Here is a 72,089-nt window from a genome sequence, read left to right as displayed (position 1 = left end):
TTAGAAATCAACTGGAACATAATAGCTGACAGCTCAAAGAGCTGTAGAAACATTGCTAAGATATTTATTACATATTTATTTATCTGTCCCAATTATCACTAAACAAAGTCAAGCCTACTCTTACCTATAAGTATGTTACTCTTACCTATATGTGTGTTATCAACTTCTTACCTCCAACTGCGTTTCATTACGGAATGTTTTCATTTCAGTAGGTTTAGGGGATTTTCTTTTTTTGAGGGGGGTGAATGATTATTTGTTTGATAAATAGTTTTTTACCAACATTTTGGATGTAAAGAGTGTAAACTCATTTAGTTAATTTTCAAATCCTGACTTTTACAAAAGGGTAATGAAGCAAATCATGGCGGCAAATATCAAAGCTGACAGAACACTGGTAGCCGTTAATCCTCCACTACATATAAAAGGTAGGAGACAACAGGAACGTAAGGGCTGGTGCATAGAGAGCTCTGCTTTTCAGCTGTCTTTTTGCCCTCACTAATTTTCCCGCATTTTTGCTGATAAGACTCAAATCTCTCTATCCCTCTTTTTCTCCCTCTTGCAGCCATTTCAAAACTCATCAGGGTGAGTTGAAGCATTCTCTTTTATGGCTGCATCTTTCAGGATAAAATCTCATCTGAAATAAAACCTTTTCCCCTCAAATGATGAAAGCATGAGATCAGTTCCTATCTTTACTTTGATAGACTTTGCTTCTAATTTCTGGAGATCCTGTTCTGAGTTTATACGAGATTTAAGTGCCTCCTGTAATTTGTTATTTTACCCGATGAGTGATAAATTGGGATGTTGTCATTTTTAAGTTCCCCCTGATGTTTATCCAGAGGTTCGTTTGCGATGTATCTAGGATGTAATGCATGAAATTAGGGTTAACTGTTTACAAAGTTTGTTTGTGATTCAGGAAAGTAAGTAGTTATCATCGCAGGATTGTCGCCTCTTGTGACCTCATTAATTCATGGAAATGTGCAATGCCATGACAAAACCCTATCGTTTTGGCTTCCAAGGAGCCAGCTTGGGTTTCACTGGAGACCATTTTCAGTCTGCATTAAGCTGTTAGCAGGAAACTCTGCACGGTACACATCTCAGACTCGCCCTTTCAGCAAATGGCTGAGGTGCTGTTTATTTTCCAGCCTGTCTTTGTTTTGTTACTTTAAGCACCATGTCTGTCAGCCGTAGTGTAATTATATGGAGACAGAGGCGCAGGAGGGGAGGGTGGAGGGGGTGGAGACAGCCTTCCTTTTCAGCGGCTCTGAGCCACAACCAGAACAGCCTGAAGCCGCTTGCCTTTTGAAAAGCAGCCAAGAGACCCTTCAGCTCCCATTAAACCCTTTAGATCACCCAAAGAGATTTTCTTTTCTTCTAATTCACCTCACAGTTTTCTTAAGAACTGAGCTGAACTTTGAGGAAGATAATAAACTCTAAAAGGCAAATACAGGAAGTAGTAAATGTATCATTCCTCAAAGTATTTATGAAAGAAATCATGCATTTACTCAAGTCTGGCTTCATAATTACCTGTCATGTATTAAATTGTCCATCACTGAACTATTTAATAACTTGTGAAACATTTGCAAGCGTTTCTTGCAATTATAAGGATCTTCCCTAAGGCATGTTAGTCCAGTCCTGCTTCACTACACTGAGTTTAAAAAAATGAGAGATAATATCTACTTTAGCATCAAGCAGTTGTTGCTCATCGAGAGCTGTGAGCTGCACCTTAAAAGCTGTGTGTGGCTGAAGCTGAAGACTATTAAGGCATGATAATTACTTACTGACTAAATTAAAAATGCCTTTTTATAAGAGAGAGCATAATGTTTATTTTTTATGCATAAAGTAATATTTTGAGGCAGTTTTGCCAGAACTGATTGCTTTGTAATTTTTTTACATATAGTTGCATCGAAGCAAGGTCAAAGAGAAAAGAAAGTACACCACCAAGACATTAATAGTATTATAGGAAGTCTAGCTGCTGCTTACCAAATGCACCTGATTAAATCATCATCAACAAGTCTGACTTCCTTTATAAAAGCCAGAAGCATTAGGTAGATTGTTAATCTGGACCATGAATGTGTGTATTAAAGTGTAAAAGAGTTCGACAGAAAGCTTAACATACACTAACTTGAAATACTGTTTGTATCAGGGTTTGGGAACATATGTCTCGCGAGCAAGGTGTGGCTCTTTTGATGGTTGCATCTGGCTTGCAGATTTCAGCTTTTCTGATAAAGTATAAATTATGATCACTTTTTTAATCCATCCATCGATTTTCCACTGCCAATTTCCTGTTCAGGACTGCAGTTGGCTGCAGGAGCAACTGTCCATTAGTGTAATTGGATGACATTAGGCACGGCAAGGCAAGGCAAATTTATTTGTATAGCACAATTCAGTACAATGCAAGACAATGCAAAGTGCTTTACATGATTAAAATACAGGAAGATAAAACAGAATCAAAGCAAGTAGGAAAATAAATAAATAAATAAATAAAGTAAAAAATGCAGAAACAAAAAAGAATATTAAAAACAGTTGGACTAAAGAAAATATGTTTTAGTTGAACTGTTTAACTAGAACAGTTAAAGGCAATCCTAAACAAATGTGTTTTTAGTCTTGATTTAAAGGAACTCAGGCTTTCGGCACTTTTACAGTTTTCTGGAAGTTTGTTCCAGATAAGTGGAGCATAGGAACTAAATGCTGCTTCTCCATGTTTAGTCCTGGTTCTAGGTATGCAGAGCAGGCTGGAGCCAGAAGACCTGAGTGGTCTGGAGGGTTGATACACTGATAGCAAGTCTGTGATGGATTTAGGTGCTAAGCCATTAAGAGATTTATAAACTAACATAAGTATTTTAAAATCTACTCTCTGAGATACAGGGAGTCAGTGTAAGGACTTTAGAACTGGGGTGATGTGCTCTACTTTCTTAGTCTTAGTGAGGACACGGGCAGCAGCGTTCTGGATCAGCTGCAGCTGTCTATCCACTTTTTAGGCAGACCTGTGAAAACACCGTTGCAGTAATCAAGTCGACTAAAAATAAACGCATGGATTAGTTTTTCCAGATCATGCTGAGACATTAGTCCTTTAATCCTGGAAATGTTCTTCAGGTGATAGAAAGCCAACCTTGTAATTGTTTTTAAATGCTTTTGGAGGTTCAAGTCTGAATCCAGCACTACACCTAGATTTCAGGCCTGATCAGTGGTTACTAGCTGAAGCGACTGAAGCTGTGTGCTAACTTTAGATCTCTCCTCTATTGGTCCAAAGATTATTACTTCAGTTTTGTTTTTATTCAGTTGAAGAAAATTATGGCACATCCAGGCATTGATTTCTTCTAAGCATTTCCTCAGTGCTTGAATTGGTTCATAGTCACCTGGTGACATGGTGATGTAAAGCTGTGTGTCGTCTGCATAGTTATGGTAGCTGATGTTGTTGTTTTTTGTTAACTGAGCGAGAGGGAGCATGTAGATATTGAATAGGAGGGGACTCAGGATGGACCCTTGGGGAACCCCATATGTGATTTTTGTCATCTCTGATAAAAAGTTGCCTACTGACACAAAAAAGTCCCTGTCCTTTAAGTATGATTTAAATCAGTTGGGTGCTGTACCAGAGAGGCCGACCCAGTTTTCCAGGCATTCTAACAGGATGGAGTGATCTACAGTATCGAATGCTGCACTGAGCTCCAATAGTACCAGCACTGTGGTTCTTCCACAGTCTGTATTTATACAGATGTCATTAAACACCTTGATAAGGGCGGTCTCTGTACTGTGGTGATTACAGAAACCTGACTGGAAAACGTCAAAGCGGCTGGTCATATCTAAGAAAGTGTGTAATTGTTGAAACACTGCTTTTTCAATAATCTTACTGATAAAGGGGAGGTTTGATATGGGCCTGTAGTTCTGGAGTAGTAGTTTGTCTAAACTGTTCTTTTTCAGCAGTGGTTTGATATTTGCTGTTTTTATGTGCTGCGGGAAAACACCTGACAGAAGGGACGTGTTTATTATCTGAGTCAAATCAGATGCTATGACAGGCAAAACTTTCTTAAAGAAAGCTGTGGGTAGAACATCAAGGCAGCAGGAGGAGGAACTTAGCTGCTGAATGATTTCCTCTAAGCTTTTGTAGTTTGTTTGGCTGAATTGGGAAATTTGGTCAAGATCAATTCCAGCTGAAGACAACTTTGGTACTGAACTTGATATGGATGTATAAACTGATCCTCTGATCTTTAGGATTTCTTAGTAAAGAAATTAGCAAATTCATTGCAGGCCCTGGTGAAGTGGAGTTCAGGAGCCACGGACACTGGCGGATTTGTTAGCTTGTCGACTGTGGCAAATAACGCACGAGTGTTAATAATGTTCTTGTTAATGATTTCAGAGAAGAAAGATTCTCTTGCATTTTTCAGTTGTAAGCTATATCTGTAAAGTCTCTCTTTATAGATGTCATAGTGAACCAGGAGTTTCGTCTTTCTCCACCTGTGTTCAGCTTTTCGACACTCCCTTTTTTCACTTCTAACTGCTGGAGCACTTCTCCAAGGAGATTTTTTCTTTCCGGAAAAGACTTTCACTTTAATTGGAGCAATGCAGCTAATGATGTCTGAGACTTTAGACTGAAAGTTATCTACTAGCTCATCTACTGAGTTGCACCCCAAGGTTGAAGTAGCAGAGTAAGCTTGAATAAAAGTTTCTGTGGCATTTTCCTTAAAGGTGCATTTTCTTATGATGTCCCTTTGGCTAAATGAGTCACTGGAAATGATGCCCTAAAAGGTAACAGAAAAGTGATCGGATAGGGCAACATCAGTAACACTGACTTTAGAAATCTTCAGACCTTTTTAGACCTGTAGCGATGATCAAGTCTAAAAATAGCCTACGTTGGCAGGTGCTGCGTAAACAGGTAAACACCCCTTTTGAATTGGTCTGTTCTGTTATTAGTTCAAAGCTAACCCTTCGACGAACGAGATGGCGAAAAGAAAAAAGATCATACATTTCAGAATTTGCCTTTGTGGAGAGAGCATGTGTAGAGTATGTGGAGTGCCTAATTTGCTTTGACAAAATTGCATCGATGAAACGGTCACATGTAAAGCGGCACTTCGACACGTTCCATGCTACCTTTGCATCAAAATACCTTGCACAAGACAGTAGGAAGAAAGCATGCAAAGAGCTACTGAGCAGGGTGCAAACTATCCAGCAGCAACTCTATGTATGGACCCGTAAAGGTGACTAAAATTACGCTGGTTTTGCTGGATCTTTAGCAACACTGAGGAAGGGAAAAGCATTCACAGATGGGGAGTATGCTAAAACTTTCATACTGGATGTAACCATTGAACTTTTTGATGATCTTCCGAACAAAGACAAGGTAATCAAACGGATACACCACATGCCTCTGTTGGCAAGAACTGTTCACGATCGTACCATCATAATGGCAAAGCAAGTGGAGGAAATCCAAGTAAAGGATATTAATGCAGCGCTGTTCTTCTCCCTGGCTTTGGATAAGTCAATAGACTTAAGTAATTTGTCATAGTTCAGTTTATCAAATCCATGCAGCACCAGTAGTCGCATTAATGGTGACCTACAACATTATTTAAAAGAATAATTTCCTAGGCTTATTATACTCACATTTAGTTGTATTCAGTCTTAAAATATGTTATATGGCTCTCACTGAAATAAAGTTTGAAATATTTTGCTTTCATGGCTCTCTGAGTCAAAAAGATTCCCAACCCCTGCTCTTTTCCCATTTGGACACTTTACAACCACAAAGTGGTATATAGTTTTTCAAAGTTTTCAGTCATAAACCGGTAAAGAGTAGTAGATTATATAAGATGAAACAGACACACAATTTCGGCTCAGTTTAGTTCTTGGCTATGAGTAGCTAACTCTAACACTTGATATGATCAGGGCATATATTTTGGGTTGCTGTTATGTTGCTTTTCTCTCCAAATTTACCACAAGCCTTTTGGCTCTTTTTCTGATTATGAAATAGAAATTCACACAGCTTGGATCTATTTACTAATTAGTAGGCTTTTGTAGACAGCCGACTTCGCTGCAAATTTAAGATGAATACAAATAAGTGCCCCGATTTGTTTAGATTTGATTACTACAGAGACTTGAAAAGAAAAGATTTTTTTCTTTTTATGGACAAATTAAGGTATGGTACAAGACTTGAAATTTCAGTGTTCTTTAAAGTGAAACCTCAGTGTTTAGTCTTAGTAAGGAGAAGTGTTTACTAGGAAGCAACAGTTCTCTTGCAGCAAGGTCATGGGTCCAATTCCTGGCCTGAGTTCTTACTTCATGGAGTTTGCATGATCTACCTGTGCATGCGTGGATTTTGTCAGGGTTCTCTAGCTTTCTCCCACAGTCCAAAAACATGACTGTCAAGTTGATTGATGTAGACTGATGATTGTGACTGTGCATGCTTGCATGTCTATGTGCTGCCCTGGATGACTGGTGACCGGTCCAGGGTTTACTTCCGTCTTTTGCAGACAGATTGCAAGAGATAGGCACAAGGCCACCTGTTGCCCTGATGGTAGAAGATGGGTGGATGCACAACCTTCTCCAAGGCATTTCATTATCCAAAATATGTAAGTAACTTACAATTGATTCCAATCGCAAAATATTGTTTTGATCTGACACTAATCCTTTAAGAAGCTGCATATCATTAGCTGTCCTCACAGATGTGCCAAAGTCTAGAAACATCCAACATCTGGAACAAACTTTTCCCAGCACATTTCGGATTTCTAATTTCCCTTTGAGATTAGTGAAGCATTTTTGAACTGAACTGAAATGAATTTTATGGAAGGTCTTCAAATAAAATCTCCAAATTAAAATCTTGTTTGCCTTCCAGTTTACCAAATACGTATCATAAAACATGCATGTTTCAAAAAATGAAAGTACCCATGTATTTAAACACCTTTGAGCTGTGTGTTGTCCTGTACTTCTTGATTTTCTCATGCACTTGGCGGCCTTTCTTCTGGCTGTCAGCAAGAAATCTATGATTTCTTCAGTCTTGTGAAGCATTTTTTTTCATGTGACGCAATACTTTAAGGAACTATCATTTATGAATTTGCAGCTACGATTGAAAACGAGGAAGAATTTTTTTTTTTCCTGTAATTTTTTTCTGCCTGTTAAAGTGAAACTCACCACATTTGCCTTTTTTAAAAAGGTCCTTTGAGGTACAGGCTCTATGGTGGCCCCTTTCTACAAAATAGGCATATGCAGTCATTTGATCAAAGTATTTTATTGAAGTTTTGTTTTAAAAAAAAGTGTTTCAAGAACAGGGGACGCTTTTGATTCTTTTTAGATTATGTTATATTAATCTGCCAAATCAAAGTGTTATGAAACATATTTGTGCAGAGCCCACGGCTAATTCCTCAAGACGGTTCCTGTTAGTTTGAGATGCTACATATTTAAATTGTGCACCTGCCAAAAGCCGAAGTACCTCACAGCATTTAGCAAAGCTCTTTTGTTGGGTGAACATATTAAATTATTCCTTTTTGCAAATCCATCTGAGCCCATCCTGATTTTATATCTGAGATTTTTTTTATTGTATAGGTCTTGCATAACTCTAAAATCTTCTGATTCTTCTAATTGTTCCTCTGGATGAATATTATACAAAATATGAGGTTTATTAAATGTATTAGTATAAAAAGAAACTAAATACTAAGAAAATGTATTGGAATACAAAAACAAAAGTCGTTAAGTCACCTTTTAAAATAAGCTTATATTTGAGTTATATATATTTTTAAATAAGAGCTGCTCAGTGAGGGAGAGGGTAGCACTGCTGCCTTGCATCAAGAAAGTTCCGGGTTTGATTCCTAGCCCTGGAATCCTCTTTTTTCATGGAGTTTGCATGTTCTCCCTGTGCATGCATGGGTTCTCTCCTGGTACTCCAGCTTCCTCCCACAGTCCAAAAAAATGACTGTTAGGTTTATTGGCTTCTCTAAATTCTCCTTAGACGCAGGTGTGTGTATGTGAATGGTTGTTTGTCCTGTTTGTCTCTGTTGTGCCCTTATACGATTCAAGACACCCATGATGCTAATTAGGAACGTCTTGTTTTAACACATTCCTATGTTTAAATTATTTTCAGTCTTTTCTATGGGTACCATCTTTTTTGTCCATTTCGGTTTCATGAGTTTTTTTTTTTTTTAGTTTTTTTTATCATTTTCTTTAGGCATGGTTGAAAATCAATTGTCAACTTTCATTAACTAATTTTCATAGAATTAATTAATTATTATTACTTTTATAAATGAGGGATACCAACAATGTTGTCCCTTGTTGTTGAAGATGCAAGACAATTGTCCTCTCCACTGTTGCCTACTGTTGCATGCATATTTGGTATGAGGGATTGTTGCAAAGTCAACAACTCAATAGAACTATTGCTGTCCCTACATGCTCACTTGGAGAAGAGAATGCTGCAGGTTGATGCAGTCTGATGTCAATTTAATGTCAAATTAGAATGGTCTGCATTGTTTGCTTATTGGGATCAATTGAAATGGATGTGCTAAACTTGGAATTAGTCTGTATGATTCCATTAAACTGACATAAAATGAATGAATGTTTTGGAGGGGTTTACTTTGAAGGGATGAAAGACTCATAGAGGTGGTGCAACATGACATCAATCATGCCTCTAATCCTCACTAACCCTTAAATATGGGTGGATTAAAAACTAGTCTGTTCAAGATGATAACTTTTTTCCCTGTAATAAATCAAATATCCACTTGAAAACTATATTTTTTACCCCCAAAAAACTTTTAGATGATCGGAAATGTGATCATCATTGTTTATTATTTGCAGATCTGATCCAATTTGCAGCTTCACCTCGACAAGCCAGTTATCATTAAGGAAAATCTGAAACAGGACCTGCTCTTTTAACTGGAAAATTGAAGGCGGATTACAGGATAGACCAATGGCCATCCAGAAAAAACAAAAAAACAAAACAAAACAAAAAAAAGGGTATCAATGCTTGTCACATTCTTACAAGATCTGAAATTAGCTAACTGGACAAAGTGAATATACATGTGAGGCTAAAGAATGAAGAAGTGGGCGGAGACTCTTGAACTATCCCCCAGCAAGAGGAAACCCGAGCTGGGTCAGTACCGCACTGGAATTGACTGTACTGGCATCCAACGGAGCCAAAACCTCATTCTGGAAGCTTGGAAAGCAGAGAGGGGTGACAGCATTTCCTGCATCCATTCGGAGTCCCACAATGTGGAAAACATTTCAGTCTCTTTAAGGGAGAAAAGTCAAGTCATACATTGGTTAGGTTGTGATTGTTTGGGGTAAGAGTTCTTGGGCAAATCTGAGTTTGAGAAAAGGAAGTCTTTTATCTGTGAACATTAACAAATTGAAAACAGGAGGGGCTGTTGGTTTAGAACTTGATTGTGTGGTTTGAAGAGTAGAATTCCTCTTTGTGAAATAAATTACATTTAGATTTCTGTGAAATAACTCAAACATTCTCTGTGTTACTGGAAAAATGAGCTGCAGCCATTGTCTGGGTGATGGGGCTGTGTCAGCATAACCGGGCTTGATATTTACATAGACCACTGCCAAACCGCTATTTAACCACTATATGGTGTATACATTTCATTGGTTTTGCAAAGCTGAACATACACATATTTAGAACATATCCTGGGGAAAATACATGTTGACCCACAAGCTTTGAATCAATACTAACTCTCCATGAGAATAATAGTTAAACAGCATATTTGGTACTTTGCAAAGTTCTAAATATCTTTGGACTTTTTCACATTTTGTCATTTTATAACTGAAATAAAATTACAAGTTACAAATCAAGGATAAGCAGTTAATAGACTCATGGTTACTCTGGAGGAGCTTCAGAGATCCACATCCCAGGTGGGAAAACCTGTAACCAAGGTATCTCTTAGTAGTACAAGCCAAAAATCTGTTCCTTTATGGACGTGTGCCCAGACGAAAGCTAAGAATCTGATCTGTGACTTTCTTCTTTATGCACGTAACCTAACACATAAACAACGTAATATAAATTCTGTGAAATCAAACTGTCCACTTAAGAAGCAACAATGAATGACAATCAATTTCACGTGATGTGCAAATGGAATAGATGACAGGTGGAAATAATTGGCATTAAGCATGACATTCTCAATAAAGGAGCGGTTTTGCAGGTGGGGTTCAAAGACCACTTCTTTATGCTTTCTAGCTGTTGTTTTGGTCACTTTTTCGGTGGTACTTTCACACTTTGGTAGCATGAGATGGACTCTACAACCCACAAAAGTGGTTCAGGGAGGGCAGATCATCCAGGATGGCATGTTAATGCGAGCTGTGGTGAGAAGGTTTGTTCTTTCTCTTACCGTAGTGTCCAGAGGCTGGAAGCGTTACCATGAGACAGGCCAGTACACCAGGAGAGATGGGGGAGTTTGTAAGAGGGCTTCAACCCAGCAGCAGGACTGCTACCATTTCCTTTCTAAAAGGAGGAACAGGAGCGGCACTGCCAGAGCCTTTGAAATAAAATCTCCAGCAGGCCAGTTAGAAACCAACTTTGTGAGGGTGGTATGAGGGTCCCACGTCCACAGATAGGGGTTTTGCTCACAGCCAAACTCCTTGAAGGACTATTAGCATTTCCCAGAGAACAACAGGATTGGCAAATTCAGTGCTGCAGCCTTTCTTCACATGTGAAAGCAGGTTCACACTGAGCACAGGTGACAGACATGACAGAGTCTGGAGACACAGTGAAGAGGGATCTGCTGCCTGCAACATCCTTCAGCATAACCCGTTTGTCAGTGGGTCAGTAATGGTGTGGGTTGTCATTTCTTTGAAACAGCCCTCTATGTGCTCACCAGAGGTAGAATGACTGCCATTAAGGTACCGAGATGAGTGCCGCTGGTGGTGCACACATCTTACTTAAACATGCCAAAGAACTAAAAGGTTCTGCCTAGTGAAGTGTATGTGTGCGGTTGTCGCCCTGGATTCCTCCTAATGCAATATGATGCTACTGCTCATGTGGCTTGAATGTGTCAGCAGTTCTTGCAACATTAAGGCACTGAAGCTATTGACAGGCCCGCCTGTTCCCCAGACCTGAATCTGATTGAGCACATCTGGGATATCGAGTCCATCTGCCAATCACGTTACTCCACAGACTGTCCGGGAGTTATCAGTCGCTTTTGTAGATCTGGGAGGAGATCCCTCAGACTATCTGCCACCTCATCAGGAGCACGGCCCAGGCATTGTAGGGAGCTCACACAGGCACATGGAGACCACACACAATACTGAGCCTCATTGTGACCTGTTTTAAGGTGTTTTTTTTTTTGCCTTTATTGTCAGTACATTAAACTTCATCTAGGCTGTGTTATTTGAGTGTTCCCTTTCCTCTTTTTAGCAGTGTATGTTAAATAAAAAAAAACAAAGGGGTATTTATGTTTTTTCAAGACATTGTATTTCATGAAACTGCAAAAGCAGTTGAAATTACCTGTATGTCTCCTGTTAGCTGCATGATTAGACAATGCCAGGTTGTTTTTCATCCTCCAAGTTATTTTGTTTCTGATCCCTTTTGACAAAAACCTCAGATTAAGCCGAAGCTTTGATATTTGTCTGAAAAGACAAATTTTTGGTGCCTTTCAGCTGTTTCTGTCTAGAGGTTTATCACATGGCAATTACACTGGAAGAGACCAATTAACCATGGTGATTAATTCAGCTTTTCTCAAAAAGGTGCTCTGTTTAATGAAAAAGCCAGATCTGCAAACAGAATGGTTTGCAAAAATGGTTTCAATCTGGTTTAAGAGCTCAGCATAGCACTGAAATAGGCAGCATTTGATAAAATTGATCATACTACAGTACTGTTTTAAAAAGACTTGAATGTTTTGTAGGAATAAAGGGAACAGCACTAGACTGGTTTAAATCTGACAGATTACAGTTTGTTCACATTAATGATAAATCCTTCTCATGCTCCAGGGTTACCTGTGGAGTACCACAGGGATCAGTTCTAGGACCAATTTTCTTTACTATATATATGCTCCCAATCGGTAGAATTATTAGACAGCATGGGAGTAATTTCCACTGTTATGCTGATGATACTCATCATTTGTCTATAAATCCAGATAAAGCTAACCCATTAAATAAATTAAAGGCTTGTCTTGAAGACATTAAAAAAACTGGATGACTCTTAACTTTCGGCTCCTGAATGCAGACAAAACAGAAGTTATGTCTTTAATGTACAGATATTTATTGTATTATCTCTACACTTAAATTAATCAGGAAACAGCTCCCAGCATGATTATGGTTGGTCTCAAGCCTGATCAACAATGTAGGATTTCAGACTCATACAGGATTGTATATTGTCACACTGTGTTAGCTCAACATGACACAAATTTCTGTCAAAAATGCCCTGCGATGATAATAAAAAGCATCATTATTTTCCATGGCAGAATACTGTAGGACAGACCTGACCAACACAAAGGTTTGCCAGTAAATGGACACAAAGTTAGGAGGGAGAGGAACCGCACAGACATTGGTCACAGCAGGAAGAGCATGGCAAACTCTTCCCACAAAACATCAAACACGGCTTGATTTTTGTTTTAGGTCATATTTAAGAAGAGTCGTCTGAGTCACGTTAAACAACCAAAATGCAGATAACAAAAGATTTCCATATACAGTTATGATTTTAGCTAAGTTTCCTGATAATGTTGACTGTGAACTGGGCTTTACAGCAGTTGATAAGCTTTTCTCAAACAAGCCTCACCGATTGATGTAAATAGACTTCAAATAGGTTAGAAATGGTCATATAACTCTCCCCAGATTAACTCTGATTTGCATTAGTGTCTAATTTTAATAAATAAATGCCTTTGAAGCCTTTTGGGGGGTGGGGTGTTGTATTGTTTTTTTAGGGTTTGCATAGAAGAAAACACTCTTTATTAAAAAAAAAATCTTATTATTCAGTCTGACAATCAAAAAGATAATTGGGAAGTATTGACAGCTATCTATCTTGGTGTAAAAGACAACAAGCACAATGCATGTGGTTTCATTTGGCAACATGATTAAACAGTCCCCCAACATAAAACATACAGGCTGTCATTAAAAAAACCCAAACCATTAGAGACATTAATGGTGACTCTTTCATCTTTTCTCTTTCTTCCATTCTCTCTTTCTTTTACACACACAGACATTATTCCTCATATCAAAGCGCTTTATGGAGCTGTGGTGGCTAGCTAAAGCCACAAAGCCTTATTGTCCGAGCTCATCTTTTCCCAGTCAGAAGCACACAGCCATTTTTTATCCCTCACCTTTTGTCTCTAGTAAGGCGTTAAAAACTAAAATAAAAGGGTGGAACTGAAAGATCCTGTCTTTGTTTCACAAAAGCAAGGTTTTGCAGACAGTTTGGCGAGGCGACATGTTTGAAATAGAAGAGCTGATTTTTCCCTCAATCATTTTGTTAAGAGGAGACAAAACTCTCTTGTTTTCCTGCAGCAGCAACCAGATAGTCCTTTTGAAGAGCAGCAGCAAGAGGGAACTGCTGCGACGGAGTTCAGATCTGTGCTGTCAAAGTATATTAATGGGTATATTCATTTCCCCTGTCAATCAAGCTAAGATTGAGGTGAAAAAATGTGTCAGCCTGTCAGTGTGCTGATGTTGCAGGTACTAGCCTGAGCCCTAAGGGCAACATTATCACCTCTTCTGATGTTCTGAAGAAAGCTAAAGATGTTGTCAGTGCAGGCCCTGCAGTGCTGCTGTTGGGTTTTTCAACTTTAAAACACCACCACCGTCACCACCCCGCGCTTTGCTCTCTCATGTTTTTTTGAGGTTTTTAATTCTGGTACACTGGAAAGTCCTGAAAATGTAGACAGCCTGAATACTTTGCCAAGATTGTTAGGTAAACAACAAGCAAGCAAGCCACAGAAATGTTTGTGTAACATTTCACTAGGGTTTACATTTTGCCTAAAGAATACAGGGTGCTGTTCATGTTACACATATTACTACATTTTTTGTGCAAAATTTCAAATATAACTCATTGCTATATGTAGAAAGTGATGGAGAAAAATTATTATTTCCTTTTTACATGTTTATAAATGCCACACTTCAACATAGTCCTTTGCTTTAATATATCACCAAAACATAACATGAAAGGGTAGAAACCAACCAAAGGTTTTTGTCCTTGACACAAGGATCACAGTGTAGAGAGATGGGGTTTATATCTTGTCATTTCAATTTGCTTAATGTGTTAAAACAATATTTTATACACAGAACCAATTGTCCTTAGCTGTCAATGCCCAAATTAATCTGAAAAGAAAATGTCATCTACAAAAAAAGTCTCTTGTCCTAGCAAGTTCAAATGACTTAAAGAGGTCCAGACATGTACTATGCCCATACTAAAGCACTAAACACCAAATGTTTATGTTAAAATAAAGCAATATATGGCAAGCATTTATCCTGATAGTGTTTACTTAGTCCTAATTTAGTACAAAACCATTTTCTGCTATGGAATCGATCAGCAAACACAAACAATGTTCTACGCCATTGTAACCGCTGGCAGAATTTAGTTGTGCATCTATTATGCTCCCTCTACTGTAAATACCAATGGTTATCCTGTATTACAAAATCCACTCATGCCTCGCTAGGGGTTGTTGGCTCATTTACATATATATATGTGTATACAAACAATCAAAGAAGTCAAGTTTACTAACAAACATAGCAAAACAAAGCGTAAAACACAGAAATACACAATAATAAGTAAACAGGTTCCCATAATTTCACCGGACAGCATTTGTATGCAACTAGAGTGCTCTACTGGCATAAAAATCTGTGAAGTCAGTGTGTGACAGAAACTCTTTAAAGAAGTGACACTAAGATAAATAATTTTCAAACTTTTTCCACCTTTTATGTGATGTATATACTCTGCAATTCAGCTAGAATATTATACAGGGGAATGTAGGACAAGGTTTCAAATACATAAAGTCTCACAAAATAAGAACATTACCAAACTATCAAATATTATAATACATTTTAAAGCAAATTCAGTTACATCATTCAGTTCCATGGTGGCCGACTTATCATTATTTGCTGTGAATCTGAAATAAAATGTTACTGTTGTGTTGTGCCAAGGTATCAATCAGGAGTTGAATTAAAAACAAGCAACAGAGATTATATATATGCCATGTCATTATTTTTTGAAAACACAGGACTGAAATTAAGCAGAGAGGCTGAAAGAAATTCAGAAGAATCTGCAGGATTTCTATCAATCATAGGTTAGTTTGACATATACTATTATGCTCTGTTTTCCATATGTGGAAGAGATAGGGTTGTCAGAAAGTTTTTTAAATAAACTGAACTTATCTTATTGAGTGTTGTTACCTTGTTAAGGTATTGAGGCTTATTTCTTAATATATACCTGCTTTTCATAGTTTTTTTCTTTTAACAATGTAACCATATGTTTTATTTTTGCAGCTTATTGGCCAGGGCTCCCTTTACAAAGGGTTTATGACCTCAAGGACTATTCTGATAAATAAAGAAAACAAGGAGTATATTTATATATATGGAGCAACAACTCTACCTATAATAGAAGAATAATTTACTAAAGCCACAATGAAACTGGTGTCAGCAGCATCTGATCGGTGGTTACTTTTCTTCAGGTGACAATGCCCAGTAATTGTTAAGTCCTGGTTGTTGAGTAACACCCACTCTGAGCTGTGAGTTAGTTAGTTATATTCAAACCTTCCATTGTCTTAATTTGAATTAAAAACAAAAAAACTTATCATACACTAAGAAAGACCCAATAACAGTGCAGTCTTACATTATCTAAACACCAGTCTACTAATTAGTTAATTTATCTAAATACAGTTTTCTGATCATGAAAAAAAAAAAAAAGACTGTGGCTCATACAGAAAAGCTGTTAGGTTCAATTGTCCACAGTAATCTGAACGCTGGGAATTACATTGTGGCCGAAATAAAGCATCTAACTTTTCCTGCTGCTTTACATTATTGAATAGAGAGACATGGACGGATAGATGGACAGACCAGCAGGCAGACAGTCTGGCTCCAAAGGATGGGAGGGACATACATTCAAGCCTTCTACTGCATCTTAACCCTCTTTTCCTTCTGCAGAAGCACATTATTCAGTGAAGATCAGTAACATGACCTTACAAACCAACATGAATAGAAAAAGGGTGCATTAATAAAAAAAAAAAAAAAAATGCACAGTCACAGGAAATACATCCACAAAATCTGTTTTTTGGGGGCTTTTTTTGTAAAAATATCAGTACGTTTCCCATTTCTGTCTTTAGAGCCATTATTAATAAAGAAATGTAAATAGAGGACATGTCAAGATTTTACTGTTCAACTCTGTAGGTTCTGCTGCCCTCTTGTGGTACAAGTATAACATCATTGGGTTTCAGTCACTGAGGCCTGTTGATGGAGCTCGAGAAAGTGGTGAAATAATATTCTAGATAACAAAACTTTTAAAATTTAAAGTACAATAGCCTCTAAATACCTAGAGAGCTAAACAGATGAAACATCCTCACAAAACACTTTTAAATGACTTATGCTATTATCTTCTGGGTATCTAACTAAATAGGTTAGGTCATAAAACCTAGCCCTCATTTATCTTTAATCCCTTGCATCAACATACAGTTCAAACCCACAGCCAAAAGTATAAAAATGGCTTTAATTAAGAGACTCTTTCATTGCAGCGAGAAAATATCACAGTAAAAACATTTGTATTTATCTCTTTTCTTTTTTATTTTCTATGGTGGAGGATGTATTATGCTGTGGGTCTGTTTTATTCCTAAATGCCCTTGGAATCTTGTTGAATTTTTGTTAAGTTTTTAGATAAAATCTGTCAATGGATCATGGTGAGATCAGAGTGCTTATAATTTTCTTTGTATTCTCTCTTCTCTGTGCCACTCCCTTCCCTGTGAAGAAGCTTTCCACTGTGGGTGGGTTGATCTCGTGGGACCAGTCACACCTGAAGCATGCTCTGTAATCCCCAGGTTGGTATTTAGTGCTCTGCTCCTCCAGTGGCACGATTGTCCGTCACAGTGATCAAGGTGTCTTATTTCTATCCCTGCTAACGTATCTTCTTTTTTTTACCTCTATGGTTTCAGTGTGCATCCTAGATGTGCTTTAACTCAACCCCAGGTTCTCTCTGAGGCGCCGCATTGTTTGTTACACTGTTCATGGCGCCACCTGGACAATTGGCAGTAAGAGAAGCATCACCAGCTTCTCTGCTCTTATCTGAATGCATTAAATTGTAATCAGTCCCTTCATTAGGAAGACAAAAAATGTGGAAAGTAGTTTGGAACTTCAAAAAGAAATAAACACTACAAGATTTGGTGTGCATGGTGGGGTGAAAAACGGCCAGTGAAGCAGCATGCTGCTCCTCAGACCGACAAAAATCCCCCCTTCCTATTCTTTTTCTGGTATTTGCAGCATGATGATGATGATTATGTTTGAAGTACATCTACTCTCTCCTGAACTAGGAGCTCCTTAGGGGAGTGGAAGCCTAGTGTTTAGGGCACAGGGCTTTGAGTTCTGAATTCAAACCCCACTCCCATAGACTGCCACTTTGGCTCCCTAAGAAGGACCCTTAACCCCCAATTGCGCCCCATGATGGCAGCCCACTGCTCCCCAAGGGGGATGGGTTAAATGCAGATGTAAATTTCTCCAATGTGAGATCAGTTAAGTTCAATTATTATTAACTAAACAGAAAAAACAAAACAATATTAAGTTATTCGATGACTATTCTGTTTATAAACATGACCTACCGCACATAAGGTAGGTTATTTTGATCTTTGATTGAATTGCCACGTTTAATCATTTGCAGATTGTTTTTCTGTTATGTTTTTCAGAAGTCAACATCCCCAGAATGAAAACAAAAAACAAAAGTTCCTCCATTGTTTGAGCTTAACACTGTGTTAGCCCTGGGACATTATCTGCATTAAGTTAAAGGATGAGTGTGAACGGGGTTTGGAAGAATGAGAAATAACATCAGCTACAAAGAAAGGCAATGGTCTGTGACCAACTGCACAATTTTCAATGCCATTTAAGTGGATTTGTTGTCATAGAAATGCAAATGATTCTCTGTTGTAGAAGATGAATTGTGCAATTAACATTAAAATATACTGATTTGCAACTTTTTCTGGGTTATTGTTTTGTAAACCTTGCGGTTTGGCAGATGGGTTCATAAAAATAACTCAGATATGATCTGGGGAACATGTCACGATAGGTAAACCAGAAGATGATAGGCCTGCGTTGTGGTTTAATTTTATCACAACAGACTGAAACAAAATGAATATTTTATTATGAGCTAGACTACTTCTGCTTTAAATTTTGTTTGTATTTTCTAGACAAAGAGAAATCTTTGTCATCTTTGAAAGAGAACTTAATTAATAATTGAAAAAGCTTCCTGGATAGGAAGCAAAACGTCTTCAGACTTGGAAAACAAAGTCGAGTGGTTTGTTATTTAACTTGTTTAACTTTTTTTGAATTTGGGAAGTCGTTCAGTGTATAAAATATTCAGACCTTAAAAAATATAATGAATTAAAGAGTTAAACTTGTGTTGCATCTGCACATGACAGAGAAAATTATTTAAATGTTTTCATATTTTTTTTCTCATTTAATGCTTTTTGATATGTCACAGTATATAAAATGTAAAAAAAAAAAAAAAAAAGAGAGAAGGAAAAATCAGGATGTTGTACAAAATTGGTGATCTCTCTATCAAACACACTTTCTCACTGATCTGCTCACAATTTATGAAGACGCTTCTTAACAGCTGACAGTCACAAAGAAATTTCTAAAAACATATTTTAAGGAATACAAAAGCTGACAGTTTTTGACAAGAAAAACTTTTTAGGGCTCAAACAAGCTTCCCCTGATGAATATTATACACGTGCAGAACAATTAAAGGAAGATGCATCAGGTCCTGTAAAAGGCGTGACTTCGCTAAACTTATATGTACATAAAACTACTTGTAGATTACACATAAAAAAATTACTTTGTCTAGCTTTGTATATTAACTTAATTTACTAAACTTTTTATTTACTTATCAATTGTACTTTTAGGTTGTTTTTTGTAAATAGTATTAGATTAAATTTACAGGGACCAATGTAATATTTTATGAGTAAGATCGGCAATATAAAAAATCTGTAAATTTGATAAAAGATCTCTAAATTTAATCAATGCGCTTCCACCACAGAAATTGGACCTTACAAGTGTTTTTAGTCTGCCACAGACGGTGGAGTATGAAGCAAAGTATATATATATATAAATTTATATCCTTTGGCTGACTAGTTGGTTCAGGGTGTGGCAAATGCTCCAAAACAATCAGTGAAGTTAATGTTAAATCTAAACAATGGAATCTTGCATGAAGTTGAGTCTCACGAATTTAAATTTTCTCCTGTGTCAATACTTTGGAGGATATCATCAATTTTATTCTTAAATATTGGGTAGTATTCTGAGATTTAATAAGAAAATGTTAATGTGTAAATTATACAATTTATATAAAGTTTTATATTACGGGAATCCTAATGATCAATAAGGTATTGAAGCTTTTTAGGGCTTTTTACATAGTTTTTCTTCAGATACATAATAACCATGGATCAATTTCTACAAGATTCATTGACATAAATAGCAACAAACTGTATCATCATTGTTGGAAATAACAGAACTCTTCAAGAAATAACATATAGTACGTTCAATACTACATAAAGTTGTAATATAGTTATTTGTACTCTAGGGGGTGCAGTTGATTTGTTGTTGTTTTTTTTACCTGTGTTTTGAACAAATTTGCACATATTACTACAATTACTATTTTTTAAAGCCATTGTTTTTAATCATCTAATGTGTTTCCTGAAGTATTCCAAGTAACTCCTTTTTGTGTTTTTTATTATTCTTTGTCAGGCCACTCTGGAATCAAGAAAACACCAGAAGTGTCTCAGCTGCACTATGAAAGGACTGACCATCAAGTTAAAATACATTTTCATTTTAAAATTCTGGCATCTGCCAGTCCTCCCTGTTTATTGATGTCAGTATTGCTTGCTGTTGTCTTTGCTGCTTCGCAGCACTAGTGTGTTGATGGCATGCAGCAAGAATTAGAGCACGCATAATCCTCCCAGTATCATTTAACAGTGCTGAATGAAGAGTAGCATGAAATAGGGATAGCTGAGAGAGAGATGAAGAGAGGTATCTGATCCCTGGACATGCTGATCTTACTGATAGACACACCTCATAACTCTAGGCACTTTATTTCCTAAATCGTCTTAGGTTTTTGTTGTCGTAAATCATGTAAGATTTTTGTTGCGGTTGCTTAAATCAATGACTTGGCTGGTTTTTGTTACAGTTTGGGGGTTTGTGAGACAAGAGGAAGATTGTAGAGGCACAGAATGGTAGTTTATCGAGGTCCCGTGTGAGTTTCTACAACCACTGATAACAACTACATCCTCTCCTGGTGTCGTTCACTGTGTTTTATCAAGTTCAAAGTAAGTGCAGCTGTCTATAGGAAGTTTTTAGAGCACTTTATGGTTCACTGTGTTGACAAGCACTATGGAGATCCTGATTTCATTCACAGCAGCACTTGGCACCAGGCTTTGAAAAATTTACTCACGGTGGGAAAACAAAGGATATTTCTAGTCTATTATAAAAATCACTGTTTTTGAAAACTCCTCTGACCGGAACTCCATCATAATACTGCAGATTTGTCAAATGAGGAAGTTCCAGCTCTCTATTCATAGCACCAAACATTTCAACAATAGTTTCAATGTCAAATACTACCTTATTAAATGCTTTTCTTTTGTCAACCCTTGTCTAATGCAACAAAACCAAAAAGGGGTTAACCCTAACCTAACCCTAACCCAAGGGGGCAAAAGAGATAAACTACGGACCGATACCATACCCACACCATACCAATACCACCCGTTTTGAAATTGATGTGTGTGTGTATAACAACAGTTTCTTCCCCACTGCCATTAGACTGCTGAATGTTTTGAAGAATGGGTTATTGTATTGTATTTTATTATTATATTTATTATATTTTATCATTATTCATATATATTTATTTAAAAGAAAAAAAAAATTATAACTGTAAATTTACAGTAATTTTTACCATTGTTCAAGGCTGCACTTTTAAAAAGATGAAATTGTCCAGTGAGCTGTTTCCAAACAAAATTTATTTTTGTTTTACACTTGTGTAAACAAAATGACAACATCAGTCCAGTGGCACGGGAAGGGGGGTGCTGCGGGGGCTGCAGCCTCCCTCGTCATAGCATCAGCCCCCCATGGTGGGGGGCTGTGGAGTAACATAATATTGTACTTAAAAACATGAAATTATTTATGTATTTATTTTTTAAAAGACTGTGTTTGATATGGGATTAAAATGATGGGCTGTGTATAAGATATAAACTAATGATTCATTATTTTAATATTTCATAAAAAACTAGGCTACTCCCCCGGAAGCTTCCGCCACCTCACATTCGTTTAGGCATGGCTAGCAATAGGCAGCAGAAACGTATTTCTGACTATTTCGAGGTAAGAAATGGTTTTAATTCCCCTATACTGCCGCATTTAGCGTTATTTATGTGCCTATTCATCTTAGTCCTGTGGCTGAAGAAGTCTACGCTAGAATAAGGCTGCATATCACTAAATTTTATGTCTGTATTAAGCTATTTAGTGATAAAATATGAAATTAGTTAATTTTTTTTTTTTTTTTTTGTGTGTGTTTTTTGTTTCAGATATGAAATCATTCCCCATATCCATAGTCGAATGGACTTTCAAGACGTTCAATGCTCAGTTTAGGCTATATTTAGGCCATGTTTTATTCAAGTATTCCTGATCCTGTTGATTGGGAGCTGTTGTTTGTTTTGAATGATTAAAAGAGAAGAAATAAAGTTTAAAATGTTCATGCTTTGTTCCGATGCATTTTAAATGGCAGTTTTTGGCGACAAATGTAGGCCTACAATATTATGTTAAAAACGTCAGCCACAGCCCTCAACATAATGACGTCATGTGTTTTCCAACCCAGCCATCAGCCCCCCTCGCTTGAAACAGCTTCCAGCGCGCCTGCATCAGTCTAAAGTCTCAAGCTGCTGCCTACCTTTGTCAAGCAGGAAAAAGACTAATACAAAGTGAATCCAGTAGAACTTTTCATAGCCTACCTGGAATGGGTGACAATAGTTGAATAAACTTTTGGCTCACAAACGGTATAGCTGCTCTATTTGTTGGTACTCACCAATACCGATACCACCATTTTAGTGCTGGATCGGGGCCCCACCTGATGCTGGTATTAGTATCGGTGCAACACTACTAAAGATTGCTCAAATATAAAGGAAAATGAACCAAAGATCAACAAATTAGATTAATTGATAACTGAAAACTAAAAATTCAGAGTCCCAAAAAAGGGGAGAATCATGATAGGCCTATTTAAAGCAGCTCTAACACACGGTGGTGGTCAGCTCATTTCTTACTCGTAATAAAACAATGTATCTATTCTTCCTGTTCTTTATAAGTATGACTTATCCTCTTGAAAAATGCTGCATCCTATATATGACACTAAAATATCCTCTGCCTCAGATCCCCTCCTCGTCTCCTTGATTTTAGCCAACACATCAGGATCTGGCTATGTTCTCCTGAGTTCCTGCTCCTCCATCCTTAACAACGGCCTCGACTATCCCCTGGATCTGAGCCCCTCCTCCCAGCCATCGACTAAACTAAACTCTTTCAATAAATGACTCAGTATTTACCGGCCAGCTTAACTCAACACAAACATCTGTTGCCGTCCGGCTGGTTTATATGAATATGTGGATTGAGCCCTTGCTATTTCTACCAAAAAGAAGACATTTAAACACAACTACCTTGGTCGATTGTTGCAGCTGCTCCAGGGGTATAGAAACGAAGCACAGTCTCATTTTTCTAATTGTCTTACACTTAGTCTGACTAGAATAAAATTTGTTCTTAGTGGTGCCCTTTGTTCCCAACATTTAATGTAGCAGGAGGCCCAGTATATATTGGCATGTTGCATGTGAAAGCTGCATTCACTTAACCAGAGTGATTTGTGCATTGTAGGAGGCTCCAAACCTTGACGCTGGAAACTCTTGTGGTGCTGTGGTAGATCTTGAGAAGCTCAGACAAACAGAAATGGATCCCTTTGTCTAAATCTCTGCAGCCTGAGGAAACTCACCCACTAACTTCATGCTGCACATCTATGAAACAGAGAAGTTGCATGAATCACTGCCAGGTGAAAAGGTACCATTTAGTTCATGCTTGTTTAGCACCATAGATATTCCAATATAGAGGAAAAAGACACTGGAAATAGCTGGATCTTAGCAAAAAAAAAAAAAAAAAAATCTCTGGATGAATATCAGAGAGCGGTTTGAAATCAGACATGGATTTTCTGTACCAAGCTATGGAATTCAAAGAGCGACTTGGTCATTTTTAGAGAAAATTCAGTGATCAGAGACTAAAACAGGAGGTGGCATTATTTGGGGGCTAAGATTCTGGTGCTTTGGTTGTTGATTTTTTTTACTTTATATGTATATTGTCTCTATACTATATAGAAACTGTATAAATTATTTAGCTAAAAGTTAAATGTATTTGTAAGTACAATTTGGATATTGGGCTAAATAGTTTATCAAAGTGTATTTAAAGCTGGTGAATGTCAGGATTTGGTGTTGGTTTGAGGACCCAAATGCAGAGGCAAGTAGGCAGAGGGGAATTTAGGTGGGTTCACAGGAACTGAGGCAGGAATCAAAAATCCAACAGAAATAACAGACGAACCAGAACCAGGGAGACATCAGGGGAAAACCAAAATCTAGGAGCCAGGGAGAGACGAGGTAAGCAGACAGACGTTTGACGAGGATCCTGCAAACATGAACTGAAGAGGGAGGATTTTAAAGGGGACAGAGACAAAGAGAGGGCTAACGAGGGGATTGAAAACAGGTGAGGGCAGAGCAGAAAACAGAGCTAAGGAAAGAGGACACAAGAGGGCAACAGAGGACAACAAATGGGAAACCTGGAAGACAGGAACTAACAAACCAAGACTGTGACAGTGAATGTTCGGATTTTTCATTAAAAAAAGGAATGTTTCTAAATTGTTATAACCTTTTATTTAAGTCAAATCAACAAATGATGCTGTATCAAGTGGAAAGAAATAAAATATCACTTTCTGACACTATTTCAATTCATATTTCGCACATCCTTCAATTGTCTTTTTTTCCAAGATCGTATTTTGGGTGTCACAAAGGAAACTCACCGGCAACACTCCCCAGCTCTATCTCGGGGGGGTCCAAGTCATTTTAAGGCCAACAAATTCTCGAAAAGCCCTGGGCTCTCTTCACAGTGGGGCAAGAGGAAGGGACCCATGAATCCATTCATCCATCCATACATTTTCGGTCATGATTAAGCCTACTGGGGTCATGAGATGTTGATGGGGAAACTGTTTTGTGAATCATTACAACTATTTGAAGGTCCACACTCTGTTATCCGTCGATTTTCCATCCTGCTTATTCCAGAAAGGGTCACAAAGAGCAACATATTCTCATTATCAGTTCTCATGAAATCGTACGAAAAGTTATGCACACTATTTTGTACGTTTTTGACGTTTTTACTCATTATCAGTTCGTATGAAATCGTACGAAAAGTTATGCACACTATTTCGTACGTTTTTGACGTTTTTCCTCAAAAGAACAGATCAGTGCGCATGCGCAGGCAGACCGACAAAAAAAGCAGATCAGGAAAGAGCAGAGCAGGAAAAACAGTGAAATAATTACTTCTTCATGTCTCTAACTACGTTGGTTGCTGTTTTATATCTTAGGGTTAGGGTTGGGGTCAGGGTTACGGTTAATTCTATGTTAAATTCTATGTTATTGAATGGTGCATAAGATGCGCATGCGCAAGGATATCTTGTCTCGAGGCAAGACGTAAAAATACGACGAAATACGACGAAAAAAACGTCCAAAACATTAGAAATTACGGTGCATAACTTTTCGTACGATTTCATACGAACTCATAATGAGAATACACTGCAAAGGGTGCTGGTGCATCTCCAACTGTCAATGGGGGAGAAGAAGGGTACCAGTACATTGCAGGGCAACACAGAGACAAACAGGACAAACAACCACTCACACCTAAGAAGAATTTAGAAGAGCCAATTAACCCGACATGTTTTTGGACTGTGGGAGGAGGCCAGAATACCCAGAGAGAACCCACGCATGCTCAGAGAGAACATGCAAACTTCATGCAGAAAGACCCTGAGCCCAGAATTGAACCTGGAACCTTCTTGCTGAGAAGCTTGAACAAGGAATCATCTTTGTTGTATAATTAAATATCTAGGATCTTAGTCTTTCTGTCATAAACCATAAATCTTGACCAATTCAAATGAGGTAATTTCTGTTTTACTTATTTAGCACCAACTCAAATCACATGTAATTTCAAGAGGCTTTGTAGAGACAATTCGATCAAATTATGCAGAAAGTTGAAAATTTTCTGAGTCAAACCAGCTAACTTCTGTCATGATCGGTTTAAGGAATCTGACCCACATGCAGAGAAACCACTCAGAGAACATGGGGAAAAGTTGAATAGGTTAATTTGATGTAATGTATACAGAAGTACAGTAGGATCTGGAACTCAGTGGACTGGTGAACCGGAACTGGAAAGTCTGAAGGGGTGATCGAGTTCAGAGATCAGTTCAGGGACCGTAGGAAATTTGACTGTGGCTTGAATAATCCTGGAGAGGGACTCACGTTTGAGGGGGCTCTTGTCAATCCTTGAATCCAGTCTGTGTGGGTTTATCCAGAGAAGGGGGAACGGACAGGTAGACATACGTTGGACCCAGAGGAGTAATGGAGCGGACTGTCACTTGGATTTCTGATGGGAACTTGAACGGATCAGGTGGAGGTTTTCCCCTGCTCAGTGTATTCTCGGTAATTCCTTCCAGGGGGAGAAGGTCCAGGCATTCAGTTTTCACAGGAAGGCTTCCTTTCAAAGAGCAAAGAAAAGAAAAAACACATAAGACTCAGCGAAACAAAGCTAGATTTGACTCTGCTAATCTCAACTTAGCTAGAGTACCTAAAACAGGCAAACACTCTGGCGTCGAGGTAGTGACAGCCCGCTGCTCAAATACTCCTCAGTGATGATCCAATGAGCAGCAGGTGTGCCGGAGGGCCAACGAGGACAGGGCACCACCTGCTGGTGGAGAGAGGGAAACACAAAAAACAACCCACACAAACTGGATTCCTACAAACTGCATTGATTCATTGACTTTACAGGATTCATCCCCCCTGGATGAGCATGTAGTAAACCTTTGCTAGCATTTTGTCCTTGACTCTGCAGCAATCCCCCACAACGTAGGTTTGTATGCATGTAATGTAGAATGACTAAAGTAGTGCCTGTGATTACTGGGGACGAGACTACAATTTGTCCATCATCATCTGCTCCTAACATCGTTCATATAGAAAATAGTAAGACACTTGAACCCCTTGGCTTGACACACAGATTGGGAACTAAAGACAGAAAAGAATAGGCCTAGCTGTTGTGTAACTAAGTGGTCACTAAACTAGTTTGCTTTTGAGAGATGTCTGCTTGTCAGAAACCTTTAAATGTTCTGCTGTGCCAACTAAAAAGTTTATACTTCTAGTGAGTTGTTGAACTTAGGTGTAGTCTGTTTATCGATATTCTCATATGACTTCCTACACAGTGCAAGGGTACTGAGATGACACAGACTTTTATGCCTGCAACAGGTAATTGTGCTTTCTCAGGGATAAAACAGCCATCTTCTGCAGTGACTTGTGACTCAGAGGTAGATCATACTTCAGAGTGCTGAAAGAAAAACTGCAGTTTCTGTAATCAGTCATAACAGGAACATGAGGTTATCACTGGGATTATCTTTTCATGTGGTGAGTCAACGCCCTGAAGGTGAGATAAAGAAAGGGTATGTTTTTCACTTAAGCATATTAAACTCAGTTTAGCCATAAGTGGTAAAACCAATCCCCTGCGTGTGCTATGAGTCATGTGTTTGCTCCACTCATGTTAGCTCGTGGAGAAGTAGAGAAGTAGCACGAGCCGGCCAACACACTGGTGATGTGCAATAAACACATGACTTTGTTGTTTTGGATGCTTTTAACAGAGCTCATACTAACTTCTCCTCTTTCTCAAAAGGGAAATCCTCAGAAACTGTAACAGATATAAGATGTCTTACATTCCTTTTTTTTTTTTATATATATTTTTTCTTTTTTGTTCTTTTGTTGGGCTGAGCAGCTGGTAGCACTGCTACTTGCCAACAAGAAGGTTCCGTTTTTAATTCCCTGCCCGGAATCTTTCCGCATGTAGTTTGCATGTTCTCCCTGAGCATGCGAGGGGGTCTCTCCGGGTACTCCGGCTTCCTCCCACAGTCCAAAAAACATGACCGTTAGGTTAATTGGCTTCTCTAAATTCTCCTTAGGAGTGAGTGTATACGTGAATGGTTGTTTGTCCTGTTTGTCTCTGTGTTGCCCTGCAATGGACCTGCGACCTGTCCAGGGTGTACCCCACCTCTCGCCTGTACAGCTGAAGATAAGCACCAGCACCTCTCGCAACCACAGCAGGGATAAGTATGACTGTATTTGATTCTTTGTTCTTTGTTGGGTGGTTAGATTCGAAAGAAATATCCTGTGAACACCCCCAGACCCCCCCCCCTCAAAAAAAAAAGAAAAAAAAAGAGACAAGTTGCAAAAAAGTTCCATATATGCACACAAAGCAAAAGTGCACCAGACCCGAGTCGACTATAAAATTTGGAATTAACCCTCTCAACAGGTTAATTCCAAATCAGAAGACAGGTTGGAGAGAAAAGATTAAATTTTTAAAATCTTGCCACAATCATTCACAATATTATAGAACAGCAGCATATTTAGATATTTGCTGTGGTCCTAATTGTCTTGGTAGTTTACTCCCCTTTGTTCTGTGGTGCACTTCTTTTTTTGCTTTATTCCCTTGCTTCAGTCCACTTGCTGTCATAGCATATTTTTTCTTTTGCAGCATTTTTCTGCTGCACGTTTTTATGAGGTTGAGTTCTTGAGTCTGCGTCGTTTGAATGTTAGCAGTGCCTTATGTAGTTTGCAGTGTTTTACAGGTTTGCACCTGTTCCCCACTGTACAGAACACATATAGCTGACTATTAAAATGTGGACACAAAAAGGTGTTAAATAAACATATAGAGAGACATCCAAAGCATTTACAACAGTCTGAGGGCCACAGTTCCCAACACTCTGCTAACAATTTCATTATTTCCTACAGCTAACCTGCAAATACAATGAATTACAAAAACACTTAGATTTTTTTCTTTTGGTCACATTACAACCAAAACCGTTTAATTATGATTTTTTTTAAGGCAATGCAGGTTTGGGTCACACTAATTTCTTTTAACACAAGTCCCTCATTTCCATTCAGTTTATTTATGTAGTTAAATTATAAGGCTAAAAATATTAATTAAAGATTTCCCACAAAGGTTTAGCTAGAAAATGTTATCTATCTTTCTTAAAGCTTCTGTCTTGCAACCCCATGTGTTTGTCTAGATATATGAATGAAACAGGTGATTATTGCCACCTGTAGAGCACAACCATACACATTTAAAATTTCTGCAGCCCCTTCTGTGTCTCTCTTGACTGAAAGCCTGCCTCACCGGTGTCTCTCTTGCTTTATTTTCTGTCTTTCGATGATTCTGGAGCTTTTTCTACATCACTGTAATGCTATGAAATTGTTTTACACTCATCTCCTAACTGATACATTGAAACATGGGATCCATATCTATTGTAATCAGTCCAACAACTAATTCTGCAGCTGAAGGATGCAACAACAGAAGAGTGAATGCTGGGTGTGACCTTAAGTAGAATGTCCTGTTTTTAAGGTGTGCTCTCTTTTACAAGCTGGTTATTGCATTTTTTTATTTTTTTTTTTAGAAGTGGGGTTTTTAAAACAAGAGAATATTACCCAAAAAGCTTCCATCATTTTTATATCTGCAAGATGGTGAATAACTTCAGTAGTTCTCCCATTCTTAGGACTTGTGCAGGTTGCCTATGTTGATCTAGCCGGATGACAGGCAATTAGACTGAGAAGAAGAATTGCTGTCTTCCTGTTATTCATAGCGCACAGAGTTGTGCAACGGTTTGGAGTTTCAAAAGGTTTTTCAATGAGGACTTGAACCAAGAGAGGTTTCCTTTGCTCAAGTGGATTATCACTGACGCTTTTCCCAGAATGATAAGAAATTGAGGGAAAAAGTGTGTTTGTAAAAGAAGTGCAAACACAATTCAAGAAGATTGAGGAAGGGGGGAAATACAAAGAAGTGAAGTGAAAGAGGAGGGGCACACTGAAAGTGGAGGAGTGTGTATGGTTTTGTGTATTTTGTGTGTGTGTGAAGGATGGTTATGATGTTGAGCCTTTAGTACACCGTGTACTCCAACTTTGCTGGAGGAGCTTTTATAAGCTGTTGAGTGATTGATGTATGTCTCTGCAAGACAACACTGTGTACTGTTATTTAAGCAGCTCTGTAAAAACACTTTTACACTGTGACAGCAGCAGGAATTCCAATACACAAAACAAGATATGCACATTATCATATCTGCAGGTAGTTGACAATGAGCTACTAACATAGTGTGAATATTACTTTTTATCTACATTTAAAAAGGCTTGCAGTTTATATTTCAAAACTTTCAAAGATAAGACTTATGTTCAGATATTTTGTTCAATTAAAATCTCTTTTTTGTAAGTGATATAATGCTAATCTGTTAAGCATTATGTATTTCAATTTAACAACTTATCAAATCTTTTTATGCATTTTTATTTCTGTTAAAGAGGCATTTTGTACATTTTTACAGAAAAATATATTTAAAATAGCCTTTATATTTAACCTTTTGCAGCTAAAACATTGTTAACTGACAACTCAGTCGTTCAGCGCTGACGCATCTATAAGCTTAAAGGTATAGTGGAGGATGTTATTTTTTTCTGGGTAGATCATCTAAATAAGTGGTCCTCCTAATTGTCAATCATTCTGGTAATATGTTTACGTAAGGCTCCTACATGCTCGTCTCTATTTTCTCTTATGATGAGTCTGACAAAGTGGGAAAATTGCAAACCTTCTTTTAGAAAGTAAGCTTGTATGAGTGATGCAAACAGCAACTTTTAAACAGAGCGGGCACGAGAAGAAATGGGTTTGTGCATGCCCTCGCACACTTTTTATAGGTGTTCCCTGTTGGAAGCATGTACAGGGTTGTACATGCGCATTTTGGAGAGGGCGGGTCTTTTCAAAAATTAGCAAAAATCTTCCAATATACATTGAAGTATAGTATTTTCCAGAATTAACTTAGGGTCAGAAGTTCACGCACATCCATGTCAAATGGGTCAGACCTAGCATACAATTTAAGGAAAAAAACTTGTTCAGTGAACTGTGTTGAGCCACAAGTAGCAGCATCATTAGAAAACTCGTAATACCTCTTCTATGTTTAATATCACTGTCAAATTATTGCCAAATAATGAAACTATTTTGTTTTTTATTTAGTTCTCAGGATAGCTTTCACTATACCTGTAGACTTTATATTCAAATATATGTATAATCTTTATGAACATTAACTACTTTTTATTGGTCAAACACTGATCATCTGCTTCTGACTGCCAGACACCCAGAGATTCTGTCCCTTAGTATGTTTCTTTTCCACTGGGACACCAGCTGACACGAGACACACACACACACTCTGCCCTTAGTCCCCTGAGGTTGAGGTCTGCACAATGTCATTATCATCCAATGGATCGTGCATGGTCACTGCCCATTCAGCTCTGCTGACGTGCCTTTTGTGCTCTGCAATTCTTCTCACTGCAGCCCTCTCCCACCTCCACCAAAATCCCCTTCTTAAACTATGTCCTACTAACACCCCCACCCCACGCCGCCAATCCACTGCAGCACATATGTATTCCCTTCCCCCAATCCAGCACCCCTAGGTCCGCCCTGCCTTGCTCCACACTTTTCCAAAACAAACCAGCTGTCCTGGTCGGTTGCGCCCCCCGGGGGAGTAAACAGGTGTCGAGAGGGCCACAGGGCCTTAACATATGACACATGACAACACGCTGCTCTAGCGTTCTCCTTCAACCTGCCGACACACACAGGCCAATGACACGAGAGAGGCTGGGATTTTACTGCAGGGGATTAGATGATTTGTATGGAAAATAAGTCTGATGCTAAATTCACACTGTCTGTTGCATGGAGGTTAAGTGAAAAGAAATGTCTCTCATAATGCTTTTAAGGTGTTTGAATGTTGAAAGGTGTAAATTATTAATGTTGGCACTTATTGTAAAAATATGGAGTGCAGGGTTACCAGATGAAAGGAGTGGCATCTGTCCTTGTGGCCGTGAAATATTTTTAGCACAAACTACACTTTGTACTGTGTGTGTGAGGGGTGTGTGTGTGTGTGTGTGGTGGGGGTGTATGGGTGTTAGAGTTATGCTCCAGAATGCACATACCTGCTATTCTGGGTTAAAGTGGAAGGTTTATCTGATATCTGATGGTCACATCCACCCTTTGTGATTCTGCAACTGCCTGATTAGACTTAAGGATGAGGATATGTGGAGTGAGCGGCACTTTTACAACTTTTTAACTCTTTCAAAAGGTAACTAAAAATACTACACTGGCACTAAAGGGTAGCTTTTGAAGTGTAGAGAACAAAAGCTGTTCCTTACCCAACAATCCCACTATCACCCTCTCCGTGGTGAACCCATTGCTCCTGCTGCACACTATTGTACATCTGGCACTTGACTTCTTGACACTGCCTTTGCATGTGTCCCTGCAAGAGGGGGTGCTTATGCATATAAGAGTGTGTGTGTGCGTGTACATCTGCCTCTGCTATAGCTGTAATTTAGAGGCTGAACCAAGTTATAAACTAAATTGCCACCTTGTTGAAGTAGAAGATCTCTGTTTGTACATTCAGCAAGCCAAGACAAGTCTGTGTGTCATCTTCTGCTTATGTGCATTGACTTTTATCAACTTCAAATCTTACAGCAGCTATTTTTTTTTCACCCACCCTGAGACAAACAACCTTTAAGAAATTACTAGAAAGTATTTTGGAGGAAATGTAGACACAGATCCAAGTGTGTTTATGTAATAAACATTGTATTATTATGCAATATCTACTGGATTGTCTAAATTCTGATTTTTTTTTTTGGTCTCTAGGTGTCCTATAGTCTCCAAAAGAAAATAAATATTCAAGAGAATTGTTTCTTTATGCTGAAAGCAATAAACTGTTTACTCAGTGTTACATAAGTAATTCCAGTAGGTGAGTGATTGTGACCGCTAATTTAGTCAGCCCTACGGACGTTCATCAGTATGGGGAGAAAAGGCAGGGATTGTGCAACATCAGCACAGCCCATTTGGCCAGCTGCTGCTCAGACTGGGCTGCCGCAGGTCTGCTGTGTTCAGTCTGAAGTCTGAATGGAGACTCTCAGCAGCGGCTCCCGTATTTGCATTTGATGCAGACTTCAGTCGCGCGACCGCAACACCGCGGAGGCTTCTGAACTTCACAAAACTTTGCCGTTAGCAGAGCTAACCATTTGCGGATAACTGAGTGCTTAGACCACTGCTTTGATTTTTGGTACTCGGATTTAAAAGCCGGGTTTAGACATTTTTTTAATTCGGAATTGCTTTAAAAGCGCAGCGTCGAGCGAGTCCAGACGGACTACTTTCTGTGGCGTAGCAGCATAAACTCCAAGGAGCAACAGACTACCGGTGCGCAGTCGGCTGTTCAGCTCGATTCAAGGCGAAGGAGAGCGCCGAAAACGGGGAGTTTAAACCAAGAGATGCGCTACAGTGGCGTTTAATAAACACAAAGACCCATTTTTTGGGGGCGTTATTTGTTTGTTTTTTATTTTCTGTTGAATAAAACCCCAATATATGCAGCTTGGACCCTCTTAGGGGTGCTATTTCTGGGGACTTTTTCGACACTGGACAGACTTGACCGAACTCTGAAAGATGTCAATTCTGCCTTTCACTCCCCCCATCGTTAAAAGACTCCTGGGCTGGAAGAAGGGAGAGCAGAACGGCCAGGAGGAGAAATGGTGCGAGAAAGCGGTTAAAAGTCTCGTGAAGAAGCTGAAGAAAACTGGGCAGCTAGATGAACTGGAGAAAGCCATCACCACGCAGAATATCAACACAAAATGCATCACTATACCGAGGTAAGGGGCTTTTTCCGGACCCAGAGGATGTGTGGGGACCGTAAAGTTAGCAAGTCGGCTTTTAACGTTTAATTACAGCCTCGTTACAGCAAAATAACCCCCTTTCTCTTAAGTTTGAGCGACCGGTTCCACTTTAAACAACAATATGTGTGAGGGAAGTTGAGCTCACCAACTCCTTTCAAACTCTGATTTCCTTTACGTTTAATAAACATCAACATGGAGGCTGCGCTGAAGCTAGCTACGGTCTGTGCAAACCAACTGGACTCTTGTGTGGGTTTAAAGCACGTTATATATTCATTAAAAGCTTTATCTGACGGACGAAATCGTGCTACAAACACACGTTTTAGTCAGTGCATAACTAGCCAATGGGACACATGCAATGCATAAGCAGTAATGTAGTCCCAGTTATATAACTTGGCCTTAATCTGGGACGCTTTCTACCGTTGTTAAGTGCGTAGGCGAGCCTGTTGAGAGGTTTTTTTCAGCTTCTCCCTGCAGCTATTTGCCTGTCAATACATCATTTATAATAAACAATAAAGTTAAATTACTGGCTCAGTAGTCATGGTTTACCCAAAGTAACAAAACAACAACAGAACATAATGAAATTGCATAAAGTATATATATTTTCCTAATATTTTTGGAGATTATAGGAAGTAGGCCACATAAACTGGAATTAGTGTAATTTTAGGGATAACTCCTATTATTTTAGATGGTAATATAAATGATAAGGGAAAAAAATCTCCCATAATTCATCAGTCTTTTGACCTTAAATAATCTCTGCTTATAGTCTTCAGCCTCACAAACACTGTAATTAAATGTACCTGTTACCAGTCGAGCTAGTTGACCGAATAACTCCTATTGTGCTATCAGGCCTTTGGGTTTACAGGTCAATCTTTTATTTTTTTTCATTATGAAGTGGTTTCTAGTTAAATAGCTACATGATCATATTGCTGATCCCTGTAGTAATAATATAATTGAACTTTATTGATCTCACATTGGAGAAATCTACCTCTGCATTTAACCCATCCCCTTGGGGAGCAGTGGGCTGCCATTGTACAGGGTCCGGGGAGCAGTAGGGGGTTAAGGGTCTTGCTTAGGAACCCAGAGTGGAGGGAGTGGGATTCAAACCGGATACTTGCAACCTTCACAGAGCACAAATGCACTGCACTAACCACTAGGTCAACACTCCCCTTATTAGCAACAAATAGTGAAAACAAAATTTTATGCTAATTATTGTCATACTGTGGCCTGTTATTAATTACAAATTAGGCCCACGTGTAAATAGGTAAACATAATTCTTATCCAGTTCAGTTTTAATAATTTTTCCACTATCAATATTCAATTTAATTCAGTTTATTTATATAGCGCCAATTCACAACACATGTCATCTCAAGACACTTTACAATTCATCAGATCATACAGTCAAATTGATTCAAAGTTTTCTATCTAAGAAAAACCCGTTGATTACATCGACTTAATTGACTCAAAGGCAATTACACTGAGCATGTTTATAGCGACAGTGGAGAGGAAAAACTCCCTTTTAACAGATAGAAACCTCCAGCAGAACCAGGTTCATTGTGAGCGGCCATCTGCCGAGGAGGACTGAGGTTCAAGTAGACAGAAGCAGAGATAAAATGCCAAAAGCAACTGTAAAAGATGGCCCATCCATGAAACACATAGTCAGGCAGATGAGCTTCGAGCCAGCTCCCATGTCAGAGGATGAAGAGAGCACATCCAGCCAGTCACAGTCAGAGAAACAGGACTACACTGAAAAACAGGCCAATCTCCAACATCTGTAAACAAAGGTGTTGATGGAAGCAGCACAGCTGATATTTCTCTCCAGGATGGGGTCAGAGCCAAACAGGAACAGATGAGGCGATACTACTATGAGAAAAAGCAGAGACTGTCATATGTTACAGGTTTTTCTTCCTTAATAATACTTAGAAAGGGAAGGTTTGTATTGGAATCTGTTAACCAATGTCAGAAATAATTTTGTCATCATTTTTCTAAATCAAACATCCATACACACAAAGCAGTATTTAAAACTATTTGATTTTACTTTGCTTCAGGCGGTTTGAATACATTACACTGAGCTGCATTTGATATCAGATGGCACTAAATCTGCTTAAAGTGGTAGAAATGTTAGTCAAACTGCAGCTCTAGTCTAAAGCTTTCTAGAGATTGGTGTTTTGTTCAAGGTCTCCAAACAGCTATTTCTAAATATTGAAATGAATGTAATCTAAATGTCGTAATCATAACTCCCATCTAGAGAATCTCCCTTGGATGGTTTGGCTATTCCTCAGAGATTTAATAACATGTGGTGTCAGGTGAAATATGAACCTGCATAATTGGGCACTCCCAGATTTTCGGCTGCCACAGTTTGCATACGACAGCTACCAGGAATCCGTGCCAGTGTCCAGAGCTTACCCTCCTCGAAAAGTTAAATAACGTTCCTAACGTTCCAAACGTTTCCCACTGCTAATGCGGAGAGGAAGAGGCAGAGTGCATTAAGATGACCTCAGATCAGAGCCGGCTGTCAGTGTGCCCCAACAGGGTCCCTGGAGAACTGCTGTTTCTATTAATTCCCCAAGCTCTGGCATGCTGACAGCAGCTGCCTGCGTGTTCAGGCCTGTCCACAGGGAGGTCAGCTCCTATATCTCTGACACACGAACTCTGTGATGAGGCTCAATGCTTGGTGATGGTTCTCAGCGATGCTGAGTGCGGAAGTAAGCCAGCGCTGCTTATCGATTGGATCGATGGCTGGATCAAGTTGTGGAATAGCAGAGCATGTAATGTATCATATAACATCTTGCAGAATATGAGGGTGAACCTGTGGTGGCAAGTATGCCGAGTATTGTTGAAAGGATGAACACAATCTTTAGATTTTTAATAAATTAAATGTCTTTGACCAAGAACTGTAGTATCATAATTTGATAACAAATCATAATGAAGGCCTTTATTGAGGTCAGTGAGGCTAATGTATATCCTAGTGATATTTAATTTACAGATAAAGCCTTGATGGTGAGAAAAAATGTCTACATCCTCGTTTTTAACCAAGTAATTCAAAGTGTGCAGGAAGGCTGCTTTTCTTTTTTCTTTTCTTTTTTACTGGGATTGAAAAAAAAAAACAACTTCTTAAGACGTAGTAGGGAAACAAGTGAAAGCTGATGTTATATACGATGTTTAATTGTTAGTTAGGGCTGATCGATAAATCGATTTCATTGTGTAATTGTATTTTCTGTTTATGAAGATTTATTTTCTGGAAAATCTGGAATTTTTTTCCACCAATGCATTCCTTAAGCTTCCATAGTTATCGACATAAATTCCTCACTTATTGTTCTTAGATGTGTTCTCATAACTGCTGTGATGCTCCACACATAATATGGGTCATATTTTCACTGTTTGTTTTGAATCATGATTGTTTTACAAGTCTGTTTCACATCTTGAATTTAGTTGCCCTTTAAATTAAGGTCACAAAGGCAAGTTTTTTAAAGTAATGTATGTCATTGCAACTTATATTTTTTTTGTTTTAATAAAACATGAGAGAGAAAACAGAACTGATTATTTGGTAGGAGAAAATGGGATTGATTTTTAAGCCATATAACCAAGCCCAAGTGTTAGTCATTCAGTGTCAGGTATTATAAACACTCTTGTGCTCACCACTCTCCCTCCTGCTCTATTCCGTTTCTCCTTTTTTAAATTCTCTCTTCCTTAAAGCTATATATATATCTATGAGTAACCAATATTGGTATGTAAACTATCTCAGTCCTTATGAATCTTCTGCATTAGTTTTAATAGTTATGACTAATGTATCCTTCCTGCTGTTCATTATTTGATCTGATTTACTACACAAGCTGAGTGCGCTGGTATATAAATGTGAAGCAGAGTGGGAAATAGGATATCAGGAGTGTGGGAATAGTAAGCAGCTGGTTGATGTTGAAACCGTTAAGATCTGTTAATGTTTGCTTTTCCATTCCCCATTTTTTGTTTATCTTAGTTTAACTGGGATGATGGGGCAGTTTAGTCCAAAGGAAGTATTTCTTTTTTCTTTAGACCAAACCATAATGTTCTCTTTATTTTAGGCGGGGAGTTAAAGGGACTTTGACCAACTTAGTAAGATGTTTATTAGTCCCTCAGAAGAGTCAAACATTTAAATAATCAAGTTAGGATCTGATTATAATCTGTGTATCGACCAGCCTCTTCATTACCAATTATTTTATATAATTCATTTAATGACCAAGGGTGAGCCTTGGCATGGGTGTTGCGATACGACAATATGATATTATCACAATATTGCAATATCCCTACTTATTGTGATATTTTTTCTTGCTCTCAAAATTACATGTTTAGATAAAAAAGCAAGTGGTGTGTTTATTCATCAGAAAATGTTGATCATTTAGTTGTTTTGGTTTCCATGGTGTTTGGGGTTTGAGTCAGTCCATGTCTTCCTCTGTGTCTGTCTCAACTACTGATACTGAGTGGCTTTGCGGAGGTAGCCCATTTTCCCTCATATTTTTTAGGTAAAATGTTTTGTTTCTTAGAAATTAATATAAGGAACTGAAAGATCGATACTATATCGGGCAGCTGAAAATAATAACATATCGCCAAATCAATAATGACATGACTCCAACAGAGAAAAAAAAAACATTATGTAACAAGAAACAGCATTTACAAAATGCTTCCTACTGTTATGTGGCTGAACAAGCAACTGTTTTCATAACTACAGAAAACACTACACTACACACATTTGCCGATCATGATTTGCAGATTGTCTTGGAGGCCTGACCTACTCGTTTCAATTTTTTTGTTTTGATTTGCTTTAATGGAACAACTGCATTATAAATGTTGATTTTAGATGATTAGACTGTGCTAAAAGATATTATTATGATGTGTCTTTCTTTTTCTTAAAAAAGTTTATCTACATGCAGGGATAGTCCCACAAATACTAGCTGAAAAATAAAATCTATTCACACAACCAAACAATTTCTTAGTACCCTATTACTAGGGATGGGGATCGAAACCCGGTTCCTTCAAGGACCCGGTTCCACTTTTTTCAAAACCCGAAAATCAATAACGTTTGGGCTTATCGATACCGCTATCGAGTCTGGTCGTTTTTTTTTTTTTTTTCTCCCGGAGGTCCTGTAACATAATTGTGTGTGTCTCGAGTCGCGTCACAGCATTTAAATCTAATCAATCCGATCACTGCAGCATGTCCACCAATGTTTTGGAATGAAATTGTAAGCAAACAGATATTAAAAGTAAAACAAGTGAAGTCTGGCAGTTAACTTCGCTTGCGACTCGAGGATGGCTGAACGGACGAAAAGGTCTAAAGTTTGGCTTCATTTTACCAAGCTCAAAGATAAAGAAGAAGCGAAATGCAACTTATGTTGCAAAATCATCTCTTGTAAAGGGGGGAACACAACCTCAATGGCCAAGCACATTAGTATTGTGCATCAAATAAAGGCCAAATGCAGTACCTTCGACTGTCTCCGGGTTGAAAAGACTCCTCCTCCTCCTCCTCCTGCTGCTGCCGCACCATTGTCTACCCGTCTTCATCATCCACTCAGAGTACCGCTGGTAAGCGCGCACACAGACTTTGAAGCTTGTCCGGTCAGTTAAAAATAGTAATTGTGAAATCCGTATTGTAATCGGCAGCATACAAGCTAGTTAGCTTGAAAAGTAAACAAAGTTTCAGACGTGCTGCGTGATGATGTGTTCAGATTGGCTCAGTAAAACGACAATTAGGTTATCATGATGCGTTCAAGTGCAACGTAAAGAAAAGGGAAATTGAGTTTTTGGCGAGAAACATGAGTAATAAAGTTGTATATTGCTCTAATTATTTTAGAATATATAATTAAACTACTGATGCCAACATTTATTAAAAATTAAATTTAATTTAGAATATGATTATTTATTTGCTAAATATTTTCCTAATCACTAAAAACATGATGAAAAGTGACAGTAGACAATACATTAACCAACAATTGTGAAAATGTATATATTTTTTTTAAACCAAAAGAAGACCTTTCTTCAAAATATAGGACATTTCTTCAAATAATTTTTTTTCCCACTTCCTTTCTGTCTGTTAAAAACATATTGTCGCATCGTCTTTCCACCAAATAACAGAAAAGTATCGATAGTGGCATCGATAAAGACTCGGATCGATAAGGAGTATCGATAAAGGTATCGATATCAATAAATATTAACGATCCCCATCACTACCTATTACATTTAGTCAGGGGGTGCACAAATTCTGTCCTCATGAGCTACAGTCCTGAAACTTTTGAACACAAAACCCACAATAATCAAATTAATGGCTTGTTATCCGTCCTCTACAGAGCTTAATGATAGCCATCTGATTCAGGTGTGCTTGTGCAATGAGGCATCTAAAGGGAGAGTAGTGCTCAAGGACCAGAGTCCGGCACCTCTGCTTTACACCAAGCAACTGTAGCCCAACTTTAAAAGGAAAGCTGTAAATGCATTTATTTATTATATACTGCAACCTATGGTGGAAATAAATCAGTTTAAACTGTTCAGTTGGCGTTGTCAGACCTCACTTTTTTATTTCAGTCACAATTTCCCCTCAAAAGCAACGAGTGATGGGATTATTTCCCACCATACTGGCCATTTGATTTTTTGCTAATCGATTAATCTGTGGATTCTTTTTTCGATTAATCAATTAATAATCAGATAGCCAGAAGGTTCCCTAAACAAAATTTTTACTAAATCAAACCAGGGGAAAACTTTTCCACTTGATGGGTTCTGGTTAAAGGATATTGACAGGCAAAAAATGTTATTTTTTTTTATCTTAAATGCAAAATTTTCTTCCTTTTTTTTTTTTTTTTTTTTTTTTTTTTACAAATTTGATATAATAACTGCTCTAACTGTGTCGTTCTGTCAGCTAAAAGAATATTTTACAGTTTCTATTCTCCAGTTAACGATTTATCGATTACTAAATTAGTTGATGATTATTTCAATAATCGATTAATCCCGATTAATCCAATTAATTGTTTCAGCCCTACTGTATTTTATTAATGACAATAAGTTAACCTTTTCAAAGTTTATAAAGTTAAAATAGATGCCTAGAAACATTCATTGTTATTTTGACAAAACTTCACAGCGCAGATAACATGTTTTTATATTTAACCGTGTCATTTCACTACAAAAAGCTTTATTACTCTTAAGATAAATTGAATGTAGTTTTTGTAGCAGAGGAGGCTGCTCTCTCCACAGCAGCACTTACTGAAGATATGCAGCATCTTGCTGCAAACACTGAAGGACAACAAGGAGTGCAGTCTTGCTTCTTTCTTGTAGACAACTTTACAGTTGAGTCACCAGTCCAGGTAAACACTGAGGTATTTATACTACTCCACTGTGTCCACCTCTTCTCCCACAATGGAAAAGCTGCTTCCACTATTCTCCTTTCTCTTAAAGTCTATAATGACAAGGCTATAAACTGCTTCAGTAATAGTAATTAGGTGCATTGCTGTGGAAGAGTCCAGTAGTAAAACTAATCAGCTCAAAGTGTTTGTAGCAACATGAAAAAGCTCTTTAAAAGTATTGGTGAAGCGGTTATCGTATAAAAGTCTTTGCATGCCTTGACAGACTTTATATCTACAAATTTAACCACAACATTATTTATTCATACTCTATAGCTCAGAGTTGATGCCAAAAGCTTTGGCATTTAAAAGCAGCTTATCAAAGTAAAACTGGAGCCTCTATGATAAATATAGAGGTTGTGTCCTTTTTTCAAAGAGCCTGTAGAAACAGATTCCTCACACCTACCTAAGTAAACTGAGTTTGGGTTTAGGCCTTCGGGCTGCACCAAGAATTTGTTGTGTGTTTGTATTTTGTTATATCCATCCTGGCAACAAATGTGCAGTCTGATTCTCAGATCTGCATGTCAGAGCAGGATGGAGACGAAGAACATGAGATAAAATGAGGAAGACAAAGCAACTAAATTAGTAAGACTGAGAGAGTAAATCTGTTACCAACACGGAGGTTGATTGGAAGACAGATGAATCTTTTTTTTCCACAAATGTCACCTTTTATTGGTCAACCGGGTCTTCACTGGATTCTACTGTATCAAATAAGTATTTCCCAGAAAGCATGTTCGTCCACGTCTGTGATTCTTATTGAGAGCTTTGATGCTGATGCAGACGTCGAATGAGAGAAAGCGTGTAAGCAATTAATGTGGAATGCAGAGTACGAGGAGCTGGGGATTCCCATGGTTTGGTGCCGGAGGGGTCTGCATTTTTTTAGAACTGGGAAAATGCGCATTTAAATGTTGAAGACTAGACAGTGAGGATCAACAGAGGGGAAATAGTGCAAGAAAGGGTTGAATTATAAACATGAAAGAGAACTGGAAAGCAGAGAGCTGTGTGGGATGAATGAAGAATCAGAGGGTAACAGTCTGTTTGTCTACAGCCAGGGTCTTGGTTTCCCTAGTTTATCAGACAGGAGTCTGTGGCAGGAGAGCGGTTTGCGTGCAAAAAGAAATTAAGTTACTGATAGCTGTGGTAGAACTGGTTTGTTTTTCAACTAGATGGCAGGTTGAATGAAAAGGAGCGTATCTGCTTGTGTCTGGGTGACTACCATTAAAAACACACAGACAAACACAGACTGCGGCTATTAAAACAAGGAGAATTCACAGATACCTGCGCTGCTTCATAGTCTGGATGCGTGGAAGGTTGATAGATGTAGCTCTACTGCTGTGTTGTCATTAATAAGGCAACTCATATTGTCTATATCTGGCTTGCATCTTTGTATAGAAGGTAATTTTCGATTTTATCAATAAGCATCAGCATGTTGTCTGTCTGATATAGTGTTTGGACTTGCATTAGCGTTCTATTTGGGTTTTTTTTTTAAAGATCTTGCAGGCACAATATATAATTCTTTTTATTAGCAGAGCATATTTTTTCTGTTGTAAGTTAATGCGCTATAACACACTTTGTTTAATCTATTGAGTTGCAGAAAAGACAAAAGTGAGTTGTGCTGCAAGCCTCAATAACCACTCTATAACAAGTCATTTGGGCATTGTGGTATTGACCCACAGTTCCTTTCTCTAACCTCTTGTTTCTGCTTTCAGCATCCTCACTTCTTGTCCCCCTTAATTAAAGGTTAGCACAATGAAAGCAGAAGTTTTCTACATAACAAGCTGGAGAAAATAGATGGCTTTTAACTCCAAAAGGAGGCAATTGACAAAATCACTTAACACAGCCATAAGTACAGGGACCTTAGATCGCTTTTTGTACCTTTTAGGTTGCCATACCTGCATGCAACTTTCACACATATCACTATAGTTGTGTACTCTGATTAAAGATCAGCAATAATATCTATATATCATATTGCTTTATCAGTTTTTCTCACCTTACAGAATATTAAAGTGTACCAGGATGGTAATTTTTTAAACCTACCCAAGCACTTTCATTCATCACTTGCCAAGACTTAAAAGTCCAGCCACATGTCTGAGTCATCCAAGACGGCGTGGTTCGACGTAGACCCAGCGTGCGACAGGTCACTGAGAGTTTACTTGTGCTCGTCTGCCTCTTCTGTGTGCGGCACTCTGCTCTGATGACGCCCTTTTCTGTCTGGTTTAGGATTTCTGCCATTGTTTGATTTGCATGACAGACAACAGATAAGAATGAGTCAGTACAGATGCATAAACTGTCTGTGGTTTTGCTGCTCAAAAGCTGGATTTTAAAGTTTATTTCAAGTAACTGCATCACAGTTCTGCATCCTGATTTGGGGGCTGAGCTAAGAAGTTATCGTATACAGTTGTGGCTTTTGTCTGGTTGGTACAGTGGTGTTTAAAAGTGGATAGATTGACTTCCTTGTGTTGTGACTGATAAACACGTGTGACATCTGATTTACCAACCAGGTCGGAAAAGTTTTTTTTTTGTTTAGTGCGTTTATGTGTGTATGAAGTTAGTCAGCTCAGAGGAATGCTCTCTGTGCCTGCTGGGGCTTTGAGGAGGGCGTGGGCTGCTGTTTGGTTTGCGGCTTGAAACCATGGGTGGAGGGGTTAGAGACAACTCTGCCTCAACTTGGCCCTGGCCGTCTTGCTATCTGCGGGGGAGTGCACACTCACAAGGCAGAAGCACGCACTCACACACACACACACAGACGCTTTCAGCAGACAACAACTGCGCCTTTGTGCTCCACTGGCTGCTACTGCTGCTACTGCAGCTGCAGTAAACGTGTTAGCTTACTAAACTACAGCTGGATATGTGTAGAAAAATAACATGCTAAGTTCAAAAGAAGAAAGGAAGTTTTATAGGACAACGTTTTAGATTTATTTAAATCTAAAAGAATTTAAATGACAATGCTGCCATCTTTCACTAAGGAAGCGCAAGTGGGTCTAAATTGGCCTAAAAACTCAGCGATTACATTGATGCAGAACTGTTAGCATCAATTTTTACTCCAAAAATTGTCTACAAAGTCTCTTCGTTGAACTGAAATGTATTTTTTAATTTGAGAGCAGCATTCTTGTTTACTAAAATAACGAAAAAATAAATGAAGCTGAGAACTTCCAATGTATTCATACATCAGGGACATCAATTTGCTGGGAAGAAGAATCGAAATGGGGGCCATGGTTGGTGGATATTGCTTTGGTATTTCAGTGTTGAATTACTTTTTAGTGCAGCAGAGAGCATAGTTGGAAAGAAGCAATTTGTTCTTTTAGAAGGTCAATACTTGACCGTTGCTTATTTTTTCTGGGCTGCTTTAACGCCGGGGCTCTGGTTTCCTCCATCGGCTCTGAAGGAACTGGCTGGGTGGAGTAACGTTTATTCTGAAATGTTCACGAAGGTGAATATCTTACAGCAAATGTTATTTATATAATCAGCATCACTCGAGTCCCGGTTCCTGTGTCCAATTAGATCAGCTATCAGAGTTTATTTTTCACCTCATATTAGAAAAATTGGGGAACTTAATGTTACTTTACACTCCAACGGAAACTTTTTCCTTTTTTTATGCTTGCTTGCCAGACAAGATCCGACCACCAATCAGTAGGTGATAGATGAATATGGAGTATTTGAGAAAAAAAAAAAAACATTGACGAAACATTTAATTTGCTTTGAGATTTACATCTCAGATTATATTTACACCCAGATTGTTTGTCATTTAGTTGCAAGTTGGAATACCTGTAAAATTTACTCAGGTCCAGGACTAACTAACAACTTTTGGCAGTTCAGTTGTATAACAATAATTCATGCATTGGAATGCTAAAACCAAAGCCGACATTGTATGATATTCAATCACCAATCGACTGTTACCTCAGAGACCAAATTCATCAATTGCAGGACATGAACTCAGTGCAATAAGGGATAAAAAAAAAATCAGAAGAAAAAAATTGCACTTTAGAAGATGTAACTAAAACTAATATTAATATCACTGTATAAGACTAATATAGAAGAACAATCAGCAGTGTCTGCTATGTGCTTTCAACTCTCTAAGTAAGGGATACTCTTCATGAATTTGTTTTAATCGACAGAGACAGTGCCTTAAAGTATCTTTATTTTTTGGTGGAATGGCGTGTATTCTTACGCTGGTAGTATAAGAATGGGGTGTGAGAGTCATTGATGCTGTTTGTCAGTGTTGTATCTTTTTTCACAGAGCGTTTGGGAGTGAATTCCTCACGCCTGCCTAAGTAATACTTAGTTTGGGATTAGGCTTTTAGGCTTCAGTGAAACATTAGTCATTTTTGAACATTTCTGCAGCTACAGTAGACATCTAGATACAGTGAAGACAACCTTTTGAACTTAAAACCAAAAACAAAATGTTAATAAAGAACTTTACAATTGTTATTTTTTTCTTCTTCTCTGCTCCACCTATCTTGTTCTTCTTTCTTTATAGCTTACCAGTCCCACTCCTATTTCCTTCTTCTTTTTCTCCTTTGTCATATTGTGGTCATTTCTATTTCCCCTTACCCCTTAGGGTAGTGGAAGCGATAATGCTGACCCTAGATACTATAACTTTCATAGAGCCGACTCAACAGGTTTATGTATTTGTGCAAATACACAGTTAAATGTTTTTAAAAACAGTTTCCACATGCTAATTTTTAATTAGTGGAAAGGCTTTATCACTGATTTTGACAATTAATGGCATGACCGTCAGTTATGCTGAAATGGGCAGGTGAGAGCCCTGCATTGTGTCTGATATTTAGATTACAAAGGGCTGTTAGAGGGCAATAAAAAAAAATTCAGTGAGCCTCCATTTTACATGCAAGATGGGCAGATTCTCAAAGCAGCAGATAGTCACACAACAAAAACGAGAACGCCCATTTCACCAAAGGTCACAGAGTGTGGGAATCAAAGGTGAGAAAGAGAGGGACGATACCGCAGACATCCCAAATGATGTTATCAGCAACATTTTAAAAATCATATCAGTGTTGATAGATGTTCTGAATTAATGCAGCCCTAATTTGAACTTGTCATGGTTGTTATGAGCATCTCTGTAACTGCTGATTTTCTGAGATTATCGGACACAACCATTGCTCTGTTTTACAGATGATTGTCAGAGAAAATGTCCAGGGAGCAGCAGATGTGTGACTTGTTGATGTCAGAGAGTCAAGTAACACTAGATACACTTGTTAGATGAATACAAAGGCAACAGGCAACAGAATTTCTAAACCAACAGCAGCTGAGCAAAATGTCAAACCAGGTGCATCCGCTATTATAATTGGACAATCATGGCCTGGAGTTAACAGCATTAAAAGCTGTGGTCCATCATGCCTTGTATTAGTAGTTCAGACTTGTGGTGGTGGTACAATGATGTGAGATGTTTTTTTTTTTGCAAAGTTCGGAACAGTAATTGAATATTTTGATTATAAATTCCCAAATCAGATTAAAACTTTTGACTTTCCATATCATTTATAAGCTTAAACCTTTAAAACAGTAGTTTTCTTGGTTCAAATGAGGCTAATTATCACACCACTCTATAAAGACTGTTATTTGCTAAGATGAAACCATTAGGGATGGGACGATTTATGAAAACCGTCAGAATCGTTCGGTTCGACTGTCTCGGTTCGGTTTGTGTGTGTTTCGTTCGGTTCATGCGCTGCTCCTTTTTCTCATAGGCGAAGCGTTTACACTCCAGAGCAGAAGGTGGCGGTACTGCGACCAAAGCCAACCACCAGTAGTAAACAAGAAGGAGAAGAAGCTTAGCCGGGTGTAGCAGAAAAAAATCAGTTGTTGTGGAGAATTTTGTCGGAATGGCGAGTGGGAAAGAACAGGAGTTGGAAGACGTGCCAGCAGCACTTTATAGGTCTGCTGTATGGGACCACTTTGCATTTAGAGTGACCTACGATGACGGCGGAAAGAAAGTTGTGGATAAAAGTGCAACAATGTGCGAGCATTGTGCAACACGTTTTGTTTACGCTAACAGCAACATGACCAACATGTCATGCTAACCCCGAAATCCCTCATACTCCGTCTGCAACCCCGCTCCGCCCCGCTGTGCTCCAGACCGCCTGCACAAAGCAAAGCCTACGGCCCCCACTGTGGCTTCGTCCGCTCCCCTCTCTCTCCCTTGGAGATGGTAGAGAGTATGCGCGAGATGATTAAATTCAAAGCAGCAAAACATACGGAAATGATCCAGGGTTTCCGCGGATCATTTAAAATAATTACAATCCATTATTTTTGGGGGGATTTTTTCATTAATTCCATAAATTTTTATGGGATTTCGGTGTAACAATCAACATGTATCGAACCGAACCGAAAACCGTGACCAGAAACCGTGAATCGAACCGAACCGTGGATTTTGTGAACCGTTCCACCCCTAGAAACCATATTGTTATTTTATCTTAGATACTTCAAAATTGTCATTCTTTTAATACATGATTAACTACCTCTTTCATTTATACAAAGGAATAATTGACGACTTCTAATTTCAAGTATTGAGAGTCTTTCTGGCCTTGACTTTAGATCTAAGCTCAGAAAATGCTCAGTCTATGATGTAAGCTGTGCAGCTAAAACCTCCTGGGTAAAGTGAGAGGATGCTTGATTTTATAAGAACATTAAAAGAAATTTAAAGTTAGCTAAAGTAAGCAATATTTCATGTTTATTTATTTTTTTGTGTTAAATCCTATTTTTCGGTTTGCGCTATGCCTCATGCTGGCGGTTGCTGACTGAATATGGACAGTATATCACTTCAGATGGATGAACAAACATTATTTATTGGGAACCAGCAGACCTGGCTTCATCATTTCCAGCTGTAGGGACAAAACTTAACGTCTCTGCCATGTGTTTGGTGAAATGTATGATTTGTGTCCTATTCCCAGTCAGTTATAATTTTGTTTAGATATTCTGCTCAGCTCATTGACTGTTTGCACTAAAGCTAATGGTTACTGCCCTCCTTGTGTGTCCTCTTCGAGCCTTGCCGATCTTCTGTCTGGTTTTGTATTTCACCTTCAGGCCTCCTTCGCTGGTCCCAGCACACTATGATATCACCAAGGGCCACAGTCTGAAATTTTCTCTCACCGTCTATGGTTGCCCCCCCCCCCCCCGAATCCCCCGTTTGTTAGAAAAAGAGAAGTCTGATGTGTTTTCCAGGGAGAGTGGGTGGTGTGTTTGGAGTACGTTTCTCTCTTAGTCTCACTGCTGTTGGAATGCTTTCACATGCCAAGGTTCCTGCACTTTGCTGCGGGTTAGTGATTAAAAAAAAACTTTTCTCTAAACCTTCTAATTAAAAAAACGATCTTAAATGTCTCACATGATGAAGCCAAAGTGCTCAGGTGACACAAAAACATCTTTCCTATCATATGTCCATGCATGATGAAAGAAGAGGCAGCTGTAATTCGAGTATGTGTCTTATTTACCCTCGACAGAAAGAGGGTCTGACTCATGGCTCTGAATATACAGTGGCAGTCAGAGGTTTCCATACATTTATCAACTGTATGGATGTCCCAATAGTTGTTGACTTTTTCTGATGAGCTTTTTAGGAGGGATGGTATGAATCAAAGAAAAATAATCTGTATAATTAGCCCAAATTGAAAAGAATTTAACTTTTACTGCTTTTCAGTCAGGATCACTGGTGCCTATCTTCAGCAGTTTTTTTGGCAAGCTAGGTTGTGCAGCACAGAGACACTAAACCCAGCAACACATGCTCACACCTAAGGGCAATTTAGAGACACCAGTCAATCTAAGAGCCATGCTTTCACACTGTGGAAGGAAGCCAGAGTTCCTGGAAAAAAGCCAACGATGTACGGGGAGAAAAGGCCAAAGCCTGGATTTGAACCCAGAATATACTTTCTGCAAGGCAGCTGTTCTACATGTACTTTATTGGTGTTAAGGATTGATCTCAGATGTTGTTTGTTATTGTTAGGATCCAAGACACCTGTTCAATGATAATCATTGATGTGCCAAAGAAATCTTGGCCACACTTTGGAAAAAAAGTTTTAAACACGATAATATATCACTCCTACAATGTTTAGAAGGAATATTTGATGTTTATGGACTGGTTAAAGCAAACAAAAAAGCCAAACTCAGGAAGTAAGTAAAATTTCACACAAAAAAATAAATAAATACCACTGAGGTGGTCTGAACATCAGACAGGAGTTTGGTAGCTGTTTATCAGTCAGTTATTCCAGCTGTTCTATCAGACCAATCACAGGATTTTTTTTTTTTGTCTTCTCTGGTAAAATATTGAATTGCAGTCCTGTTGGTCATGTAGGGTCCCTCCACTTAAGGATGCAATAAAATTCACAAAAGCCATTCCAGCTTTCGACCCCCACCCTAAGCCCTCAGCCGGTGGACAGACGGAGAGCTCTTGGGGGGGTTGGGTGGTGGTGCTCAGTCACAGACACTTTGAGCTGCCCTGATCTGTTCAGACTTATTGTCCAGAAACCCCAACACCCCCCACCTCCTCTTGTTGTCCATCATCAACTATCCCCTTTTTGCGGGACAGACTACATGTGGTAATGATGTCAGTGTAATCAAAGACGCATTTAAAAATATCTTTTGATTCTACTAAAGAAAATACAGATTGAACTATATAGTTTGGATGTTATGAGACTAATATTAAAACAAGGATCAAAGCAGAGAAAAGTTGATGATCAGTTTTATTTACTGTGTTGTTTTGGGGATCTCAAAACATCATTTGGGCATAATGCATGGAAGAAAGTTCAAAGGAAGGCGTTTGTGTTCAGGCTAGTGCCAACTTGAACACACACATTTTTGTGTATTTGCTATGCCTTTCAGCATAACTGAGTGTGCCCCCCCACCTCCCGCAAGCTTAGTGAAGCTCAGTCTGCTCTGTTTGGCTGTGTTCAGTGTGCCAACCAAAAAAATAAGTGTTTCTGTCCTCTGCTCTTTACAATGTAATATGTCCCCATCTTCCTGTTGTACTTTTCCTTAACAGCAATCAGTTTCATATTTGTTGATTAATACCATTAAACATAGTTACTTCTTTTCTCCCTCGCTCTTAGATTCCCTTCGTCACTATTCATACAAACATGTAAGTTGATGGACTGTAAGGTCAGATTGATCCTCAGCTTCAGGTCATGGAGCACAGACAATGGTTTCACTTTCCCTCTGGCAACAATATATCTATCAATTTGATGCCTTCTGCACTTTGGGCATCAATTTTGCTCCCTCACTGTCTCTTTTTACAACAACGTCTGTTATCTGTCTCGTTTTCTGTCAAAAAGAGAATCAGTGCGCCCTAAAGAACTTACACTTTTACTTGTTTCCAGGTCTACTTCTTGTTTCCATGCAATGATCAGTGCAGAGTACCAAATTAGTAGTTTTCAATGCTATGAAACTGTAAATTGATTCATCCAAATTATCTTGTTTTGCGTTTCTGTTTTTGTTTCCCATAAACACAAACTTCAGCCCTTACTCTAAAGCAGTGACTCCCAAACTTTTCCACTTCAGATCTACAAAAGGATAAAGAGACCCATTACCCTAGCTATTATCCTAATGTTTCCACTTGGTCAATTAATCTGGATAAATATCAGATTAATATCGGTCATCGGTCCGATATTAATTGAAAAACTAATATCAAATTTATCTGCCAGCATCTGAAATCTCAGATATTTGCATGCGAAGAGAAACTCTCTGCTTCTGTTAAACATTTCTGTAACCTTTTGGTTAATTTTACATGGCTTTTGTTTTGAAACCTTTTGTTGACTTTTGTTCCTTGTTTTAGTAATATTACTTTTAACATTCTACAGTGCAAAATAAGTAATAGAAGATGGTATGATCCATACTAATATTGTATCAGGTCAATATCGGTATCGTACAAAAAAAGTCTCTTTTTAAATAATTTGGCCTGTTCAGTATGGTTTTAGGTAAAAGTGTGGAATAGTGTTTAAACAAAATCCCTCTGCTTCAAACACTTAATGGCCTGATCTTCAAAAGGTTTGCCTGTATAAAACGCATGCAACCATGTTATTGTGCACAATGCTGAGCAACAAGCCAGGTGCAGATCAAATTGTGTGTGACTTTGTAGCTTTATGATTATGAGATTCCTATTCTAATGACCAAACTCAGAAAAACTGTAGGTGGATGATATGGCGATGTAATACCATCCTCAAAGTGATCTATCAAACCTGAAACTTATTTTGTGTGCAGTTTTTGCATCTATATTTTGCACGTCATGTGCAAACTCACAATCTTTCCTTTAGGTATAAAGATAATTTCCTGATTCACATATTTTATAAAACACCTGAACTGGTTGTTTGTTTGTTTTTCTTTCTTTTTTTATTGCCTAATGAGAGAACTGGGCTTTAGGCTGCCCTACAAGGCTTATAAACCCGGGTTTGAATGGCAACAAAGCCATTCTCAAGCACATATCAAGGTGCTCATTCATAAGCCTGGATGGATATTTATTACTGATTATGTTCATGGTGGAGAATCCTGCTTCACAGCAGCAGGTTGAGCCAAAGATACTCAAAATGTGCAGGGCCATCTTTGAGCACGCCATTTCACTTTTCTTTCACCCGTTCACTGCAGTTCTTCCAGCAGTCCACACTTTCTCTGCTTTCTTTTTCTCATCAGCTTCTCCTTCTTTCCATCGCCTGGCTTGCCACAGGTTTGCCTGCTGTGTCTAAAAAGAGCTAGCAGCAGCAACCCAGACCGACACAGCTCATTGGCTAATTTGTATCTCGTGCAGCCTGGTCCCGGACGCTCCGGAGGGCTTTACGATATTAACAGAAGAAGTGGCGCAAGTGAAGTTAGACACTGTTGTCTGACAACATGCAATAATTTATAAATGTTTTAAATTCGGTTGGGTCCAGATTAGCCGGCAGGTGGGTCCGGACCCTGGTACACTAATCCATGACCTTTGGTCTGGAGCTTTATCTCTGTGTAAATCTGACCATGTTAGGTTTTCCAGGTTTTATAATTGATATTTAATCTTTTAAATTCATGTTTGCGATTTTTGATCGCGTTATTTATTACATTTTCTACTTTTGTTTGTGGCATCTTCAAATAATGATGTAAAGTGCACTAAAAGTAATATTAATCGTTATCATAATCCATCTTCATGGCATGACTTTATGTTTCTTTTATGGCCATTCCCAAACTGGCTGCTCATCATTCAGTTGTAGATCAGGCTCCTTATACTTTGCATTGAACAGCATGATATGACTTAACATTTCAGCTTCTTTCTATAATGGTCTGTCTCAAATCAAAAACTATCAAGGAATGCCTAAATGACCAAAGGTCAATTCACAACAGACCGGAGCCTGCAACAACCAACACAGTCTTTAATTTGAGAATCAAAAGCTGAAAAAAAAGTAATTGTATTGTATTTAAAGGATACCTCTGATTATTTTAAGGTTAACAAAAATGTTTGGTAGAATATTCAGAAACAAAGAAAAAAAAAAGGAGAAAGGCTCTTGTGCACACACCTTCAACCAGCACTTAATTTTCCCCTAAATTGTGACTTACACCTATAGCTAAAACTCACACATGATCTAAATCATTACCAAATTTAAGTGAATTGCTATTTGGCGTGAGTCGCATCTCTGGTAAAAAATGTTCATAAGTTTTCAATATATCTGGTTAATCCAACAACATTCCCTTTTTCTTATGTTTTTGTCTTCAGTAAAATACCTTGTGGACTTTTTGAGTTTGATGCTGAGACTGTCAATAGTCACTATTGGGCTCCCAATAAATCCTGTATCCAGATTATGATCTAGATTATCCCTAAAATTTAACGGATTGTTCCATGGCATAAGGGACACACTTTTCATTCAAATCCATACATAACTTTTTATGTTATCCTGTACACAGACAGGCAAACTCACAAACTCTCCTAAAAACATAACCTTTTTGGCTGAGGTAAAAATTAAAACATGTCGGAAATGTCCCAAGGTTGGAAATCGAACTCCAGATGGCTGCGTCACACCTCTGGAGCCCCTGCACATGGGACAGCCGCTGCATCACAAGCCACCCCAGGATTTGGGAATTGAGTTTTCTCAAAAACCTCAGTTATTTAAAAATAAAGTGGTTAGGCAAAGCTCAATCTTGTGATTGGATTGATACGGATTGATACATTCCTCCAGTACATGCAAGTTATTAATAAGTAAGCAATCTCTGGATCCAGTTACCTTTTAGCGGATCGTTTATCAGCTGTTGAATAAGTTCTTTTTTTGATTATTTAAGAGGCTTTATACCTTTGTCCTAAAAATCTAGAGACAAACACAAACGCACAACAGAGCCCAGCAGGGAATGTGGGATCATAGCCAATCCCTCTGCCTTTCCTCTTTGACATGCTAACAAACACTGAGCCTTGAATCAATCTGAACTGTTTTTAGGAACTGAATATATCTCTGGCTTTAAAACAAGTTATTAATATTTAGCTTCAGGTGTTTCTCAATCAGGCCTCCTTAGCCTGTATCTGCTGCTTTTGATTGTAGTTTTGAATCAAATATACCACAATATAAAAGTATACTGACTATGCCTAGAAGTACAATATGTTTGTGGTTCCCTGTGTAAACCACCATGCCTTCAAGTTTTAGAAAGTCTGCTGATCAGCAGATGCAACTCAAAAATTTCAATTTGAATGATTGTCTGCAGAGAGCAAACAAAGCAAACAAAACTGGATATTCTTTTCTTTTCATAACATAGTAGTGAATACGATTAGTTAGCTGTCATTCATTTCTGAATAAATTCCAGTCTTTACACAACCTGGACAGTCTATATTAACCCTGGATGACTGTTTCAGCCCACTCAGCTCCACAACACTCTCATTGATCAGCATAGACCAAACACACATACCGACAACATCAGGTCAACCCTGTGTGACTCGTGTTCCTGTCACAGTAGATCAAGAGAGCAGCTTTTAATGTGACTCATTCAGTACCTCCTCTTGTTTTTCTTCCTGTACTTTCAGTAAGTTTCAGCTTCTGATTTGATTTAATCCACTGCCCTTTTCATATGTCCTACCTCATCTCAGTGACGTTTTAGAAACCTTCTTCTGGGCTTTCTGATGATGTCTTCCGTCTTTGATGAAGGAAATTGTTTTTATACGCTGTTCAAGGTCTGACTGATCGCTTCTATAGACAGGCTTTGTTAAAAAAATTCAGAGGTATAAAAAGGACTGACAATCTTATGCAATCGTTCATAAATAGCACATGGTTATGAAATGTGGTTAAAGGAAGCAGTCTGTTATTCATCACAAAATATACTAAACAGGAACACTGAAATAAGAAAAGAGGAACTGCACTCCCAGGAGGATTGGTTTATTTATTAAGTTTTAAAAAAAATTATTCATTTTGTGTTTTAAAAATGCATTAGAAAATGCTTTTTATCAGCATTGCTGAGGGAGATTTTATTGGGGGGATTAGAACTCTATCGCGTCATCACTCGGTTTTAGTGAAAGTTTACAGATTGGGTCTTGTGGAGCAGCTGCTACTATAACTTTTGTTAAATGTCTAACTTGAACTCTAATCCAAAATCAAGCTCTGCACTGAGCTGTGTTGTTTGTTGTTAGGGTTCTGTGAGCAGACACCAGCCATATTGTCAGCCAGACTGTCTTATCTACCACATGCGAGACAGAGGAAACTCCTGGTGTTACTATCATGATCCCAGGAAACATTTTCCCACTGCTACCACTGCTGCCTTAAACACACAGCAGATCATTTCAGTTTCATTGAAGCCTACAGACAAAGCTGGTGGTTTTCATATTCACTCTACTGTTTAAGCTAAACATATTTTATTTTATCTTAGTTGCAGTGTTTATTGTCTTTTGGAGGTGAATGCTGGATCACCACTTTTTTTAAAATTTGTAGTTGATTTAGGGATTGAATGAGTTGGCTCTTGTTTACTGCTTTATTCAGATTTATTAGCTTGAAAAACTCATGTGGGATGTAGTGTTTTAGTTTTAAAAATCAGTGTTGATTCAGCTTTCATCTATTTTTTTTATTAAGAGCTCAAAAGCCCCAGAGAAAGTCTCCTGTTAGCACAGAGTCAAAACCTTAAGGAGCCAAAGACGTTGTGGGCAAAAACTTTAGCCATGAAATAATAAAAAACTTAAATAAGAGTGGCCCTGCTTTGCTTTCAGTACCAAAATGTTCTGGTTTTGGTCTAAAACTGTTGTTTTGTTAAAGCCTTCGACCCTTAGTCTTAGTTTCTTTGCAATGGGTGAAACAGTAAGAAAGAGGGGACACATGTGAATGTCGACTCTTGCATAACATGCTGAGCTTTTATTTATTTATATTTTTACCATGGGCCATTGTGCTCAAAAATAAGAGGCTGTACCAACCTATTGTGATATCAGCTGACCTCAATCCCTCTGCCAGTATTTTTTTTTAATCCCAGATGAGGGCAGATGTTTTATTAAACAATGAAATTCCTGTAACGCATACATAATCTAATTTCCAGTGGTTTATTTTTAGACACGCTGTCATATGAAGTGGGCTTAAGCTTGTGTATTCATCGGCAGCAGGTCATTTTAGAGCGCTAAGTGGTTAAAACCAGTATAAAATCAGAGGTTGTTTTGTTTAAGAGGCCAGAGATATGTTCTTCCTAAGCTTTTAGTAGAATCTACAGCCTTTTGTTAGCAGAGAGGAAGAAAAAAATATTTCCATACTCTGTCAGGAAGTTTCATATTGCCAGGAAAATTTAATAGTTTAAGCCATAATTCACAAAAGTCTCCTTTAATCTCTTTAGTTGACTGCAGTTACTATCCTGTTGATTCTTGAACATAATAAATAATAAAGGAGTAAATCTTCAACCTTTAAAGAAAAACCAAGATACACTATATTGCCAAAAGTATTTGCTCACCTGCCTTGACTCACATATGAGCTTAAGTGACATCCCGTTCCTAATCCATAGGGTTCAATATGACATCGGTCCACCCTTTGCAGCTAGAACAGCTTCAACTCTTCTGGGAAGGCTGTCCACAAGGTTTAGGAGTGTGTTTATGGGAATTTTTGACCATTCTTCCAGAAGCGCATTTGTGAGGTCGCACACTGATGTTGGACGAGAAGGCCTGGCTCTCAGTCTCCGCTCTAATTCATCCCAAAGGTGTTCTATCGGGTTGAGGTCAGGACTCTGTGCAGGCCAGTCAAGTTCATCCACACCAGACTCTGTCATCCATGTCTTTATGGACCTTGCTTTGTGCACTGGTGCACAGTCATGTTGGAAGAGGAAGGGGCCAGCTCCAAACTGTTCCCACAAAGTTGGGAGCATGGAATTGTCCAAAATGTCTTGGTATGCTGAAGCATTCAGAGTTCCTTTCACTGGAACTAAGGGGCCAAGCCCAGCTCCTGAAAAACAACCCCACACCATAATCCCCCCTCCACCAAACTTTACACTTGGCACAATGCAGTCAGACAAGTACCGTTCTCCTGGCAACCGCCAAACCCAGACCCGTCCATCAGATTGCCAGATGGAGAAGCGCGATTCGTCACTCCAGAGAACGCGTCTCCACTGCTCTAGAGTCCAGTGGCGGCGTGCTTTACACCACCCCATCCGACGCTTTGCATTGCACTTGGTGATGTATGGCTTGGATGCAGCTGCTCGACCATGGAAACCCATTCCATGAAGCTCTCTGCGCACTGTTCTTGAGCTAATCTGAAGGCCACATGAAGTTTGGAGGTCTGTAGTGATTGACTCTGCAGAAAGTTGGCGACCTCTTCGCACTATGCGCGTCAGCATCCGCTGACCCCGCTCCGTCAGTTTACGTGGCCTACCACTTCGTGGCTGAGTTGCTGTCGTTCCCAAACACTTCCATTTTCTTATAATACAGCTGACAGTTGACTGTGGAATATTTAGGAGCGAGGAAATTTCACGACTGGATTTGTTGCACAGGTGGCATCCTATCACAGTTCCACGCTGGAATTCACTGAGCTCCTGAGAGCGACCCATTCTTTCACAAATGTTTGTAAAAACAGTCTGCATGCCTAGGTGCTTGAATTTATACACCTGTGGCCATGGAAGTGATTGGAACACCTGATTCCAATAATTTGGATGGGTGAGCAAATACTTTTGGCAATATAGTGTATAACTTTATTAGAATTTTATTTTTAATTAAGTTTCAAAACACAAAAATCATCATAATTAGATGTGCATTTTACTGGAAAGATCATGATTCACTGGATATGTCTCCACACGTTTTTGCAAACAATAATATCAGATAAGACTTTTTTTTGTCTTTATCTCTTAATAATGTTAACTCTTTAATGTTAATTCTTTAAGACTTCTTAAATGATTGATTGTTTTTGTTTATTGAAAAACTTTAACAATAATAAAAACCACATGAGTTGTTCTTTTTTTTCTCTGATAATTTACCTGAGTTTAGCCCTAAAAATGAAACACTACTGACTGACTCTCGTGCCTCTCTCTACAGGTCCCTCGATGGCCGCCTTCAGGTGTCCCACAGGAAGGGCCTGCCTCATGTCATCTACTGCCGGCTGTGGCGCTGGCCCGACCTGCAGTCTCACCATGAGCTGCGAGCAGTGGAGCTGTGCGAGTACGCCTTCCACACCAAGAAGGATGAAGTGTGTGTCAACCCATACCACTACCAGAGAGTAGAGACCCCAGGTATGACTGCTGGGAGGCAGGTGATCATGCAACTTGTTGCAGGAAAGAGTTTTGAAAAGAGAATGTTTTTTTATATTTTGTATTCTGACCTGATATGTGCTTTTTAATGTAAATTTCTATGTCCATTATTCTCTTAACGAGTATTTTTTGCAGGTTTTCCTGTTAGTTTAAAACAGAAACTGTTATGAGCTTTAACTTCATTTATTTATTTTTTTTGTAAAAATCTTACATCAGCTCTTGTTATAATCTCAGGATAGAAATGTTATCTGCTTCTTTCTTTCTCTTTGTCTCAGTCCTCCCACCGGTGCTGGTGCCCAGGCACACAGAAATCCCCAGTGAGTTCCCCCCGCTGGACGACTACAGCCATTCAATCCCCGAAAACACCAATTTTCCTGCCGGCATCGAGCCCCAGAGCAACTACATACCAGGTACCAGCACAGCTTCACAGATGACTTACTCCAAAGGATAAACATTTTCAGGAGGGTAGGGCATTGTGTGTCTTTTAATCTCTGCAAATACAGTATTGTCATCCTCTAGATTGCTGCAGCTGCAAAACCCAACTACAAACACCAATTCCAATTTGAATATACTAGTTTCTATATTTAGAGTATGAGCCTTCTTATATGGCACCATAGCGGGGCTCTAAGGCAGCGGCCAAGAACAGCTCCTCTCGACAATTTTACAAAATATGCCACTTAAAACTATACAAATTAGACATCAAACCTGCATCTATGATCGCCAAGGCCTGCTGGAGCTACGGTCACAAAATGTTTTAAATACTGACATTTTTGACTGTTTAAGAAGCTGCAGAGTGCTACAGACGGATGTCAACAAAAGAACAGCGGACAATAACGGACGGAGGAAGACGGAGAAAGCGAGGCTGCAGAGGGGGGCTATCTATGAAGCTAAAGAGAGATCCCCACAGACCGCCGCTTCCATCAGTTCTGCTCGCCAACGTCCGTTCTTTGGAAAACAAAATGGATAATTTCCGACTCAAACTCTCTTCAAAAAAGGAGATATGTAACTGCTGCGCCATCATTCTGACGGAGTCTTGGCTGTGTCCAGCCATACCGGATGGTGCGGTTTGACTTTGGAAGCTGATGCTGTACCCCGCGGATAGAAACAAAGAGCTCTGCATGAAGGACGCTCCTCTGAGACTGTTCCCAGGTAATCTTCAGCATCTAGAGGGAAAGCATAGCCCTCTGCAGGTGAAAACGAGGAGAGCACTCTAGATGCTTCTTTGGCAAATGCTGAAACATCCCCAGCCGGCTCCTCCGGCTTCCACACCTTCTCCAGCATCGTCTGTCGCTGCTAAACCTGCCGATGCCACCACTGCTGCTTCAACAGCGTCAACCTCTTCAACCCAGGGGGCTACCACCCTCACAGCATCATCGTCTTCTTCCTCCCCTGAGCCAGGAGAAGCAAGTGCTGCAGGAGCTGGAGGCAGTAGTAGCAGCTCAACAACAACTGCTGCTTACCTTATCAAGGCTACACTTTAGAAAGGGAAATTCTCTAGAGAGCTGTTCTAAATGAAATTTCTTTTTGTTTACACTTGTGTATACAAAATGACAAAATCTGTCTGTAAATCTGTCTAAGTCTAATTGAAAAAGAACAAACAAAACATCTGTTTCCTGTTAAAAGCAGGTGGAATTCAATGGCATGATATAATTTATTCTGTCAGACTTGTTCCCCAGATTTGATCATGTCACCTTCACGTGTTTTCTGTGTCTCAGAAACGCCACCGCCGGGCTACCTCAGTGAAGATGGAGAGACTAGTGATCATCAGATGACCCACAGCATGGACACAAGCTCCCCGAGCCTGTCACCGAACCCCGTCTCACCCACACACAGTAACTTAGGTGAGAACTGTTTGTCTTAGTGTGTTGCTGCTTCAGTATCGACCCCCCCGCGTGGAAATTGTCTGTTTGGTTTTGTTAAGAGGAAATGAGACGATGAAAGAATGCTTTGTCTTTCACGCCCACCAGGTGAGCATCTAAACAGACCAAGACTGCTCAGTCCACACTAAAGTCAATAAAAACATCCAGTGTTTATTCTGTGACTGAGAGAAGACATTGGTGGGACTCAGCTGGGACGCCACCACTGATTGGGAAGAGTAGCTGTTAGAGATTGCTGAAAGTGAGCAAATGACCAGAACTAGTCTGACTGCTGAAGACAACCACTGATGAGCCTGTAATCGTACTTTTTCCTTTTTTTTTTTTTGGGTTCTTGCATCCTTTCTGCGTGGGTTGTGTTTCCTCGTTTTGTTTGGTCAAAGTTTCTGGGAAGTAGCATAGAGCTGTGACATTTTTTGATGCAAGCTTTCACTAAAGTTTTTTCAGGTAGTATTTACCTTCTGTCTCTCACAATTTCCCCCCAAATATGAATCCATCCACCTTCTTCTCAATATTCGCCCCCCTTTTTAATTCCTCTCCCGTTTGTTTTGTTGCCTGCCTTAGATGACTTTAAATTGCATCTTTGCTCAACCATCTTTATCTGCTTCTCTCTCAGACCTCCATCCTGTGACATACTGTGAGCCGGCATTCTGGTGCTCTATTTCATACTACGAGCTGAACCAGCGAGTAGGAGAGACCTTCCACGCCTCGCAGCCCTCGCTGACAGTGGATGGATTTACAGACCCCTCCAACTCAGAGCGTTTCTGCCTCGGCCTGCTATCCAACGTCAACCGCAATGCAGCAGTGGAGTTAACACGCAGGCACATAGGTGGGCCTCCTCACTCCACCCTAAACCGGTCTAATAACTGCTGCCGCTGTCTAATGTCACTGTGACATCTGCCTTTCCGTCTCTGTTCCCTCTTAGGTCGAGGTGTGCGGCTGTACTACATCGGAGGAGAAGTGTTTGCAGAATGTCTCAGTGACAGCGCTATCTTCGTCCAGAGCCCCAACTGTAATCAGCGTTACGGTTGGCATCCGGCCACAGTCTGCAAAATCCCCCCAGGTGTGTGAGTAGTGCACAGAGTCCATGGAAAATCCTGGGACTGAATAAGCTGGGTTTAAGAAAAGCAATTTTGGATTCATCAGCCTTTCATAAGCATTTGGTTTAGTGAAAAAATAGAAGTTTTAAGGGTTTCCAAAAAGTAGTATTATCTTGAATTAAACCCTGCCTTTTATTTATAAAGCAGCTGACAATGTTAATAAATAAAAGGCAGGGTTACAGCTAAACTGATTTATTTATTTTAGATGCTTAAATCGGATTATTCTGAACAGATGTGGTGAATGCATCACCCTGATCATTAATGAGTCAGCACCAACAATCATAAACAACCCTGAATTTTGTTTTGTCTTTCTTCATAAGGTGATACTGAAACGATAAGTTGTTCATTTTACTATTAGATAAAACCCAGTCAGAAAAAAACAGACAGATTTACAGGGAGAAACACTGAGGCTGCCAATGTTAAACAGTCAGGGTGACTTCCCGTCACGTGGCATATTGTTATTATGTCTGAATTGAACTGAAACCAGCAGTAACCACCCAGGTTTTGATCTTTAGTTGAACTCAGCTTGTGGTTTTCCTCCAGGATGTAACTTGAAGATCTTCAACAACCAGGAGTTTGCTGCCCTGCTGGCACAGTCGGTCAACCAGGGCTTCGAGGCTGTCTACCAGCTCACCAGGATGTGCACTATCCGTATGAGCTTCGTCAAAGGCTGGGGAGCTGAATACAGGTAAAATGACTTGGCTTTTACAACTGAGATGTTGCAGCAGCTTACTAAAGAAACTCTGGGTTGTACAAGCATCTGCTGCTGTTTGGATAAGTTAGTAACAGTGAGAACGCGATTGATGAGATTAAGAGCAGATTTTATATTGGATTTTCTTATTTACACATCAAAGCTTTAATTTTAATGGGTTATGGGGTTGATTTCAACCAACGTTGATAATGCTTCAGTCTTAAGTGTTTTATCCTTGACGTATTTAGATAAAAAACTCCTGACATGCACATCCTATGTATGGAAACCTCTTTTGTTAGGGCCGTTATAAGGATGTCAGTACACTTCTATTGGTAAGTATTTAGCAATTTACTGAGCAAAATGTGAAGCTAAATTTAGTAGATTTTGGTAAATTTGCCTAATATTAATAAACAAGATGAAACAAAACTTGAATCACTTAATTCCTGCTAAAAAAGCAGAAACTACTAATAATTTAGAAGCTACTAAATTAATTGACTTTTACCACTGTGCAGTAAAATTATAGGTTGAGTAAACAATAGTTTAATGGAAATGGGGTGGTTATTTGACAAAACAAATAACTGAAACAAACTTTTTTTTAGGTTTAAAAAGTTTTACCTTTAAAAGAACAAGAATCAGGCTGCCTTTTATAACATTATCTTGTTCAAATTATATCTTTGTCCCTGAATATCTTAACAGTTTTTAACAGTATTTCCATGCGAAAACAAAAATGATAAATCACCAGCTATTTATTGAGCTATAAGCTCTGTAAATGCTGCTGAGCCAGGATTATACTACCTGATAGAGCAAGCCTGCGAGTGAACGGAGACAATAGGAGCAGACTGTGAATCACGCCTCAAATCCAGCCGCCCACGCTCACTCACACATCTGCTCACACTCTGCTGGATCCGGCGCATGACGCCATCGTGGCCTCGTCAATAGAACCAGGCCCCTGCTGGCACGCCCAACTATTTTTAAACACACACACATGTGCTGTGTCAAAAAGAGATGTCAGACTTTCCCTCGTTCAGTCTTCTTGGTTTTCCACACAGTCTGACTCACTGATAGTGGGATGGATTGGCTGAAAGTTGGCCCCACAGAGAAAGTTTCCGACCGGGGTAATACCTTTGTGCTGTGATCAACTACTCACCACTCCCGTCCTGACCAAACGCTGACATGTGGAGACACTTAAAGACAGGATTCAGGTTACATGATCAGGCAGGCCTCCCTTTCTCTCTGCCTTCCCCCCTCACAATCTGTGTTCAGTGTTTGATGATTTTAAACTCTTCGTTTTCCCTCTTGTTCTTTTCCTTAAAAAATACAAAAAATGCAACCAAAAATGTAAAATGTGGTAGACAAAAAAAAAAATTACAAAAAGCACCATGATAATAGCATCATAACAGACTTAAAAAAGAGCCAAACATAACCCAATATAAAAATAAAATAAAGAAATGAATAAAGCACACAAAAAAATACGCTCTAATGGCGCAGAGTAGAAAGTGAACGACAGGAAAGGGAAATAATGACGCGCATATAAAAGTTGTCATGTCTCTGTCATGTTTAGAAAATAGCCAGCAGAGAGGCTGAGTGAGGAAGCAGGTTTGGTTCTTGCAGCATTCTAAAACCAGATCTAACTTTTATAAACCTGTAGACTGCTGAATATTGCTACTGATCTTTTCTTTAAGCACCTATTTCAATGCTGTAGGAGGCTGCCTTCTAACTCCTATTGTTCTAGTTTTAGATCGTGCTTTGAAGAGCTTGTTTACTCTTTCCTCTCATGCAGCATAAAGACTTTGATTAAAAGAGCGTTTGAGACTGTGGGCAAAGCTGAATGATATGACAATGACCTCATCTAAGATTGCAATTTTCATGCTTTTTCATGGTTCTGTACTCAAAAAAGACTTAAAATTGTAAAGTAGCAAAAAAACTGAAACTCGAACACTTTTTTACAGAAGGTAGAAATAAAACATACAAACAGTACAAAATGTTGTACAAAATAAGAAGGAAAAAGAAAAAGCCCTCTAAAAAAATTCCTGCAACATTATCCAGCGTGTACCCTGGGTGATAGAGTCTTTGGGTATATCAAAAAAGCCTAGTCAGCAACACTGACTAGTCGGTCCTGTCTAATACCTGGGCTGAGCGCACCGGGCAGTACCCGATCCGGTACCACTGTTGAGTCAATGAACCACATACCTGGCCATGTCCTTTTACATAAACATTGTTAAAGATGGAAGCAGCAAATTTACACAAATATAAATGTAACCTTATATTATTTGATAACAAATTAAGTTTATATTATCAGCATAGACATAGAACACTTATATTTAAAGGGCACTGAGATTTTAAAATGTAATATAAAATACAGCAACTGCCTGAAACTCCCTGTAAATCTATTGCTGTGTGTGATATTAATAAAAATATAAATGAGTCGATTTGGATGATAGATCAGTATTGTTCATCAAGTATGCGATCTAGCTAATTAATCAGTAACAGTGCTAACCTGTGTGACTAATTTAGCTGAAGCTAGTGTGTGATTCAGTATTAAATCACACACCAGCTAGAAAATCTTGTTTCAGTTTATAAAAACACACTTATTATTATTCATGTATTTGGGGAATTAAGATCTCATTCATCTTAGACAACTATAAAAATCCAAAAACAGGACTGCATCGGCCAATACCCGCATGATTTTAGGTGTTTTAAAATAAAGTTTGCTTTTGAAATCCTGTCAGAAACTAATGGGTTGGTCCAGTTTTCTCAAATGCAACTTCTAAAAAATCCTCCATAAATCCATCTAGCTATTATATCTCTTTGTTCTTAATCTTTCTGATTGGTAACCTAATGAAAAGGTTTGCATAGGGACTTGTTTTTAGGGTTGCTAAAGTGACTTAAATATGTTGAATTTGCTTTCATATTTTTTTTCCAGATGCTTGAAAAGAAAAGAGATGTAAATTTGAATAAAATAAATAAGGATTTTTCCATTCTATTTAATCATTTTCCTTTTCCTACATGCTCTATTAATGCCGAATTAGCTCAATACTTTTATACTTTTTTTTTCTAATTAAATGCAATACTTTATAACTTGCCACACCACATTCTGATTTCGACATTTTATTTATAAAATTGTTGCTTACTAAAAAATACCTATTTTACTATTTGCTTAGTCTGTCCACTACTTTAAATGTAGTTAGATATGAATTGGATATGTGCCTCTAAAAGCGGCTGTAAAATAGAAAACATAGCTACTTTCAGGGGTTTCTCCAAACCTGAAGAAGGAATTTATACCTAGAAAGATGTTTAAATTTTCTATTTACTTCCTGTTTGAAATTCCAAGAAGTTTAAAAAAAACAATCCCCTGGAAATCTTGAAACTTGGAAACAAAGTCCAGTGGATTGTTTTTTTTTTATATTTACTTCTTTTGGAATGACTATGACCTGGATGAATGAAAATCTTCACCAGCATATTCTTGTTTGATAGTTATAGATTTTGAAAGTGTTAATCTAATTTGCTTAAAAAGCGGTAGTCCCATACAACTTTAAAGCTCTGCAGAGCCATTTTTAATTCTGTGTCATGTCAGTATTGATAGAGCATACTTACAAAGAATACTTTACAGCACAGTTTTATTTAATGTCAGGAGTTATATAAAAACAGTAGAGGCAAATCTTGGGATTTATACATGTGAATTGGAAGAGGAAAATTTGAAGTTGTCCTGGTCTCCAGTGGTGTTTAGGCCTGCAGAGGAGGGGTTGCAGCTCATTCAAGAACCACCACTGATCCAGCCTGGTTACTTTGGGACTATGTGGTCATTCACTGGGACAAATCACTCAGCTCTTATGGCACTGTGCAGGATTTTATTTCTGAAACCTGACTTGTCTCCAATCTTAACATCAGTCTGTGCTCTCCTCATGTGTCCTACAGGCGACAGACGGTGACCAGCACCCCCTGCTGGATCGAGCTGCACCTGAACGGCCCGCTGCAGTGGCTCGATAAGGTGCTGACACAGATGGGATCTCCCACCATTCGATGTTCCAGCGTCTCTTAGGGCCCTTCCCGTTCCACACATTTCTCTCTCTCTCTACAACCCTCCAAATGTTGCATCGCATTTAGTACAGAAAGATGATGAGCCCCCACTTTCTTTCAGCCACTTCTCCCCCACCCCAACACCTGCTGTCAGAAGCACTTTGTAGACACTTTGTGGCAAAAAGGGGACGAAGTGCATTAACGTCGTACCACATTAGTAGGATCTCAACCTGTTGTTTTTTTGCATCGAACCAGAAACTTTACAGTTTTTCTTTCTTTCTTGATTGAAATTTGCTTTTCATATTTTTGTAGACATTTGGAATTGAACAGTGGATTTGATAAATTATTTTCTATGTAATTATTATGTCCGAAATAGAGAAAAACATGTAAGATCGTTTTAAAGTGTATTTCATGTCTTGTTTTGGGGCATTTCACAGATGTTGAAGACGTCTATAGCTGTTTAAGCAATTGAAAGCAGACTGAAAGCAATTTATTTGATAACATCTGCAATGACTGTCTGCAGGTCGTTACTGCAGAGAGGGTAGGAATATCTGTTATGGTTGTATGCTTTTGTATTTTAAATGCAATTATCATTCTGGTTAAAGAGACAAACAGATCAATGTAAGGCTGTGTTTTAGTGATAGTAAGAGCGTGAAATGTAAAAAAAAAAGAAAAAAAAAAGCTGAAAACGAATAAGATTTACATCACTGATAAAATGTCAGAATATCAACAAATGAGTCTGATTCTGAAGGATTCCCAAAGAGAGAGAAAAAAAACAATTAAAACTCGTATGACAAGAGCACTGAGAGACATAGGATCTCCTTAAAGTTCACCAGGAGGAAACAAAATGCACTCTTGTTAATTCCAGCGTGTAAATATAACCGAAGCACATTTGATAACAGTTCTCTGCTGGGATTGCATTAACTTCAGGAAGCTTCACTTTGCTGAGCATGTCTGCAGCATTTTGGGTTGTACATATTCTCAAAACCGAACTTGAAAACATCTCACAGGCTTTAGTATTTTTCACACTTTTCAATGACATAGGGCACACTCATAAGTGTGACGTGAATACTCTGCAAAAAGCTTTGATGTGTTCAGAGAGCAGGAAAAGACTTCTGCTTTGTTAACAGTTTAACTTTGGTCTTATTTTTAGAAATGCTCTCTTCCTGCTCTCTCAGGACTTGAGAAGAACAGAAACATCTAAATGATAAACGATTGATAGAGAAGTTAAGCAGTTTGAGCAAATTTTTGTGGAGGAAGATTATCCCAAGTCAAGTTTTTTCACTAACACTGCAGGGTGGTCTGGGTTTGTGTTTTTATAACATGTGAATATCAGACCGTTTTGTTTTCAGCAGTTTTTTTATAAAGGGAAACATGTAGTTCGACCGCAGCATGTAAATAACAGTAGTGTCTTAATTTTTTTTATATTGCTTTCAGGACTATGTACATATACAACATAAACGTGTTGAATTGTGATCATTAACCTTCATAATGTTGATGGCTTTAGAAACAAAACAAAGAAAAGAAATAATAAAATGTTGATTAGAGCTGTTGCTAAATTAGAAAAGTACAGCTGTAGCTTTGATCCATTTTCTTTCAACGCCCACTCATGTGGAAGTGGATCGACTTCCTTCTGGTTCTATAACACTAGACAAAGACTCAGTGGGCGTGCATGAACAACTTCTTTTCTTTATTTACCTGAATCCAGCTGTTGATGATAATACAAGCACCTTGGTGCTAATCTGCAACATCACGTCTCAAAGAAGTACGGATCAAAAAAAAAAAAAATGCTATGAAATACTACATTACATTTACGCAGGCGGATCCTAAACGTTCTTTTTAAAACATGTAAACTTTAAAGTCTTGGGTTGTTTCAGAAACAGTAGCATCTACCAGTCTGAGACAAACCAGCTCTCTGTAGAGCTTCTAGTGTCCTTGAACGCAGCAGTCCTGATTCTGTTGGGATCTTTAAACTCTTGTGGTTGATGTAATTACCCTGATGGGGATGTTTTCAAAGCTATTTTGTCATTTTTTATACACTTTGCAGGTTATAGCTGTTGTGTTTGTTTCTTCCAATTTAAAGTTTCATATGTAACTATTAGTTACCATTTATGGTCCTCATCTCTGATTTGGTCTTTTTTAGATTTCATTGTATAAATTTTTCCTTCCTATTTTCCTGTGCTTAATAAGTAGATGCAATTCTTTGTATGTTTGTGTATTTCTGTTGATCTACAAATAAAATCTAAAACCTGAGTTGAAACTGAAAAGGGGTAAAGCAGTATTTGTTTTTTAGTGTGTTTCTATTGAAGGATTTTTTATTTAATTCAATGTAATAATTCAGAGCCACTGACTAAATCTTATGCCTATATTTCTGCTGTTTAATAATGGAGAGTTTTAGATTCTGTCTTTGTTTATAAAGGCAGAGTTTAGCAATTTATGACCACTTATCAAGCACATAATAAACTGGCCTTCACACCCACCAAATACAGCAACACCAGACATCAGCCTCGTTACAGGATTTAGAGCATCTTACTTCAGGTTCAAATCCTGCTGGTTCACCTCTCCATCTCTTTCTACATAAAAATGATATATATCCTGTTTTAACTTGTCATTTTTAAGGATATTAACTACTTCTTAGCAATAGAAAAGGATAAGAAGAAAGTAAACTAGTGATTAAACTAGTAAACTAGTGTTAAGGAAAAATTGTGGAGCCACCATAAACAACAGAAAAGAAGTAGTGAAAAATAGTAGTGCAAGTAGTGCAAAATAGGCACATCTGTTCAAAAATAAACACAAGTGGCACAAATGAAACACGAAGCTGCTGACATGGACAGGCCAAACGTCTTCTTGGGAAAGATGTAATGGTCTGATGTGACAGAGTTTGGGCTCTTTGGTTTCAGTTAAGGCTGAAATAATCAGATTAATATAATATTGATATAATTGTCAACTAATTTAGTAATTTATTAATCATAAACTCACATATAGAGACTCTAAAACATGTCATTAGCTATTAGATCAACTCACAGTGCAGTAATTACAGCAAAATTGTAAAAAAAAAATAAAAAATTTTAAGATCAAAAACCTTTTTCGTCTGTTAATATGCTCTCTCCAGAACACCTCCAGTGGTTTAGTTTTAGCTTTATTTAGTTGTAATTCTTCTTTAAAGAACATTTGGCTTTGTGATTACATAAGAAAATGATTACCGGTAATCAATTAGAAAAACAATCGTTAGTTGCAGGCCTAGTTTCAATGACTAGAGGTGTGTTTATAAGGGTCAAAGAGAGGCTTTAAAATTAAAAGCTTATAACCTGTTAAGCATGGTGATGGCAGCATCATGCTGTGGAATAGTTTTACTGTCTGTGTTACTGTAGAAGGAGGGCAGAGCTTCCTCTTAATATTTCAACTAAACTTAAAATTATCAATATTGGACAACTCAAAGCCCATGAAACTGGTTTTAGAAAGAATAAAGTTGAAGTAGTACTGAGGGTCTGTTATTGCTTAGCCAAAGTACAACCTTCAGCTTTACTGACAGTTTTTGGATTGTTAAACGTCTGGGCTGGCCAACTTTGCCTAATTTGTGTCTGGTCAAAACTGGTCAAATTTAGCTAATTCCTTTATCTGGATTTTTGAAAGAGGTCAAAGTTTCAGACAGACGTATGCAGAAAGCTGATTTATGGCTACTAAAAGCTTCTAGTATCCCTGCAACTTTGTCATTTATCCAAATGTTAGTGGCAGTGCTCTGTTTGTATTTGCCTAAGCCTGTCTGTAATGAAGAAAATCACTTTATTTAAGCTTAAAGACTTGAAAATTGAAATTTAAATAAGTTGTTTATGGTTTTTTTTTAACTCATTGCAATTTTATGCTGTGTAAGTTGAAGCTTTAAATAATTCATGAAAGGTCCAAAGTAAAACTGTTATTTTTGCTCCAAAAAACTGTTCATGTAAACATCTGACAACGATCTCTTGCTATGGTACAGTGCGGTTAATAATTTAGTCCCCAGGAACAAAAACAGTAATTACAGACCCACAGCAGACACTATTGTTTATTATGTCTGTAGAGCTAGCCAGTTCAATGCATATGTATCTTCTGTAGAAAAAAAAAAAAGGCTGACTTGGTGTCAGACATAAAGGCAGGCTTATTTGTGATGCCCTTCAGGTATAGACAGTGAAGTATGCTGCTAGACGTGGTTTAAACCACTTCACCAGTCACAGTTTGATTGCATGAGAAATTCAAATAACAGGGAGAGATTACTTTAGACATATGAATTCCTTAAAAAAAAACATCTGATCATGCTGTCTCCATGAGTCCAAACATTGACAGATTTGTTGCTGCCCCTCCTCTATAAATGGACATACAGAAGCCCTCCCATGCCCCATGTTTTAAATTAGGTATGGTGCTCTTTTCTTTTACTGCTCCTGTTTTGTGTCCTCCCTATTATCTTAGAAATGTTTATTGTGTTTGTCTGAAATGATTCACAGTCCTGTGCATATTTTAATAATAGCAAACTACCCAGTAATTTGTTTCCCTTTAAATAGAACAAATAGCAGATAAAAGTAAATTGACAACTGTGATACTAACCAGTGATTAACTGTAATAAAAGGACTTGTAGTGTGTTTAAGGTGTCGAAAAAAAAACTGATTTTCATTTACATGACATCTTGTCATGATTCTGTACTTTTTGGTTCTGTTCAAGTTTTCTTTTTTGAGTTTTAAGTTATACTTTGATTCATGCCGTTTTCTAGTTTACTTGTTTCATTTCCACTTTTTGTTATTCTAGTTATTTTTTATTGTATTTGAGTTCTAAGGTATTGTTTGCCCTCTGCTGCCCTCTTGTGTTAGTCTCTTTTCCCCTAGCTCCCTTCTAGGCTCCTCTGCCCACACCTGCTCCATATCTTCTAATTAGCCTGCTCTTTGTTCAGTCTCCCATTTATACACCTCATGTTCAGTCACTGTTTGCTGGTTCCTTGCTGTTGTTAAGTGCTTCCTCATCTCTGGCTCCCATGTGACCGTTTATATTTGCTGCATGGCTCCAAAGTTTAAAAAAGTTCAAATGGCCGACAGTCTGTAGCAAACAGGCTGATTGGACAAACTCCACTGTTACTCCACTGTTATTGGAGCTAAAATAATCATGCAGCCTGGAGAAACGGCGAGGGGAGAGGGGAAACAACACCATTGGGACCTCCAGGGAGGCGTCTTGTTATATCCAAGCTGTCTGGTGCCGGTAATGTTATTGGTTCATCGGGATGCTTCTAACTTGTGGTTAAATTGCATTTTCAGTGTCCACTTTTGTATTAGATTCGGCGTTTTCGTTCTCATTAGGTCATAAAAAGATTTAACTTTTAGTTTCTAAATACTCACTAGCTTTACTAATTCCTTTAACTGTATTGAAATAGAATATATTTAACCTTTCTTTGTCCAACAATAGGGATGTTCAGATGTGTCCGAAGCAAAGCAACTGAAAAAGAAAACATATCAGCAAAGGAAACGTGCTGATCCTGAGCTCAAAAGAATCAGCACCTCCAAATCCGAGGCCACGATTCTCCACGGGGAAAGATGGACTCCCCTCTTCAGGTTGGTGGAGAGTCCTTGTCTCAAGTGGAGGAGTTCAGGAGTGAGGGATGGATGGAGCATGAGATCAATAGACAGATCGGTGCAGCGTCGCCAGTGATGCGATCTCTATATCGGACTGTCGTGGTGAAGAGGGAGCTGAGTCGGTGGGCAAAGCTCTCGATTTACCGATCTTTAATGAGTTTCCTTTGCAGGGTGGCTGGGCGCACCCTTTGAGATCAGAAGAGGAGCTCAGTTACCCATGAGTTGGAGTAGAGTCGTTGCTCCGCCATGTGGAAAGGAGCCAGCTGAGGTGGCTCCTTGTGTGGGATCAGGAACTCTGAGCATCTCTGCTTAGACTGCTACGTCCATGAATCGACCCCGGATAAGCGAGACAAAATGGATGGATGGATGGATGGATGGATGGATGGATTGAACATTGATTAGTTATCAAAACAATATCATAATATGATTACAAATACTTAAAATGTAAAGAAAACTGTAGCCCATGTAGAGAACAAAGATTACTATAAAAACTGCATGAATGTTGCAATCACCTCTAACTTTTAATCAGTTTTAATTTTTAGGGCTTTGATTCTTAACTCATTATCAAATCTTTAGATGGACAGTGTGTAGATATGAGATCAATGTTAGTTTGCCAGTCGTTTGTGGTTTTGTTATTTTGTTTTAATTAGAAGTGAATGGAAATCAATCAAATAATACATTTAATTTTGTATATATTGTTGATTTTATACTATGTATATATATATATATATATATATATATATATATATATATATATATATATATATATATATATATATATATATATATATATATATATATATATATATATATATATATATATATATATATATTTACAGTATAAATATATATATATGAACATTGCATTTAAATGGTAACTTTGCTCTTCACTCATTTTAAAGTGGAGCTCAATCCTGAGTAATAATGACTTAGAGATTGTTGTCTATAATATTCATTGTAAGGGGGGAGCAGTGATTATGTCCATTCTATATAAGAACATCTATGCAAGTTAAAGTGTTTGTCAGCCACAGTCCCTTGCAGGATTTCTGCTGAAGCTTCCCACCAGATACTTCCTCAATATTTATCAGCAGCTTTAGAGTTGAAATACAGGACAGATCTGAAAGATTTACTGGATAGTAAGTGCATAATGCACAGTTTGCTTAGACAGAGTGTCTGGCTGTTCTAATTTTAGATTATCCAGTAATATTCATTTTTAAATCCTTATCAAGGGTTAATAACATTGCCTTTTTAAAACTGAGGATTTTTTAATAATGGAATCATGGTAATGTTTCATTTTATAAAATCAATTGATCAAAAATAGCATGTTGTTACGTGTATCATAATTTTTGAAGCATAATTATCGATATAAATTACTTAATACACAAATGAGAAATAATAAATTTTTTCATGTCTCTTATGCTAGGCTGCAAAGTGCTACAGGCAAGAAGGTCCTGAGTTTGATTCCAGGGGTTTTTCTGCATGTAGTTTGCATGTTCTCAACATGCATGTGTGGGTACTCTCTGGGTATCTCCGGCTTGCCCAAAAAACCAATGACTGATCGGTTAAATGGCGTCTCTTAAATGACCCTCAGGTGTGATCTTCTGTATGGCTGCTTGGTCGTGTATCTCTGAGTTGCTCTGCGATGGACTGGCGACCTGTCCAGAGTTCACACCTCCTTTTACCAACAGAAAGGAGCAGATAGCC

The 72,089-nt window shown here is 38.4% G+C and overlaps 1 protein-coding gene across 1 annotated transcript; it reads left to right on the top strand.

The window, feature by feature from the left end:
- Nucleotides 1-32,338: 32,338 nt before the first annotated feature.
- On the top strand, nt 32,339-65,624 carry smad3a (SMAD family member 3a). Its single transcript, XM_038308828.1, has 8 exons — nt 32,339-33,101; nt 56,901-57,094; nt 57,388-57,522; nt 58,828-58,953; nt 59,603-59,815; nt 59,912-60,049; nt 60,630-60,774; nt 64,693-65,624. The coding sequence occupies exons 1-8, from the start codon at nt 32,899-32,901 to the stop codon at nt 64,814-64,816; spliced, it is 1,278 nt and encodes a 425-aa protein (XP_038164756.1). The 5' UTR covers nt 32,339-32,898; the 3' UTR covers nt 64,817-65,624.
- The last annotated feature ends 6,465 nt before the right edge of the window (nt 65,625-72,089 follow it).

The sequence above is a fragment of the Cyprinodon tularosa genome, unplaced genomic scaffold (genome assembly GCF_016077235.1).
Source record: "Cyprinodon tularosa strain WSP-4 unplaced genomic scaffold, ASM1607723v1 ctg649, whole genome shotgun sequence".
In the NCBI taxonomy this organism is placed as follows: Eukaryota; Metazoa; Chordata; class Actinopteri; order Cyprinodontiformes; family Cyprinodontidae; genus Cyprinodon; species Cyprinodon tularosa.
The sequence above is the reverse complement of the archived record's forward strand: the minus strand, read 5'-3'. Positions and strand labels throughout refer to the sequence as shown.

Excerpts from the sequence above, each read along its gene's own strand:
- smad3a (XM_038308828.1), top strand. The coding sequence starts at position 32,899 with ATGTCAATTCTGCCTTTCACTCCCCCCATCGTTAAAAGACTCCTGGGC. Across the intron at positions 57,095-57,387 it reads CCAGAGAGTAGAGACCCCAG|TCCTCCCACCGGTGCTGGTG; the intron begins GTATGACTGCTG and ends TCTTTGTCTCAG. Across the intron at positions 59,816-59,911 it reads GTTAACACGCAGGCACATAG|GTCGAGGTGTGCGGCTGTAC; the intron begins GTGGGCCTCCTC and ends GTTCCCTCTTAG.